The following is a 72,089-nucleotide window of genomic DNA, read 5'->3' on the forward strand; positions in this document are numbered from 1 at the left end:
AAAAAAAAAAAAAAAAAAAAAAAAAAAAAAAAAAAGAAAAAAAAAAAAAAAAAAAAAAAAATAAAAAAAAAAAAAAAAAAAAAAAAAAAAAAAGGAAAAAAAAAAAAAAAAAAAAAAAAAAAAAAAAAAAAAAGAAAAAAAAAAAAAAAAAAAAAAAAAAAAAAAAAAAAAAAAAAAAAAAAAAAAAAAAAAAAAAAAAAAAAAAAAAAAAAAAAACAAAAAAAAAAAAAAAAAAAAAAAAAAAAAAAAAAAAAAAAAAAAAAAAAAAAAAAAAAAAAAAAAAAAAAAAAAAAAAAAAAAAAAAAAAAAAAAAAAAAAAAAAGAAAAAAAAAAGAAAAAAAAAAAAGAAAAAAGAAAAAATAAGAGAGAGAGATGAGAACCTGTAGGCAGATTTAGCCTTCTGTTTTTCTAGAAAAACATTTCAATATTTCTACATTTTGAGCATTTAAACTGCATTCATCCCAACTCTGGGGCAATTCAGGGTAATGGTTTTAATGTAAGTCTAAACATTCAGAACATCATTCCTTCTAAGTCTGAGATAGGCACAAAATTCTTGGAGAAACTTTGCCAAAGGGTCTGTAGTCGCTCCATCACAATCATTTTGTGTTTCTTTCATAACTATAATGATTGTTCAACTACCCTAAGGAGATAATGGCAATTAAGAGCAAAAACATTCTGTGAGACACCTTGGTACATTCTTATACACAACTGTTCTACCCATATCCAACAGGGAAATGTTTTAATGTTCTGCTTTTGAGAACTCTGCGGCAATGTCACAAGAGTGCTTCGATGGATGAGTATTCCTTATGTCTCCACATACTGTGGATGGATTTTTGTACCTGGGAATGACGGCTACCAACACCTGAAGCAGTGTCTGACTGTGCCATGTGCTTGTGCTCGGGCCAGGGCTGCCGGTAACTACTACCAACTTCTTTTCCAGTTTCACCTTCTGTAGTTCCCCTACGGTGAAAGGATGTGGATGTTACCTTCACATTAATCCCTCTAGTCAAGCTTTTCTCACCATTCCCAGCCCCATTTCCCAACCTGTCAGGGTTGATCGGTGCCAATCCCAGTGGTCGGTGTTGTGGGGCAGGGCTCTGCTTGGCCGAGTTTGTTCCTGATGGAGGACCACGTTGCTCTAAAATCCAAACAACATTAATAGTCACAACTTCACAAATCTACAGCCAGGACAATGGTCACCACCAGTGCTGGGGCTACTGCCGCCAAGGAACTGCAGTTGTGACACCTTGAGATGGGCTGAGCTGAGCTCATGCGGGCACAATAGAGAGATTTTCCAAGCCAGGAACACAAGTACAGCTCATTAGCTCCATGGAATAAATTATTAGGAAATTTATTCTTTATTTTTATTCTTTTATTCTGCTTTTCCTCAGGAAATACCAACAGAATTGGATGGATCCTAACAAGAACAGAAGGGTTTTAGCCTGTTTGCAACTTGACAAACACCACAGAGGATCAGCGTTGATCAGATCCATGAAATTGGTTCAGAGATTCAGTATCATAAAATTTTAAAAAGATATTAAGAACAATGTCCATTTGAGAAACACCCCTCTGTAAAGGTAAGGGACTGCAGGAGAAATGGGGATTTGGAGGTGAAGACCCTATCAAAGAAAGGGAAATTGCCAAGTGATTTAAGGCACAACAGAGTTTTCCACTGCCCAGCTCCAGGCAAGGTGAGGAACTGGTCCCACAGCCACACTGGGCGGAGGAGTTCACTGGCAAGCAATCAAGAGGAAATTTCAAGTGTTTTGCCTTCTCCCTAAGTTAAAAATGAGATTTTAATAAAACCATTTAAAATAGCTTCCTATTGTTTTCCCCTCCATGGAAAACACTGTTAGCGTGCATTTTACAAAAAATCCAGTGAATTTCTGGAAAAAGCACCATGACATACTCACTTAAGAATAAAGAACCACAGTCTATGCAAAAAGCTGCCTCTTAGCTAGAACCTTATGGCAACCAATGGCAAGCAGCTGCCTAAGATGGACTTTTGTGCTCAAATATAAACTAGTAAGTCCCATCCTCGAAAGGGGTTAAAAAAAAAAAAAAAGTCATTCCCAGCACCAAAACTAGAGATGTTCCAACCCCCTTAGGTGCAGCACATTACTGCACTTCTTAATTAAGAATGAACAAATTCCACTAAAATAAAAAAAGACTCAAGATTGTTAAGGGAAGGGAAATCTAAAGCATCTTACACTGAGTTTCTTAGGTATGTGAGACCTCCCGAGCCCTCCACAGAACTGCTTGATGCTGTTCCCCATGACATGCCTTAAAGAGGTTTTTCTCTAGAGACAAAATGTCAACTTTTGCTCCTGGTTTATCCTCAGATTTTTAATTTAGAAGCATAGGCAAGAAAAACGCCATCTGTTTGTACAAATCCCGCAGCCCTCTCTGCAGCCTCCTCTTGTGTGTTCCCAGTTAATACATGACAAAAGCTGACAGGCTCTTGCTTTTGTGAAAAATGTTAAAGAATCTTTTCTGGCGCATGAAGGGAATTAATTTATTCCCATGAAAAGCAAAGATCACAGGTCTCCGAAAGCCTGAGGGGAGGGAAGCGGAGCAGGCAGAGGTTTTTTCGCCACTCTCAGAGGACAAAGCTGGGGAACAGCAAACTCCATCAGGGTTCCTGCCTTCTGAGGCTCAACAGCTTCTAGCAAAAGGGCTTTTTGTGTTTTTGGAGCTGTATCCTGGATTTTCCTGGGTGTGAACCAGCCCTGAGAGGCTCATCTCTCTCTCTGAGTGCCTGAAGCCCTGACTCACCCACAATGCATGCTGGATTCCCCCGCCACACAGGCTTCTACTGTGAGCTAAACTCTCTTTCTTCAGCTACATCAAGGGGAATTCTGAAACAGAGATATATTCCTGCTCCTGTGGAACCGGTTCTGCTTCTTTCTCCTTCACTGTCAAAAAATTCTTTGCATCTGAAACACAACAACTCCAGCTCCTCTGGAGCCATGCATTTTTTTTTTTCTGACTGATCTTCACTCTGGTTTTACCACCTGCTACTGAGGGCTTCTTTCCTCTCTTTGTTGAGTCCCCCCAGGTTCTGGTTTTATCTCTGTATTTTCGCTTCAAATCTGTAATTGAGGCAGTGGGAAAGGTATTCACACAGAGTCCATGTAAGGTCATGCATAAATAATGGGTAGAAATAGGATATTCAGAAAACTTCAGAAAACTTAACCCAAACCAGTCTAGATTTAACCCAAACAAATCTAATTCAACCAACTCAAACTTCAGTTGCTTTATAAACATCACCCATGGCAACTGCTTTGAAGTGTGTCCCTTCAAACTGGAATAAAGCAGATTTGATAAAAAAAATCTTAATAGAAAAATAACTTACAGAGGTCTCTGTACTTCAAGCATTAACAAAAAGGAACATCAAGTCTTTGAAATCCTGTGTTACAGGCTGAGATGGAACATTAAATATTTGCAATGAATGTGAAATTAGAAATCCATCTGCTGGCTTTATTCACAGCCTGGCTCTAGGTATTTCTTATTTAAAAGGTGAAGAAAACCAACTTTCTGACAAAATAATGATAGGGAGTTTAATTAAAACCATAAGCAGCACTCAAGAAAAATCCAGGATGGGAAAACTGCTTTTCTCTCCAAATTACTGGATTTTATATATTTTCTTTTTTGTCTAGAAACAATACCACAGTGCATGCAGTGTTATATGGGAGCTGTCATTAAGTCATAGTCTCTGAAGTTGGGACTTTGCAGTCTCTAGGACTCCTTTTGCTGCCCAGGTGACACAGAGGGTTTTGCAGGTCCAAGATTGGCAGGAAAACCCTGTCAAGGTTTTCTTCCCATGTGGTGGGATGTCATCCCGTTCCAAAGGGGAGCTGTGGCAGACAGAACTGTAGCATGCCTCTGTTGCAGGGATGCAGCATTAGGGAATCTGCATCTTTTAATGAAGGAGAAAGCAAAAACTCAGGGCTTAAATGGAGAGATTTGAAAAGCAGGAGTCGCTTAGAGCAGGGACAGAGCATCCTGGCAGCACCAGCCTCATTGAGAACAGAGCTACAGCAGCACGTGCAGCAGCAAGAGCCAGGCCCTGAGCTGGGGTGAGAAGATTTTATCACTAAGCGTCCTTCTGTGACTGCTGCAGCCCCCTGAAGAGGGGTCACTTCTCTTTGGCTGGAGAATACAAGGTCTGGACGTTTGTATGTCAGCAGCACTATCTCACACATGAGAACTTCTCTTGCTCCTCATTGCATTGTTAATACTTCTAGCTTCTTTTTGGGTACAACCACCTTGTTATAGTAGCTCTCTCTCTCTGTCCCACCTGCCTTCAGCTCTTCTAGAGTGAACACATGAGCTTCCAACTTAGTCAACTTCCAGAAGCTCATGATCCCCATGGGTCCCACCCAACTCAGGGTATTTTAAGATTCACTCTCCTTAATTTCCAAACATCTTCAAATACTCCACTTAAGCCAATAAACTTCATCAGTGATAAATACCTAACTTTGATAGTGTAGTGGCACCTTCCTTACCTTCCTCAGCCACCACTGTGAGGGTCACCACGCTGCCTGCATCCTTGATGAGCTGCATGATGCTGTCAGGGGAAAGCTCCACGATGGACTGGCTGTTTACCGCTGAGATTCTATCACCCACCTTCAGCTTCCCACACTGGTCAGCCGGGCTTCCCTCGATGACCCGCTCGATCTTGTGAGGAATCACTAGGAAACAAAAACAGGCACAGCAACACTGTAAGTATTCACAGAATTATGGAATATCCTGAGTGGGAAAGGATCCACAGGAATCAAAGTCCAACTCCTAGCCCTGCACAGGGCAACATCAAGAATCCTACCATATGCACATCAGATAAGCATCACATAGACCCAGAATTGTCAGTCACAGAATCAAAACGTGCTGAGTTGGGGGGACCAACAAGGATCGTCAACTCCTGGCACTGCAGTGGATGTCCCAAAATCCAAACAAATCCCACCCTGTGCCTGAAGAGCATTGTCCAAACGCTCCTTGAGCTCTGACAGCCTTGGGCCTGTGAATGCTTCCCAGAGGAGCCTGTTCAGTGCCCCACCACCTTCTGGGGGAAGAAGCTTTTCCTAATATTCAACCTAACTCTCCCCTGGCACAGCTCCAGCCATTCCCTTGGTCCTGCCACTGATCATTAGAGAGCAAAGATCAGTGTTCGTGCCTCCTCTCCTGCTCCAAAGAATGGCATTGCTTGTACAGGATCAACCTGTAAATAATGAGGAATGCTTCACTGTGAGTGAATGGACTCGTCAGCCCAATAGCACGGCCTTGTCACATACAGGGTGTTGTGCCTGAAGAAAAAAATAGGGAGGAAATGGGTCACATGTGCAAAGGGGTGAATGAGAATGTGCAGCCCCAGAGCGCACCAGATCAGTTGGTTTTACCATATATAATGTAGCTTTCCATTTCATGCATCGACCCTGATGGACGCTGTGGGCTCAGAGAGAGTTACAGCCATCCACTGTAATGCAGAAATTAGGATACATGGGCAAATGTATCTTCCTACTTGCAAACAAAAATTAACCCTAAAACATACCTAAAAAATACATCAAACTTCATCTGCCAAGGACTGACTCAGTCACGTGAGGACCTGAGCAGGGAGCCTGTGCAAAGCCATTAAAGGTGCTACACCAGCTCTGCACAGACCTGACCACTTTTCCTGGTCTCTGAGATGAACATGCACTTGTAATAACTGTCCCAAATGTCTTCCAGCTCTCCTGGCTTGGTTCCCTCAGTTCACCCCAGAGTGACATCGTGCCCTGCACAGACTCTTCCAGAAGCCAGAGCTATAGGGCCAGAACAGACAGAATGTAGAAAAGAAGAAATGTTATGAGAAGTAAAAGGAAAAAAGACTGTTTACAGTTCCTTTCCCAGAGATGATCACAGATGCAGAACTAGAGACAACTATGCCCAAGCCACGTCCGTATCTCACAACTGCCACACCAGACCAGGCTACTTCTTGATTTTGATGATCTTCCTAGACAAACACACTCAATGATGCTAACAACTTCATTGCTTTCCACCAAATACTGTAGACTCTACTTCCTCAGATCCTCAAAATAAGAAATTGTACCTGATTAGGTAATGTAAAGCCAAGGTTGAAACTAACTATGCTTCCATAAAAAGCCAATGAATTAATGCAACATGACTACGGCTTCACAAATATCTACATCCCAAAAATGCTGCTCTGAGATAAGCGCACACTCTGGGTATGCATCGTGTGGGATATAAATTCCCTGTTCCCCACTTACGTCACAGCTGGGTGAACAAGAGCATATATATGAAGCAAGACACATCAAGACTCAGCTGGCTGGGCTGTGCAAATGTGAGTGAAAGCTGACTATGACAGAAGCACTACCATTGCACAGGAAGGGACATCCCTAGAGAAGCTGCAGTGAGGCCAGGCAGGGGCAGAGCCATCAGGACATGGCACTTACCCCCAGGAGGAGGTTTGTTCTTGGAGGTGAGGATGATGAAGCCAAATCCTTTGTTCTCCTTCCACTGCAGGCGGACGTCGTAGACCTCTGGGCATGGTTGGTTGGCAAAGTCGACACGGTTCAGCCGGGGAGAGCTGTTCTGTGTCAGAACAGGCTGTGGCTCCTCCTCCTCTGCCTGCTTTTCCCCTTGCAGGGAATGGACAAACAACTAATAAGGAACAATCAGTCACACCAATAAAGTTCAGCACAACCATGAAGCTCAGCTGTCAGTGCCAGCATGAGGTGGTAACAGCAGTTGCTAATCAGAGCAGGGGGCCCTTGTCAGCTGTAAATCCCACCCCAGCTTTGTCATTCATGGAGCCACAGACTAATCTTCTCTAAACTGTTGATCTGGACACTGATCTAGAACTGCAGTATCTCAAGATCCTGACCTGAAACAGCTCTCGTTTGAATACAGTTAATCTTGCTACACACTGATGCCAAAAGACTTGAGAATACACCACACGGAAGGTGCCCCTGCCCATGGCAGGGCATGGGACGAATAGAGCTTTAAATGTCCCTTCCAACCCGAAGCATTCTGGGATGCTGAGACAAGAGACTGCATTATTATGCAATTTCCACAGCGCTAATGGCTGTTCTACCTACTACCTGCAAAAAAGGCTGAAGAAATCATCCCTGCATCATAATTTTCAGAGCCTTACCTGTGCAAGCAGCGCAAGCTGGTGAGCAACAGAATCCAAGCTTATTAAATTCTGCTTTTCTCCATTTAAGAGTTATAGCTGACCCTCTTCAATCTCACACTGCTCAGCCCCAGTGCAGTAATTAAGTTCCAGAGCAGCTTCAGTGGATTTGATTACAAGCCCTAAGTGCTCTGCCTTAGGTGTCTGGCAAGCAGACACCTACCACTAAAGAAGATCTTCCTCTGGACAGTGAGCAGCACCTGCCCATTCCGTGCAGCACTAGTCATTAAATCCAGAACTTGCTTGTGGGACTTCCCTTTCACAGGCACTCCGTCGATGCACATCAGCTCATCTGCTGCACGCAGCCTCCCATCCTTTTCCGCTGCTCCCAATGGGATTATGGCTCCGATATAAATCTGTGAGCAGAGTCCAGGGGTTTGAACAAGAACATGAATTCATCAGAACACACAGTGGTTAGAATGCAGGTGAATCTGTGCAGATGAGGTCTTCTGGGAAGACTCCTTTTTAAAGAGTACCTCACTCTGCAGCTGTAGCAGAAAATGCGACCAGCAAGTGTACTCCGCATAAGCTGATCTAGTGGAGACAATCTGGAGTCTCAAAGCATTCACCAAACACTTCAAAAATCTTTAATCCGTTTTTTTTTTGTCAGTTCTGCTCTCTTGAGCATGTCTGTCAGTTTATTAAAAAGCTCAGCTTTTGAAATGAGCACATGCTGTGTACTTATTATATATACGATTTCCTAGACATTAATGACACAAAAGCCTCTGACATTTGCTCTACTTCATTTTTTTTACCAAGACTGAGGTAGAATGATTGGGGAAGAAATAAAAGCTTTTGAACTAATTTAAGTTTATTTTGGAAAAGTTGTTTATAGACAGTTCCACACTTCAAGTTGCTTCAGTTGTCAGCTTTTTGGTAATTAGATAATGAATTCAAACACCATCAGTTCTGCCTACCCTCACCTCAAAATGTCCTACTAAATATAACACAGAGAAGAACAGCACACTCTATTTCATATGCTAGGTTCACTTTCAGATTCAATGGAAGATTAAGGCTAACTACAGCTAGTGCTGCTAGAGGTTAAGCAATGGTGGGCAGCTCATCAGTATACAGCACTCGAGACATCAGCTCCACACTTCCGAATGGCTATGGCTGTTATGGAAACAAAACACCAAAAATGCTATAAAGTGCAACAGAAGTAACATTCTCTGGGTTTGCACTTTATTTTAAGTGCATGTTAGAGGGGGGAATTAAGAAAAAAAGGCTAGCACTGGATCACAGCTGGGAATGGAAAAACTGAACTCCTTCTCTGCAATCGGACGAGTCTTTGCAGATCTATTCCAAAAGCTTTTTCTCTCCACTTAACAGCTTAAAGAAACGTCCCTGGTATATAGTGCAAGTCTTAGTGCTTCTTTCCAGAGAGAAATGTATATGCATGTTTAAAAATAGAGGAGAATCTCCTAAAACCTGCCCTTGGAGAACGGACCATGCAGGGGTGTCTGTACTGGCATTTGCCCAGCTGCCTCCAATGCAGTGCATGCTTAAAAATCCAGTTGAGAATCAGGGAATAAAAGGGCTGTGTGTCACCATCTCAAACCTCAATTCACTGGGCTGCAAGAACAGGAACAGCCTAATGAAATTTTGACAGAAGGAGCAACTGCTTCCTTCCACTCAGTTGCTTCCCAGGATGAGTTGCTGTGCACAGCACACCAGTTGTTGAATCCGGGCACATCTTGTGCCAAGGCCACCACTGGGATCAGGTGACAATTGGCAAAAGCTGGGCACCAGCATGTCCCTTCTGAGGGCACCGAGACACAGCAACAGCTGTAGAAACACCACCAGTGTCCTCAGCCCAACAAAAAACTTCAGCCAAGTACGGGCTCAGTAGCAGGAGGGGCACAGAACTTTGGAGACCGGAGTCCACAATGAGGGGAAAAGATAGAAGTAATCTGGACCAGTTTCTCATCTCTGAAAGATTGGTAGCGAATTCATCAATTTTGCCATCACTGAACTGCCTGGATAGGATGACGGGAAATGAGGATGACAGAGTGGGATCATTCCAACAGCAGTATTATAAGCAGTTTCACTTACAGGCTGATCCGGTCCGTCCCCTCCAAGCACCCGGAAACCAAAGCCTGATTCTTGTTTTCTCAGGAAAACGTCTAAATCTCTTGTATTTGGAGCTAAGAAAAAAAAAAATAGTATTTCAAAACATGTAAGGAGCTATTTTGGATTATGCTTTGGCGGTACACTGAGTTTTCCAGTGGCAAAACACAGACACCAGAAATCACAACTACATCTGCACAGTGGACCAAGAAAAAAGCCAGTCTCTGACACAACTCAGAGCTACTTTTATAAGCAGGTCTGCTCCAGTTTACTTCAGAACCACCCTTGAGATTATTTCTGGAATTAACCGCTTTACTGAAAACATGGTTGAAATATGTTTTATCTTTTTGTTTTTCTGATTATTGTTTGAATTATGCATTACTTAAAATGTTTTATCTGCAGTAGGTTAACAAACTCAGCAACAGTCTCCATAGTTTTACTGCACATACACCAGAAGAAAAAATTCCTTCATAATGGAATAATTTCAATTTGAAGATGATGTACTTACGTTTGTCCTCATAAATTATCTTAGACTTCAGGTAGACTTCGGAAGGGTCCAGTTTAGGAGAGCCTGGTCGCACAGCAGAAGGCGGGAAGGGCATCGGCTGCGGAATGGTATCGCTGACAGCTTCCAAACTGTCCTGCTTGTCCTTCTGAAACAGCTCACAGACACAAAATCCATCTTAAATAAAGGCATGACTACGCTTGTGGGTGCAAAGACAATGAACACCATGCAAAAGAAAAACACAGGAAGAAAGGAACAAATTTACAGCTTTTCCAGTGGGTGTGTCTGAACCAGAGTTACAGAAGTCTTCCTCACTGGTACATGAATTTCTGCTGGAGGCTAGTCTTGGATAGGGTTTGAAGTGAGTGATGTTCAGAGAGGAGCAAAGCCGGGCAGATGCTAGTGGCTACCAACACATGGGAAGAAGCGGGGCATAAAGGACAGATCACGTTTGGAGAAGAGACCGAATCCCTGTCAGGCACCTGCCAGGTTCTGGACCAGAGTCCAGCACCATGGGTGCATGCTGCTCTACAGGCACTGCCTCCTGTTCTCTGCCAAGCTCCTCCCCACAAGCACCAGAGGTGCTCCCAGCATGTGCTGTTTGCTGGAACAATACACATACAGTTCAGGAGGACACACCTGGGTAGCGTGAGGTATTAACAACTCACTATTTGCCTTTTCATGATCTGATAGCTGCAACACTCATGGGGTATGGGCACCAAACATCCTTGTGGTCTCTTATCTAAATTCCGAATCGATTATGCACTAACATAACTCTAAATACTTCTCCTGGGCTGAAACCTAGCCTGGAAAACTGGCATGTGGCAGTGCATCCTGAACCACAGCAGGAGGAGAACAGAAACAGATCTGCCCTTTCACCAAGAGCAGAAGAAACTGCCAAGAGCCATTCAGCAGTTTGACACTTCTTGTATGTTTATAAACACAAGAACTTGCCCTTTTTAAGTGAATTATTTTGCCACGCTGCTTAATGCCACTGATCATCGAGTGCTCTCTGGGCTGTTGCTCCCTTTAAGTGTGCTGGAATAGAATTCCAGTCCCCAAGTCCAAACTATTTTTAGCACATTGCCATGGGATATATGCTGACAGGGCCAGGGCCCTCCAACTGCAGGGATTTCTGCTGTGATTTATTCAGTGTGGGCAGCTGGATGCTTGCAAGGAACAGAATCTGAAGATCCTATTAAGCACTATTGTCTTTGAGCATGCTGAACATGTGTGCTTGTGTCATCCTACTGCTGGGATACAACTAAGGTTGCACTTAAACAGCAGGATAAAGATAGAAACAGAAGTTAAAGCTGTGTTCTGGTTAATGGGGTTTTCCTAAATTGCCTGGATGTGTTCTGTAAAAGAAGCACTTTTAAAGAAGTATCTGTGTTCGACCAGCCTAATTTACAACAAACCTTCATAATAAACATAAGCATTTATATCAACATTATTAAATCAGAGGTTGTTTTATTTAGACCAAAGATTCTTTACTGAGCTAATAGATATTAAATATGCCTCGACAGATAACTTCCAAGAGCAATGAGTATCGAGCTAGGAATGTACAGCTCCATAGAGATTTGCTGAAAATATGGATCCAAAGATAAGCATTTCCAGAAGGGAGCACCAACCAGTCCATTAATTCTGTGAGAGGACTGAGATGAATCAAAGGATCATAAACTTCCTTTAGATATCCCATATCATTTTTATAATTAGCAATGAAAAAACCAGATACTGTATTTTGTTTCCCTTTCAATGCGTACTCTGACAGCAGCTACTTGGACACAGAATTTAGGCCTACCAAGCAGATGTGGTTTTGCTAAACTATCTTGCAGGTTATCACAGGCACTAAAATCCAGAGGAAATGAGATTACAAAGCAGGTCAGAAACCAATTTAAATACATCAACAATACTCACTCCTTTGGCAACTTTAGTAGGTGAGGGTGGACCTGAAGAAAATGAAATGTAATTTTAATAGCAGGTTGCAAGAAGTTTCAACAGCATTACAGCAATTTAATCAGCTTCTCCTGGGGTGAAAATAATAGCGGTTGATTTACTGTGCCTTTAAATGATAAAGTGACCAAAACCATCAGTTTAGAGAAGTCTCAATTAGAACTGAAAGCTACACGACAATGAAAAATATCTATTTCTCTTTTTCCTAGAAGCTGGTCAGCCAAGTCATCCCACAGTTCATGGGATAAGGAGACTTATGAATTTGTCTGAAGGAAATTTACTTGCCACAAATAAACCTAATCATTTCCTTAGCTGACAAAGCAATAGTAGCATTTATACAGAAAAAGATCCGGAGACTTTTGTAAATGCCAGTGGCTGAAGTCAGTGTTACAACAAGGCCTGAAGGGACACTGAGCAGCCACGAGCTGCTTCATAATCCATTCAGATTCAGCTTACTTTGAAAGACATGCACTATCTACTACAGTTTTTGGGGAGAAGATGCATTCTGGTCTGTGACTGACAATCAAGCAAGAGGTATGAATATGCAAAGGAAAAATCAGAATTTTTTTCTGCTATTCCCAGTGATCAGCCTCACCTCTTTGCTAATGCTTCCATCTCCTGCGATCCTCTGTTCGTTACAGACACAATTACTGGAATACATTTGGAGAACCTCACAAAACTCAGTCCATCATATGCTTTCATTATACTGGAGACCACATGTTTGCTTTAGCACTCCCCAGAGACTTGGAAGAGACAGTGCATAAACATATCACCATGTAATTTTTGAGCAAGAAAATCTGAAGAAAAAACCAACTGAAACCCCAAACAAAATCCCAGGAATGCACTCTCAGCCTAAATACTCAGGGCTATAAATCAAACTTAGAACATAATGGCTCAGAGGTATAATGAGTTGCTGCTTAGCTGTCAAGACTGGACACTATTTAGGTACCCCACTAAAACAGGACTTTAAAAAGCTTATAACCAACATGACAACTGCAATTTTGTCTGTACCTCCTCTTAAGATAAGCAGGGGCACCTCTGCTCCTACTGGAAACTGCTTGAGCACCTCCACCACCTGCAAGTGGGTCAAGTTCTGCACATTCTGATGGCAAATCTCCTTGATGACGTCCCCTTTCTGTAGGCCTTGGCACCACTGGCTGTCCAAAATCATCTTCACCTTCTGGCCTGTGGGACTATCTGCAATGGCAAACCCAAAGCCTTTAGGCCCTTTCACCAGAGGGATGGTGACCAGCTCTGGTTGAGAGCCTCCTGAGGAGGCAAAGGAGACCCTCTGCTCTGCTGAATCCACGTAAGGGCCATTCAGGCGACTGTTGACCAACATTTTCCCATTCTGGCCCAACATAACTGTTCCTGCTACTAAATCTTGACTGGACACGGAAGCATCACCCTTGGCCACCGGCGGGCTGTTAATGACAGGTGTGGCTGTCACGATATCCACCACAGGGTCTTCGTTGTCATCAGGAAGAGGGTACCCACGACATAAAGTCATGTTCACATACTGATTGATGGGAATGAGCTGAAACATCTGGACAACATCTGCATGGGTATGGCCAAGGACACAACTTCCATTTATGTCCACAATGACGTCACCTGTAACAAAAGAAGGTTCGACAGTGTCAAAAACAGAAGCAAAACCTTCAACAAAAGCCTACCTTGAGGAAATCACAGCGCTGTCTTCAAACTGATAACTAGTGTCTGGGATATTACCTCATGGCTAATATTGCCAAAAAGCATGAAGGATTTCCTCTTTGCATTTATTCTATTTCATCTCAGGACACAGTGTGCTAAATATATAAAGTTTAATCTGCAGCAGATTTAAAAAATTATACTGTACAGCCATGGGAGATGAAGCAGAGCAGAGTAATGTGCTTGCACATTACAGCAAGCAGATGTCTTCTACTTAAATTCATATTGCACAGCATCCTAAACCCAATGAGGAATAAATCGGATTTTTTTGGCCGTGTGTTTATTTTAGGACTGGTTGAACTTAAGCTAGGACTGCATACACACACGCTCCATACTCATGTGCTACTGCCACATGTGGCTAATATTCTTGTGGCCATTTTCAAAATGAAGCAATGTGGATTTCAGATCCCAAAAACTTGTTTTGTGTTTTCATCACTTGGATGTGAAACTCTGCACGTGCGGTACAATATGCCCTGCAAACTGTCCTATCCCTTTAATGCCTAGGCATCAGTAACACAGCATCTCTCTTATTCCGTAAACTACAATCTGAATATCTGCACATCTTTTCATTACAACAGTTCAGCAGGACAGCTCTCATTTTTGCAGAGGTGTTCTGCAAAACAAGTTCTACAAACAAGTTCAAACACATCAGCAACAAAACAGGGAATTGTTCCATTGCGTAAGTAAATAGTATTATCATTCAAAGTATGAACTCTTCTACTCATTTGAAGAGTAAGAGTTTATGTTATACATAAAGAAGCATTTTGCCCCTAATATGCAAACTAGAGGTTATAATAATGTTCTAGGCAACTTAATTACGCATGTAATAACCATGAAAAAATGTGAAAGACTTCATGGATTGCAGGAACCCTCATCCATCTTCTCTCCTCACTCGTCCAGCTCAACAGGACTTTGCTTCCTCATTCTGGCTGTGGGTTTTTTTGCGGTTTTAATAATCGGTGTCATGGTCTTTAGTAGTAACGAGGCAAAACAGACCAGGATTCAAACAAATTATTTTCACTTTACTTATAGAGAGAGAAACCATTCTATGAATAAACATGAAGACAAGTGTCTCTGCTAAAGCAGAAGTACTGAAGTGCCCTTAAACTTGATCTTTATCTAGAATGTTGCTTTTATTCTTTTTCAGCCACTGCTCTGCACCTATCTTTCACAAATCTGAACGTATTTAATTTAGTGAGGATGTGGATGGAGTCATCCAACCCCTTGCAGCTCAGGATGTGCTCTCCAAAGTACCGCAGGAAATGGAACTTTATGGAAATAATACTTGACCTGGAGCAATTCTTCCATCTTGTGCAGCAGGTCCATCTTTTAACACATTCTTCACCTGGAGAAACTCGTCAGGCCTGTCCCCTCCAATTATTGTGAAGCCAAATCCCATGGTACTTTTTTTCAGGGTTGTTCTTATAAGTGCTCCAGTAAGCTGGGATGGATCTCGAGTGAAGACAGACGCCCCCGGTCCTTTGGAATTAGGGAATACAGAGACATGAAGACAGGAAATCAGGGTTAGTTCCAGTAAGTTTTTTGCTTATTTCTAAGGTGTCACGAAGATTATTGATTTGTTTGTTATTGGTCAGCTTCTGAAGCATTCTTAAGGGATAAAGCAAACAGACAGGAAAGTGCTACACTCATTTTCCAGCTGAATTCAGTGAACGGAAAAGAGCTTTTTTTAACAGATTGCAACAGAGCTGTATGCAAACCTCCCACCTCGAATTCCCAATTTTAATCCCTGAATACCAAGCTTAAAGTAGAACAAAAGCATTAAAACTCTAGGTGTGGTTTTACCTGCACTTCCAGATGGCTCTTTAAACCCTCCATATATTCCAAAGCTGTTTATTGACAACGAGCTTCAGAACAACCAAAATGATTTAAAAGCAGTCTTAGTGTCTCGGTTAAATTTTAACATGAAAAAAATCCTTCAAAAAACCCTAAACATCTCAGAGGGTAACACTGTAATGGCTATTAGAAAGACAAAGTTGATGCCCTGAGGAATTTCAGAACTGGGTTCTTATGAAGCATACTTGCAGATAAAGATACATGTGACGAAAACCACAATACTCAGTGATACCTGATTTCGAAGGGCCAGCATCGGTCTGTCCTAGCTGTTTTTTCCGTTTGGCTTCCAATACTGGATTTTCAAACTGAGTTTTCTGGTTAGTATGACTGCAGGCATACAAAAGGTATGTCAGGATTTCAACAGAAAACATTCTGACTATTTCCCAAAAAGACAACCCCAAAAAATACATCTACATACACTACCTTTTATTATGTCAGATGAATGCTCTGGAGAAATGAACAAAAAACTCTCATAACCAATAATGAAAGTATGCTTGTTCTTTCAGCAGCTTTTCTTCAGTTACTTTGAAGCAAATAAAATTTTACTCTCTTTAATCACTAGGTAGAGCTGTAATAGTTTAGAACTGAGCAAACCTGCTTTTCCTCTTCACCTGTAGTGTTTACAAACTCAGGCTTCAGCTCTTTCTTAGTAGATGTTAGAGAAGTACAGCAGAGGAGGGGAAAACCAACAAATTTGAGCATAATTCAAATACCTTGGCTTTGCAAAGTGAAAAATGTCTCCTTGTTCTCTGAAGCTACATTTTCAACTCTACCATTTTTCTTCTCCATGGTTAAGGAGAGATTTAATTTTCTCTGGCCTGAAGGAAATTCAAAAGAGCTCTTGCAGCAGTTTAGTGGTTATCGACTTGGCTCTTTGGAGACAGCGATGGTCTACAAATTATTTTTGCTCTTTTAAAGTTATCAGGTGCCACTCTTAAGTGACTGTTTTTGTTAAGCTAAGAAAAATTACATCAGCTCATTTCCATCTATAAATTATTTTGGTTGCAACTTGATTTCCTTCCCCAAATGAAAAGCACTACACTAAGATTTTAAGGTCACACCATAGATTTTCCCACATGCCAGTGCTACCAGAAGTTTGTGCCATGAGTTTGAGACCCCAGAACTCTTTTTCCCTGGATATATTTAACGGTTTCACAGAATCACAGAGTGGTCTGGACTGGAAGGAACCTTAAAGCCCATCCAGTTCCAACCCCTACCATGAGCAGAGATACCTTCCACTAGACCAGGTTGCTCCAAGCCCTGTCCACACTGGCCTTTTACTGCATTACAACCTCTGCTTACTGGATATCAAGTACTTGAGAATTTCATGCTCAATTTTTAAGTATGTCAAATCGATAATTAGCACTTACTCAACATAGTATGTCCCATATTGAGGGTCTTCTATTTTCTCCCATCCATAAGGAAGTTCTGCAATCAGAAAGACCAAGTTCTCCATTACAAGGGGAAACTATCCACAAATATCAGCGTTTTCACTAAAGAATACCTAGACTCATGAAAAATACGAGGAAAAAAATACAGGTCCCATTTTCTTCCCTGGTGAAAGGTAACAGCCTGTTCCAGGGAATCTGAAGCCCTGGAACTCTTACTCTTTCTTCCACTAAATTATGAGCCTTGTATTCAATGAAATCACACCACTTTAAGCATATAATGAAATTAAAGACCTGTTCGTACTGAAAATTACACGCAAAAGGCTCCTTTTTATGGCAAATTCAGCATCTGGTGAGAGGGTCACAGCAGCTAATGACTGTCTGAAGGTAACAAGCAGTTACCACAGAGGTCAGCTTATCAAATTGATTGTCCTAGCTATCTTGACCATGGAAATTTAAATATTAGAATAACAAATATAGTCAGCCAGACATTTTACGGATAAATTTGCCCTGCAATCTTGTTTAAGGTTGCCCCAAGTTTGACAGTAACAGGAACTTCCCTAGCATATGACAGCATGTTAGCCATTACTAATATCAGCATAGCTCCCCAGGGTCTGACTAAAGACCCGGTGGGTCTATTAATTTAAGTATTGTTCATTTGGATATCCTGCATCTCTGTTTAAAGTGTGCTCTTTTTATACTGTGGTGAGCTGCATGTATGCTTAATAAGCAGCAGTACACAGTCACGGCTCCAAGCTGGCTTCATTATGGATACGTGGCTGTAAGGCTGGGCAATTTTGGAGGTTGGCAGGTCATTCTGAGCCTCCTTCAGCTTTTGGAACATGTCAGACATTTGCTGAAGACAGAGCTACCCGACACTCTTTGCTAGCAGACTAAATCCCCCAGTTGTGTAGGAAATGGTTGCAGGAATTGCCTGGAGGCTACTGACCTGGAAGTCTTGAAGGCATTTAAATCAGTCAAGATTGTTCCTTTAGCTTCTGCATTCAATTACTACATCACATGCAATAGTTATCATTAGCAAGATGTATTTTGTCATATCTTCTTTGTTATTTCAATATTCTGTAACTTACAGACCTTCTCCTTCTGTCACATTCCACCTATACAACAGTTTCCAGTGAGATCATCACTCACATGCAGCCTTCTCCTTAAGAATGACACTTACTGGAACAAAACATTGCATATTATGCTCCAGAATGCAGATAAACCTTCCATTGAGCCAGATTTTACTACTCCAGGGAAAATACACCATGGACTTTCCAAGTCTAATGTAAATTCCTATTGGCACCGAATGGAAATAGCACTATGGTATTTCCTGAGCACTACGCTACCAGATCCAGATTCACATCTACCAGGGAGAAGCTACTACCACAGAAGTAATGGATTGTATCCAGCTGGAATAAACTCATATATTTATCAGTGACAGGTGACAAATGCATTGTGGACGTCTCACCTCCATCTTCACAATCTTCAGGAGCTTTGGCCTTCTTACAGAGCCGGGGATCAAGCCATGTGGTTGTCTTGGTGTTGTGACTATGAGACTATGAGGCAGAACACATGCCAGTGAGAGAATACCCTCACACTGAATAAACTTTGCTTCAAGTATTTACTGTTGTAGGAAACTGTAGACTTCAGATAATACAACCTTTATTTGTGCTTCAGTCACAAATACTAAAAAAAAAAAAAAAAAAAAAAAAAAAAGGCACCAGCACACTGGAGACTCTCCAGAGTACACGGGAAGTGTTAAGAGGCACAGATCCTCTCCCTAGCCCCCAAAAGCTCATGTGGGTATAGCAGCTGTTTCTACCTGATACGAAAAAAAAGTATTTTTAGCCTCCTAATATGCTTAATTCTCAGGAAGGTTTCTGTTTAATTTTTGCCTTAGAACATATAAATGAGGCAGTTTACCGTGTGCACACATGAGCTACTTTCCTATCCTGAGCTTTCATCTGGGCTATCTGTATTTTGAAACATACATTCCCAGCCAAAGATCACAAGCAGAGAATAAAGAATAAACAAATTCTCAAATTTCAGAGAAATTTGGTTTTCATGTTATACTTCACTTAGCAATACCCAGTCAGCTTGGTATTTGTGAAATACAAAACTTAAAACAAACAAACTGACTTCGCAGGTGGAACTATAAGGTTTTCCTGCACTATGGCAATTGTACGGAGTGTGCAACATTAAGGACTATGAGTAAGGATCGTAACAGTAGGAATATATTAAATTCCATAAAGAAATAGAAGGAGCAAGAGCAGAAGAGAGGTGAAAGAGCAGCTTTCCAGACTGCAGCCACCAGCACTTCTCTCCTCCAAGGAGCGAGTTACTCACTCGATGAAGTAGATCATGCCAGTGTCCGTGTAGGCCATTTCCCAGTTCTTGGGTACTGGTTCCAGGGTCTCATCCCTCGATAAATAATTTCTGAAGTCCATGTTGTTGCTTGTCTGGTTGTAGCTGGGAACAGGTTTCATCCAGTCAGGAGAATCTGAATGTTTTTCTTTGTTTTCTGCAGTTGTTCAGGGAAAGTGTTTGTCAGATGCTTATGTTGTTTCTCACAAAGAACCACCCTCTTAATCTGGCTACGAGTGGATGTCCCTGTCTGTGATGCGCATTTTTTCACTTTTTTTTTCAACTGTGAACTTTGAAAAGCTGACATGAAAATACTGAACTCTGCTCTTCCTCTGCCAAACAGAATTAACCTTGTATTATGTGTCTGAGCCTACTCTGAAAAATCAACACTGGCAGAAATCCAAGTTGACTACACTCTGCTGCTGTTTCTACACAGAGAACAGTGTTTGTAATGCCATAAAACAACTCAAAAAATCCTACTAATATTCCTCAAAAAATCAGAAGGAAATGTAGAGAAGACCCAAACTGCCAGTAAAATAAAAAACACCTTCCTACAAGCCACAATTAGGAAAAAAGTTCCCAAAAATCCGTGCAGGAAACTTTAAATAGAAGCCTCTACTCTTCAGAACCAAGCTTATGCTTGATATCCTCTGTGATGTGATGATGTCCTTGACCTTCACCCAACCACCAGCCTGACCAGTGGCCCCTCTGTGGTGTTGCCAGCCCTGAAGATGACAAGATTAGGTCAGGTCTGGTCAGTGTAACTCTGTCCTAAACAGTCACATACAGGATCAGCTGCAAACGCAATGTGACAGCTCCTCTCCAGCATCCATTTTCCTCCCTCCAGATGAGTAACCATGACTGCAAAAGGAAAAGGGCATCCTGCCAATCCCAGAAAGATCCTGCTGGACACCAATCCTGCTGGACACCACTTCGGCCTCAACACACTTGGCCCTGTTTCTCTCCACGAGCTCCCCCTCGGGTGGTTTCAGGCTGTGTGATAGCTCCCCTATGCAAAATCACCTGAAAATTTTACAGCATGAGCCAATGCTGCCCCTTAAACCAATCACTTCCCTAAAATCTCCTATGTACAAATTCAGTAATTGCCTCAAAATTCAACAGTAATGTTTGCAGGGTATGAATTCTACTCTGTGAAGGACCCTGTTATTTGAAGAGTGGACAAATTTTTCCTTCCCGCTCATGTAACTGGCCAATATCCAGCACCACATGTTCTTGACCAAGCAGTGCATTTTATGATGCAACTGCACATCTGGCTGGGAGAACAGCTGGTTCTTTTCAAAAGGTCATCTCAAAACCAAGTAGAAGCATCAGCCTGAATAGAAACAGCCTTCACACTTCACCTAAACTAAGGAAGCACGGATGTTATTTGTATAGTCCTTATCCATTCATACAATACTGCAGGGAATTTCTTCCCTTGTCAACCAACCTATCCCTCCGCTGCCATTAACTGCTTCCTTTTCCTCCTCTTCCTCCTCTTCAGGGAGACAACTTTCCATCCTTTGCATTTTGCTGACCGACGTGGTTCTTTTCCTCTGCGATTCAGTATCAAAATCATTGTCAAAAAGAACTTGATCCACTGGATCAGGCTGAAAGGGGCTGGGCTCTGCTGGAGGCTTTGGAGTACCATAAAAATTACCTGAAAATGAGACAGAAACCATGATCATTGAAGCACTGATACCTGCTGAAGTCACTGGCAGTGGCTGTTACCAGTTTAGTGCCCATGCAAACGTATTTTGTGAAAGTTTAAAGCCTCAAAAAAGACATCAGTGCTACCAAAATCCAACCAACAGTCAAAGCCTATCTAGTCACACACTGACTTTTTGACAATGCAGCACTAGCTGTCAGAAAACAACAAGTTAACTGAAAACTTTTATCCTGCTCTAAGTTTTCTAAAGAAATAGATGGACTTGTTACTTTGCCCGGAATTCACTAATACCCCATAAAGAGACTTAGGGAGCAACCTTAGAGGAGCAAAACAGTGAAAAGCAATTATTCTTACTCTACACACTAATTAACAGTGTAACAGAAATACCGAAGTCAAAAAGCAAATTCACTTTGTAGAGAAACAAAATATTTATTTCCATAAAACCAGTTAACAAGTAATCGATTTTTAACACTTGCAATTTTCTACTGACAATACACTTGCAAAACAAAGAGGTTGATATGGCTTAATCTAAAAATTATTTTTACTTCAGAAAAAGGAACACATTTTTCCTTTAATATTTCAATCTAAAACACAAAAGAATCATCTGCTGTTGTCTGGAAAAGAATTTCAGCAGTTGACCTCTCTCCTGACTGCTCATAGGATTTTTATTAGGGAATTGAGCACAAAGCAAGGAAGCTTCCCAAAATTCCTGCTGGGGTAACTTTTGGCACCTGGATATGGTTCTGACCATGTAAATAAATAAATAAAGAAAACTCTTCTGCTAATATCAGGCAAGGGCAAGGCTCAGAGAGGGGAGAGCCAGATAAAGATAAAGTGCAGCTCAGGAATAATAAAAAAAAATAACAGTTTAGCCTAAATTTGCTTAGGAGATTTCCACAGATGGGACAATATTAACAGATAGCATGGGATACGGAAGACAAGAGGCATAGAGACTTTCACAGGATTGCCTACTTTTTACATCTTTTCTTTTTGCACCATCTTCATTACAACGTTTTTCCTCACCAAATTTAACAAACCCAACTTTCCTACAGATTTGGACAATCTGGTCTAGTGCCGTTCAACTTCTCATTGGAAAATCCTTTTGTTTCCCTGCTGGGTCAGATTTTCCCTTGCCTTCTGTCCTTTTGATGCACACCTGAGAGGAGAACATGGCTCTGTTCTCTGAGGTTTACACAAAATTGACTAAATTCTCTTAAATTTGTATCAGGCACAGACAAACCTTTTCAGAATGCTTCCCAGAATGCAACAATGAAAATAATTGTCTCTCTACTACTGTCATGACCATCAGGTGAGCAGGAAAACTGGTACCACAAGGTGTTACACTTGGACTAAGCCCCAGTCGAGTACTGGGTCCTTATTCCATTCCATTAAACATCACCAACATACCATCATATGTTCCACTTTCTAGCAAGGCTCCACTTTCTTCCAGTGCCTTAAACTGCTCAACAGGAATGAAATTATAGTCTACCCCAGGGACCTCCCCATCTCTGGGAGCCCTTGTAGTACCTGCAAAGACAGAGAAAACACTCTTTTAAGAGCCTGTTACCAAATGCTGCCTGCTGCACCGTTCAGTAAAATACAACGTATTGTCAAGTCTTTATACAAAGATGATGTCACTCCAATAAAGAGTTTAAACAACTGCTGAGAACAATAGTGTATAAAAACTGAGCCAGTACCTTATTTAAGAACAACAGTTCTGGTATTTGGGGAAGAGGAGAGAAGAAGCTGGGTGAGGTGGTAAATACAAGAACTCTTTCTTATGGTCAGTGAACCAAAAGCAACTTTTGTGGCAGCTGACAACACCTGGGCCAGGCAATCCCAGTCTGGGATTCTAGGAACAGCAGCAATATTTTATTTTTACCCAGCTCTAAGGGTACTGCATCTTTACCTATTTTTACCAGCACCAACTGTCTAATTGGCAACGAGGTCATCACGACTAAGCACATTTGATTTTTGGGCCACCAAATCCAAAACTAGGCACAAAATTTATTTTTTAACCTACAATTCAGAGTGTAATTCAGCCACATTCCAACCCCTGACTGTAGGAAAACTTTATTAGTAAATTGCTGTGTTAATGCAGAGGTTCTCAAAGTGTTTCATCTTTGAAAATATGCCTCCCATAGTTACGACAGCTTAATTAAAGCTCGTCTGAAAGGACTGAACTGATTCATTGCTGTTCATTATTGTCTACAACCTAATAGAATTTTAAAGGCTTTTTTTTATCAGGCAGCAGCATTAGTGAAAGCTAGTAAATAAAATCTAGTAATAGTGAAATGCAGTTTAAAAAAGCCACAAACTCTCAGGTGTGCTTAGAGAGAAGAGAGCAGAATTCCTGTAGATACAAAAACATTACTTGACAAAGTAAGTTTTTAGTGCAATGAATATTTCAACAGTCAATGATGGGCCCTTTTAATCAGTCTTCTGAGGATGAGCAAACATTTTGCCTGTACATTCTGCCATTGCCACCCCTACTGTACCCAAGCCCCCTCCCACCCTCCTTCCATCTAGCTGCTCTGCTCTGCCTAGTGCACTCAACATTCATGGTCTCAGTTTGCTCTATGCGAAGAAAAGAACCCCAGCAAATTGTGAGAAACCATGATGTTTTTGCATCGCTTGATCATGCTGAGAAATATTTATTTCTTGTGGTGGCCGGGGTCATTCTAATCACAACTACTGACAAACTTATGAAGAGCAATGCAGAGATACTACTGAAACAATCTGAAGTTTGAATTCTCAAGTTTCTGCTGGTTTTCAGTCCATACTGACTGTACCAATTCATGGCAACTTCAGATGTGAAACTACTGTAGCAAAGCCAGAAGTCTCTGCTGCAAGGTAAAACTCTAAACTGGACTAAGAGAGAAGGCATTTCAAGCTCACAAATGATGTGGGAGTTGGCAGGAACAGATCAAATGAGGCTGATCATACATACATACTTACAAGGGATGGTTCTCAAATAGAGATTGTCTCTGATCACTTGCTGGAGTTTGTGGTCTATTGAGCCCTTCTGGAACTGAAGGCTCAGGTAGTGGCGCAAGTCCTTGTTGATGACTTTTCCTTAAGAAGAAAAAAGAATAAATTAGAATAATTTGTAAAGCAGGATCTCACAAATAAGAATTGTGATTCACTGCTACAGAAGTTTTAGAAAAAGCAAGCAGTTAGAAGAGTTGAGTTGCTTTAAACACAACAACCTTGATGGAAAATACCATTTTGTGCTATCAAATCACATAATCCAGAATGGTTTGAGTCAGAAAGGAACCTTAAGGCTCATCTTGTTTCACTGCCTGCCATAGGCAGGGACACCTTGCACTCACCCAGGTTGCTCCACGCCCCATTCAACCTGGCCTTGAATGCTGGCAGGGAAGGGGCAGCCACAGCTTCTCTGGGCACCCTGTGCCAGGGCCTCATCACCCTCACAGGAAAGAATTTCTTTTGGTCCAGTGATTTTAAGCAGAGCTGACTAACGACCATCCCCCCTCATCTCTCGAACAAGACAAGAGACAGCATTTTGGAATTGTCCGAAAATCAATATAAACTATTAAAATACAAACCTATCACCAAAATTCAATGTCTCTACAGACAAGAAACTATTTCACTGTAGTTTGAAGTAGGTTCCATTCAATTTACACCTACTCACTAATCACCTGAGTTCAATATTTTGTCACATGGGAACTTGTATTCTTTAAATTATAAAAAGAAAATTATTTCCTTCTTTAAAACATTGCATAATAGAAGGGAGTTGAGTTTTTTTACAATTACTCCTTTGCAATACTTCTGTCATGTATCATTAGTGAATCTGTCACGTCACTGGAGAACCATGGCCCCTTCAGCACACAAATAACCGAGCTCTTGTATTACTGCTTCATCCTTCAGATAGAAGGGTACAAACCAATCTTTTGTATCCTGTCAGCCTCCCAGAAAGCACATTAAATACAGTTCAAAGACCTTGGTAAATTTAAGTTACGTATTACAGCAGAACACTCAGGGCTTTAGGGAAAATGCTCAACCTTTGTCTCCAGACCTAGAGCATGAAATGGGCAGCAGCAGATGGATGGTGGTGTAGCACAACAGCAGGGAAAAAGGCTGGATCAGACAACTGCTGAAATGCATAAACCTCCTCCAGAAGCGTTTCTGACAGGAGCCTTTGAACCCTGTGAGCTCAAAGCTGCTAAGGAGACCACCTCAAACAGGTTACAGACCCCCACAGCAGTCCTCATATCAGGCCCACTCACCTACATTTTCAACCAATTACCTACTTACATATATGTCAAATTTGGAAAAAATCCCAAATCATCAAAATCCTCCCACAACTAAGCAAGCTTTCCTAACCACTTGTCACTTCCACGAAGCTGTCTGCATGTTTTGGCTGTGGCAACTTTATACTTTCCCTTCCGTTTTAGCCAAGGTGAGGGCATTTCACACCGTGTTCTCAAATCTCAAACATGACCTCAGCAACCACCACTCACCAACAGCAAGCAGAATTTCAGTCTGCACCCTCTTCCCTCCAAACAAAACCATGTCAAGATGAGTATCTCAAAGTGGAACCAAGATTACCTATTGGCCCTTCAGAGAGATCAGTGATGTCCACAGAAATCCAAAACACACACAAAACTGCCTTAAACCCTCAGCAAGGACAGAAGAAGCCCAGCACACCCTCAGAACAGGCAGCACATCCTGTGCTGAACACGAGCCCTGAGCTCCAAATGAAGTCAACTTCTCACCTTTTATTTTAATTTAAATTTAATTTAAAGTAATTTAAAAATTACTTCCAAACACACAAAAGCATTTTGCACTACTGGGACAACACCTGAGCATTGTCCTCATGGCTGTTCAGCTGTTATATGAGCAACAGCCAATTCCCACTAATGCAGTTCTCCACCCAACCCCTTCCCAAGAATGCACAGCAACTCTGAGGAACTGTTCCTTATAAAACTTTGGATTTGCTTCCTGCAGCATAATGAGCACAACATGGAATATGGAAACAAATGGGGTAATCTCCCACAAGAAAAGTACTTTCCATTTGTTACTACAAATGATTTAATTCTTTGTAGATAGTTCCTCAACACTAAAAAAGATGTTTTGCTGCTAAAATGGTCCATCCATTTCCTTGTCAAGGCCAGACCTGCACTTCAGCAAGGCCAGCATATTTCACTTAGGCACATCAATACAGTCATATTTCACCAAGGCAGATGAATCTATTCATCATCTACTTTCAGAGCACTACATGTTCGAAAAACCAGGCAATATGTGATAATCTGTTCTAGATGTAAAATTACAGACTTTGTTTACTCACTGATCTTTCCCTCTTCATGTTTAAAATTTTAAGAGCTTATAAACCCTTTTCAATAAATACCAACTCAGTTTTAGGACAAAATAAAGGCAAGGCTGCTACTAAGGATACATCGACACTGAGGGGTTAATATTAATACTAAAAGCTTAGAGACTGGACTATACTCTGACATCAAGATGACTGAATTGAAGATTGACAGGATTGCCTGGGGAAAACAGAGGAAAGTCAAACAAAATAGTGGGCAAAGAAAAAATTAGAGAAATTCACATGTAGAATGGTTGGTGTGCATTAGAAAGCAGAAAAATAAAGTAATAATAAGGATGCCCTAGGCTGTCCCGGCCCAGCCCGCAGTGATCTGCCGCCACCTTCTGGCACCTTTCTGCTGATCCCCTTAATTCTGTCCTGTAAATCTCACTCCCCTCCCCAGGGGAGTTTGAACACCACAGCGTGAAAAGTGCAGATATTACATACTGACACGCAATTTTGTTTTCTCACTTAGAACAAAGCAGAAAAGAAACGTAACCAGAATATCATCATGTACATTCAGAATCCCACACTTGCCATTGTTCCCAGACATACCAGAGCCACTGAAGATTGGAAGTGAAGAATAAACCTGGAGAGCAGGACAAGGGCGAATGGCTTCCCACTGCCAGAGGGAAGGAATTCCTCCCCGTGAAGGTGCTGAGGCCCTAGCACGGGTTTTCCACAGAAGCTGTGTCTGCCTCGTCCCTAAAAGTGTTCAAGGCCAGGTTAGACTGGGTGTAGATCAAGCTGATCTAGTGGAAGCCGTCCCTATCTATGTAATTAGACAATCCTTAGGTTTGTCTTTCAACCTGATCGCAGAATTCTGGGGTTCTGCGATCCAGCACTGCGAAATCCAGAGGTTTTTAACCTTCTGACACCTGCCCTGAGCTCATTTCCCTGCCAGCTCCAGAGTAATCTAGTGTGGGAGGGCATTCCTGTGCACCCATGGAGGGTAGCTCTGGTGTAAGCACAACCAGCACCAAACAGCTTGATTTCAAAACCATCTAAAAGCACAAGCACTCCACTCACGTGCCAGAACGCATTCTGAGCAGGGAGAGCATCAGCAGAGCTCCAGGCACATGCCTGCCCCGTCCCTTCCATCTGCTCCTGGGCCATAGCCACAGCTCTGCAGGGCATCCCCAGCCAGCACACGGGAGGGCAGGGTCATTCACGCACCACTTCAGAACTAAGGAAAAAGTAGGAAATCAAGAACAGCTGCATTTGGAAATCTCTATGTAGGGCAGCAATACTACTCAGTTACACAGTTATAGCAAGGGTCTCTACTTTTCTTCTCTGTATCTTGTTACATCTGTAGACTTTCTCAGCCTGTGCATGACTTCCACAGAAAGGCAGCATTTTAAGTCAGTTATATGCCCTGCACTGGCAGAAAAAAACTTGCATAGCCTAACGAATTGCCTACAACCTTAATGATATTTAAATTGGAAATTCTTTTGAGTAAAGTAGTTCCAACTTTCAGACTCTAGCTTCACACACACTAATATCAGATTTGATTACAGTAATACATTGCATGCACACAAAAATCCATTAACCATGGGAATACAGTCAGGAGAACTACCAGTGAGCAGGGTTTACTCTGATAATGCCAAGTATTTTAATACTCCATTATTAAACAGGAGAACAGCAAGGCTCAAAGCTCTGTGCAGCTGTTTCAAATAGAAGATCAGACACTGAAGGAGATATAAGCAGAACTCGAGTTATTTAAAATAATGAACGGATTTCAAATAAAAAGTAAACTATTTCCTCCAATTTAACAGTGGGGAAGAAAAATGCAAAAGAACTTTACACAAGGTAAGTTTGACCTTTTTTATTATATAGAGAGACTTTCCTTTCTTCTTTTTAATTCTGTATTTTCTTGAGAACTGAAAAAACTCTGAATAGATTAACAATGTTTTGCCTGTTTATAAAGATTTGCTGTATTTTCAAAAATGGGGTAAACTGGCCCATGACTTCCATTTCAAGCCAGATGTGTTGACAGTGATGGTAAAGAACAAGAATTCAGGACAAACTGCACCTGTGAGCCTCTCCTACTGTCAGATTTGAGACAGAGAAAAGGATTTACAGGGATCCCTGGAAAAATCACTGTCCTGGGTTGTAGTTTAGGATGTATTCTATCACCATCTTCAGTTAATGGCCCATCAATGCCTTTTGCATGACTCAGAGATAACTCCCTCCGGGAGTTATCTCTCTCTTTAATGGGCCATTAAGGCTCTCTTCCATGACTCATCATCCCATTGTGAGATGCTCCGCCCATGGGGAAGAGCCAAGCATTCTCACCTGGATATAAGCTGGGATTTGGGACAGTAGAAGCAGCCCTCACCCACTGGATTCCCAGAGGACCGGAGCTACCAGACCTTTCTACAAGATTTCTGTTTCAAGGAGACCACCTCGTCTGGACTGTTTCCATCACCCTGATCAGGTTGTATTCTGACTCTGTCACTGGTTTTTCTTTTTGTATTTATTTTATTTAATTCTATTTTATTTTCCTTTTCTTCTCATTAAATTTTATTTCCGACTTAGAGCCTCTTACTTGGTTTGTTTTTAAACCACAACAATCACTGAGCCTAGCCTGGGAGCTTGAAACACTTCACAAAAAACAAATGTGATTTCCGAGACCTAATTATGATTCTCAAAGTGAGAAAGGGATGTAAAGCGTAAGAGGAAACAGGCTTTTTGACACCACAGCAGCAGACGAATCAAACATACTGGGCAGAATAGAATATGGAATCGTTAAGGCTGGAAAAGAATTAACTCTAAAGGTCATCAAGTCCAACCATCAACCAGCACCCACTATGTTCACCACTAAACCATGTCCTCAAGTGCCACATCTACATGTTTCTTGGAACACTTCCAGGAATAGTAACTCCACCACTTCTCTAGGTAGCCTGTTCCAAAGCTTTACAACCCCTCCCACGAAAAAAAACCTACACCTAATCCAAACTCTGCCCCCAGTGTAACTTGAGGCCATTTCCTGATCATGATCTACTCAAACCACCAGGCAAGCGATGGAGCTGGTATGGCAACACACCAGTGGGCTCATGTAAAAGGATGTCACAACACTCTAAAGGGTCAAAATAACAATGAGAACGTGTAATACACAAATACATTATAAAAAAATTAGGATACAAAATTGTTTTAATACTAGCACTTTATTAAACCTTCTTAATTATCCACTCAAGGCCTTGCTGAGTTTTAATCACTGTGCAGCTCAGTACACTGCAGAGGCTATGCTGGGTAAGTAGTATCTGTTGCTGCAACACTTGTACTGTGAAGCCGAATACAGATCCTTACAGCCATGAAATAAGTCCACTGTAGCTGTCACAGTTACAATAATACATAAATCATTTAGTCTGCTCTTAAATGAAAAGTGGAGTACCAAAACAAAGACAACCTGAAAAATGGAGATGATTTTCCTGGGACTAACTATGGCTTGTTTTTCCCAATTTATAAATAATCTTCCATTCATTCCCTGAAATTTACAATATGAAGTTTTAATTTATTCACACTAGAGAAAATGCTTTACTGAGACAGCAAACAAACCCATTTGGTCTAGAAAGCACAAATAACATATCCAACTAAACAAAATGTTACTTGAGTCCCTAGACTGTTCTAATATTAATGTTTCCCTTTGGAAATCTCCAGCTTATGTGCAAATTCAAACTTACTGACATTTAATACTATTCCATGTCACACTGCAACAAGGGACCATACACAGGGCACCTGTGAAGGTTAATCTGTCACAGTGTTTGGCAGACGCTGCCAATCCTTCTGTTTGGAAGAGAGTGCATCATGTTTCAGATGTGACGTATGTCTAACATACCATATCTCATTGCTTAAGCAGTGTGCAGCTCTACAGAATGACACATTTCAACCATATCTCCAAAGAAAAATGTCCTTGCAGCTGCTCTCTGTTACACAAGCCATTTAATCTACTTGGGACTTGGCACTGCTTTCCCAACAGAAGGGTATGTGTTCACATGCCAAGATCTTTTTTTTTTTTTTTTTGGAGTGTTCAGATCAGAATAGAATTTATTCAAATCACAGGTTATAGGAAGCAAGATATGCAGCTACACTCTGCATAATTTCTAGACCCACTAACCTGTTTCAGTCTGGAGTTTGGCAGGGCAGGAGTCTGACAAAGATACTCTGTCAGCAAAGATGTTGCATGCCTGTTCTCCTGGAGAAGACAAGCCTCTGGGGTGACCATCCATCATGGAAAACAGACAATGTTCCCAGAAGAAGTGTCCTCTAGCTGTTTCATTGAGCAGCAGTGCATGGACTGTCATAGCTGGACCTATAAACTGATTTACACAATAGCAAATTGGGCTTTTAAACACTAGCCCCATCCTGAACAACCGTGCTTTGCACTGCCTGCAAGTTTAACACCTCTTGTAAAAGATCATTCCCATACAGAAATGTCACCCAAGGGCTTTTTAGTGGTTCCTCAATGCCACTTTCCCATGAGACCCACCCCCCGCCACGGTCCCACCAGCACAGAGACCCACTGAGCACAAGGGTAAAGGAGCAATTCCTGCTACAACTGTGCAACTTTTAGGAAGGAATTAAAGCTTCCTGAAACTGGCTTTTCAAGGAGCCTGGGAAATCCCAGCACTGCTGCAGGGTGGGCTGCAGCATTCCCAAAGGACAGCTGATGCTTCAGGCTGCAGATTGCACTGCTGTGATTCATCACACTCCAAAGGACTCCCAGGAGCCCAGAATCACCAAGATCTACGTGCCAGGTCAGCACTCCTCCAATCAAACCCACAGAAGTGCTGTATCACAGCGGTTTTGACTGGAGACATCTCACAGTTTAACAGGAAAAAAATTCCCCCACAGTGGTCACTGCACAAGATGGGCAGTCAGTGAAATCACTGCCAACTCCAGATGTGCACCAGCCGTGACTAACGTCAGTGCCTGACTCACACAGTTCACACAGCAATTCTACATCAAGGGATGCTTTACTCAGTCTGCTGCAACAGCCAAGGACTGGGGGCACACCAGTGTGGCAGCCCAGCATCCCAGAAAGAGCAGAGATGTTGATCCATGTTGATCTGTAACACCCACAAATCCCTCCGGTGTCACTGCATGAACTCCAATTCTATTATAACCCAGTTTTGCAGGGAAGCTTCTGTTTGCAATCTTTATCACAGGCTGTTGTAGAAGTAATCAAGTAAGAGAAGACCATTTCCCTACAAGTTCAGTTAACCATCACATAATATTAAAAATGAAAGGAGTTTCTCCTTCTGCTTGCACAAGATATCCTATTATTTTATCACTATTCATTTAATAAGATTTATTTTTAGTTATGGAACCCAGGATTTTCAATTAATTTTGAAAGAGTGCTTTCTCCAAGGAGTGCACATATGTGGAACTGGATACCAGTAGAGAGGAACTGCTCAGCCTCTGGGATCCAGCTGCTTTCTAGTGAAGTACAAGCATGCTGGACTTGCCCAGAGAGTGCTGGCACATCCCAGCACAGCCCTTCCCTGCAGGAACCCAGGTTACAGCAGCCAACCTGGCACAAATGCACCGGAGGTGCTGACTGGTGAGCTCCAAAGCACATCTGGGAGTGGTGCTGGATCCCACTGACAGCCATAGCTCATTCAAACAGCTGCCAGAGGTGCTCATCTCACTATTTGGCACAGTGATTGGAATTTTTAACAAACCCAGCCAGCTGAGGTCGACAGACTCCTTCTCATTACTGATGCAGCATTTAAGTTGAAAATCCATGCATCTCCCCATAACCAGCTTGCAGGAAAACATGTCTAAAACCAATTCTAAAAACAGCTCAACTGACCTTGGTGTGACTTACTACAATACAGTCAGCTCTTCAGGAACACAGATGGCTGAACTGATGCTGCCAGTGTTTAATATTCGGAAACGTCTCTTTTTTAATCTAAATTAATATTATTATTTCCCCATGCTGCGTTTACTGTTTTATCTATGCCTCTGCTTGCTAAGGAATTGTTAACTAATCACCATGAGATTCACTTTCTTAGCACACAGCTGGGTACTTGGTCTTGCAACATCTGTTTCTCAGCATTTCTTCTTTTTCTTACCTATCTGCACTTAGCAACAGAAGTGTCTCAACAGAGGACATCAGTATGTGGAAAAAGAAGCTGGTAAACACCAGCTAGTAAAACATAAACCTTCAGATTAATAACCAACTCACAAAATCATAGAATGTCCTTAGCTGGAAGGGACCAACAAAGACCATGAAGTCCAACTCCTGGCCATGCACACAACTACCCCAATTAACAGCAATATGCTGATCTTCTTTCAAGGAACACTTCTGCAATAAAGTGTTCAGAACACCTGCATTCAAGAGACTGGCAGATTAAAAATGGGCAAATAACCTATTTATTAAAAGGATAAATCTGATTTTCATAATCAGAATTTATTGAACATTAGAAGAAAACTTGCTCTTTCAGTGGTCAATTGTATAGCAGATTCAGTTCTAGCTGGCATGTATTAGTATTTTCTCACCAATGGAGAGGTCGTTCTACATGGGAACACCACAGCTGTATTTCCAATTATTTTTAGCTTCAGAGCAAACTTCTTCTATTACTCTACACTATAAACTAAAACTAGTCAAAGCAGAGAGAAAGGACATGGGCAACAAGTCCACAGTAACTTAATTTTCACTCTATGATTTCCAGCATAAGCCACATACAAACACACTGCAAAAACCTAAACCACTGATTTGAGAAAATCCTGCCAGGCCATGGCTGTAGTCAAGGTACAAATGGCACAATCACACATGGCCAGCTTCAAAGGTACCTGCTAGCCCTTCTCCAAGTACAATAAATGATAAAATAAACATTTCAGCAGTGAACAAGAATCAAAGTCTAGAGAACAGGGTAGCAAACAATTGCTCCCCAGCAAATGTCTGTGACAACTGTCTGGGTGATAAGCCATTAAATTCAGCAATTAACTTGCACTAGTTGCTTTCAGTTTCAATTGAGACTGCCCAGGGAACTGCTGGAGTCACTATCTCTGGAGGTGTTTTTTAAACATGTTGATTTAGCACTTGAGGACAGGGTTTAGTGGCGCTAGTTGATGGCTGGACTTGGTGACCTTAAAGCTCTTTTCCAACCTTAACAATTCTGCAATTCTGTAACTTAATGTTTGCCCAATAAAGTTTCCCACAAGGTGAATGTTGTAAGCAAAATAATAATGTTGCCTAGGACTTGAGCCAGAAAGAGTCCTCAGTTACAATAACAGAAGTTTCACTGCATTCAGAGCTCTCAGACTGCTCTGCATTCCAATTGGGAAACTCGCCAACCAGCACCTGTATGGAGCTGTCTCCAAAGGCTGAAGTCATTTATATTTGCTTAAAGAGCTCACTAAATTCAAGACTGACAGAAAAACTGAATCCTTGTAAGAAAGCACTTCAAATAAAGAGACAGCTCTGAAGGCAAAGCCAAATCCAATTTCTGTTCACAATCTGCAATCAACCAGAGGGCAGCTATGGCTCTGCACCCCAACAGGAACACCCAACTAACAGCACAGAGTTTGTTCCTGTATGTATTGCATCATCCCTTTTCTGTCATCCTTGTCTGACTGCATGGGATCTGCAGTAATCTCTCTGAAATGCTCTACCATCACTAGAGCACAGAGCTTGTTACACACATTAGATGGTTCTTATTAAAATACTCTCTTTCCTCCTCACTTCCAGGACACATATGAATCTGAAGGTAAGAGTTTTAAAAAGTTACATTTTTGTCTGAATACCAGTATTTGAAATATATCAATTGATCAATATAATAAAACATTCAGCTAGGTGATGAAAATCCACGCTGCACCTACAAACGTAAGAATTACATCAAGCAAATCTGACAGCAGGCATCTGTCCTAACCACGTGCATCATCTCACAGAACTGTGATTGGAATGTAGTCAAGATCCTTCCCAATTTTGCTCTTCATATCGAGTCAGAATCAGCCAGCAATCACATAGCAAGCATTTGACTGTTACTAAATAAATCCATTTAAATTCCCTAACGCATTGTTCAGTCTCCACCGGTAGCTCTACAGCAACAGCAAAGACATCCTGCTGTTCAAATAAATCATGGAATGAAACAGAGATTAGCTTGTCTTTACCTGTCAGTTTAAATTCTTACCAAGAGACTAATGAGGCTTTCCCAGAGGCACTGTCAGAACTATCAGGTAAAGCCAAGGCTGTGCTGTGAGCACAGCACATCCTCATTCGCCAGCACAGCAGGCATCCAGAAGGTTTACAGTGCCAGGAGGGTGTGACTGAAGAGGGCCAACTACATCATTTGTTACTCTAAAAAATACCAGTGCGAGTCCATCATGCAGGTTAAGAACAGTCTTTGCATAGCAAAACTACAAATATCATCTGCTTCTCAGTACAATTTGCTGCAGCACTGAGGTCCAGCTAAGTTTGCAGGCATCACTCAAATTTCCTGCATTTGAACCAGATGCATATTGTTACTCCAAAAAGCAGATTTTATTTTTACATCCACTTATTCGTTAAATACAGAAAGCCTCGCACTTTGTATTTAGAATTTGAGAAAAGCCTTGTATTCTGCATTTGAAACTTAGACTGCCAGGTGACAACGAATGCTGAATCTTTTCAGATCACTGCAGTGGGAAGTGAGCACCTAGTTCTCGTGTCCCAATTTCAAATCCTTTAGATAACACAGGAAGTTCTGTCAAAGAACTGAGCGTTTTTTTGGAAAACACTGTTTTTCTTGTTGCCATTTCCTTAACATCCAGTATCTCTGCAGCCCCACACAAGAAAGAGCAGCAGACCTCTTAAGAACATAGTTCAAATAGAAAAAAAAACATATATTTGCCAAAAGGCAATAAATAAGGATTTCAGAATAAATGTTATGCCTTTACTCAAAGGTAATTCAATAAAGCAGAAAGTGATTCAAGTCCTTTTTCCTTTTGCTACATTTCACCCACTGTAAGAAACAGCTCACAGAAAGAACTTCCTCGTGTAAAAGCTTTTTTACTATTCTTAGAGATGACACTTCACATTACAGATCGGTTTTTGATGTCTGAATGGAAGAATATCCCTTTTTTTAGTAGACTTTTCACTTAGAGAATAATTGGTAGTTCTGAATACTTTGGAATTCCCTTGTGGACCCACTATCTGCACTTGTGTACAAATACAGACTGATGAAAGGGTTAATGAAGACCCTAAAGATGCCATCCCCTACTGCCCTCAAATGGCTGCCACTGTCTGATAAAAATAACTCCATTTTAAGCAGTGTCCAACACCACAGTTTAAACAGTGGCTCACCCACACAGCAGTTTTCATGCTCTTCCAGGTTCCCTCTCTCTGCAAAGGCCAGAGAAAGTAAATAACCTCCTGCTTCCTACCAGACACACCTGTCTGGCTTGTAGTTTGGTGGGGTTTTTTTGGTTTTTTTTGTTTTTTTAGAGAAATTTGTGCTAACATCTGACTGTTGCAAAATCTATTAAAGCTATGCAAATCACAGAACAGTAACAGAGTTTTCCAGTATTCACGGAGTTCCAATTCTCAGCTCAGTCAAACAGCTAACAGCTGGAAATGAAGAGTTGCGCAAATAAGTTTTAAAAAATGTGCTAAGAACATTGTGTCAACAATGAAAATGCCTCTGATTTGCAGGTAGTTGTAGCTTCAGCTTTAAAACACAAGTTTAAATAAACCCAGGGTAGACCCTGAACCCACAAGATCTTACCAGCATCCACCAGTGGGGAGACACCAAAGACCAACCTGAGCTGTGGCCACAGGGCATCTCACCAGCTCTCTGAGCTGCTCTGGGTGGGAAGTTCAATGTTCTTTCCAACTCAAGACACCCAAACCTGCACGTCAGCTTACAGGTGATGTTATTTCTGCAGTCCTGTTGGCACTCCAGAGGGGCCCTGGAGCACAAAACAAGTTGTCACCATGCCCTCAACACCTTCCGCAAGGTATTTATTATGGTAGAAAGATTAACATGAAGTATTCAAATTAACAAGGCCATTCAGCCCCAAAATGAAGTGACAGTGAAGCATTCCCTGACAGCTGAGCAGACATATGTAACTTTTCTCCTAAGTTCTTCAATTCTTTATTGACAAAGTGATGGGAAATATACAGATTTATAAACCCAAACTTCATCTGGAATCTGGACACTTTAAAGGGGTTAAAAGACAACCTTGGTTGGGGAGGACCCACATGTTCTGAAACATTTTGCAGAATAGAAAAATATACCACACAGTACAGCCTAAATAACATTCACTTCACTGCATTTATTTGCTATTCTGATGAACATTACGAGTCCCATACTAATGAATTCCTTTAGGTACTAGCAGCTTCTCCTAATGAGCATTAATTAAATTTTTCCAGCATCTCTACCTTGACCAGTAATTACTCACTGCTTCCCTACAGAGAGTGAAATAAAATCCACAGGATTAGGTTTTTTTAGACTGAGTAAGTAGGGCAGAGAGGAAAGCCTGCAATTTAGAGTCAAGTTGTGTAGCCTGTAATTCCACAACATGACCAATACTTCAGGCCCTGGATTGGGTAAAACTGTTTTCCTGCTGCCTGTAAATAAACCACTAAACAGGATTTAATAACAGTACCCAAGTCTGTCAAGGACATAACTGTTTGCCTTCTGCAAAACGTGTAAGAGGACACAGCACAAGCTACTACCTCAGCTGTTCTGCATGGTTTAACCCTCAGCTGCACACACCCATTCACAGTTCATACCTCATCTGGCAGGGAATACATTTTAAAAATATTTTAGTTGTATATATGGCATATTATTGCCATGTAAAACAAAACGTACATGCATAAATGGCATCTGAATATGTCAGATCTTAAGCCACAGAACCATAGAACCATCATAGAATATTCTAGGTTACAACAATTTTTATTTTAAAAATTTTTGTTTAAAAATACTGGGTTTTATTTTTTTAACAGGAACCAACACTCACTATGAAAGAAAACCACAGCAATTTTGTTGTCAAACTTATGCCATGAGTATTTTTTTATATGCCAAACACAATTCATTGAAGTTTACATTCCAAACACCATCTTCCAAGGAAGCACTATCAACTAGCCAGGGCAATACATAGCTCAATACATTCCTTAGCACTGGAACACCACATTTGGTTACTTACAGGTACTTCTCCTCGATGGCACCCACAGTACCAAGCAGTTTTCATAAACAAGTCCTCCCTGCACCAAAGCATTTCCAATCTAATCTCACTGCAAGGAAGATTAGTGAAATTACTGAGAGATAATAGTTGCAGCACCAGAGGTAAAAATACTTCTGTGGCACTTTCGGTCAGCTGATCTTTGAGGAATTCTTTAGACCAATAAAGGATGAAACAAGCCATTAAACATAATTCCCTGGGATTAATACATAGCTCTGCCTCTCTTTTACATAACAGGATTCTGAAATTCCTCCATTTCCATCCCCCCAAAGACATGCATTAGGAGGAAATCATTTCTACAAACCTAAAACTTCAGGGCTTAGTTATTTCCTGATAGTTCTGTGGTTTTAGAGGAAATAAACTGGATGATAATCCTCCAGCATTTAATGAACAGTACCACCACATTCTGCTGCTTTTTGCAGTAACAAGGTCAGGGCAAACCTGGTGTATAACCAAAGCAAAATTGCATCTCCAGGCAAAAAACCTCAAAAACGGGGGTACCTTAAGTGGTTTGGGTGCTATTGTTGTCTGTTCAGGAAAAATTGCGTAAAAATATTTTTTAAATCCACAGAATTAAAATAATAGAAAAATTCCAGATTTTTCATGGAAATCACTTAGTACAAGAAGGAAGTTCTTAATCAGCATATCAACTTACACCAAGTTCAAATAATTTATCAATAGATTTATGCTTTGGTTTTTAATAATGTCAGCAAAAGAAGTAGTTACATATATGCACCTCTATACTCAGCTGTGGGATGAAGCTGGTAGGCAAAACCAGCTGCACAAACACCAGAAACGTGCAAGAGTCAGCACATGGCCCTTACTTCTGCTTCAGTTACACTTTTGCTGTGATCTTCCAAAAACTCCTGTGGGGAAAAGGAAATCTTACATGAAAACAGGCACTTCTGCTTTGTGTTTCAATTAGTTTTTTAGAGAGTGATTTTCCTGCCCAGACTCACTAAGTTTTATGCTGAACATCCCTCCCCTGCTGTATGTTTTGTGTTCCGAATCCACAGTGCACACCCAAAACACCATGCCTGAGTTTTCCTAAAGTTTGATTAAACTACAGCAACTACTGAAGAGACACGACACTTTTGAAGGGATTACTAAACTAGACAGCAAACCACCCAGTTATCTAAAGATCACATCACAGAATCCCAGCAGAACTTGGGTTAGAAGGGATCTTAAAGCTCATCCAGCTCCACCCCCTGACATGGGCAGGGACACCTTCCACCAGACCATGCCCAAATACATATATAATTTTTTAAATCTTTAAGTTAACTTTGTTAAAAACATTACATAAAGAAAAAACAAACAAACCCAAACAAACAAAACAAAACAAACAAACAAAACAAAACACCACCAAAAAAACCCCACAACACCAAAAAAAAAAAAAAAAAAAAACCAAAAAAACAAAACACCACCCCACGAAGTTGCCTATCAGCTGCTTTGTCTATTTCTTTATAACTTTTACTAACAGTCCTAACCATCACAGGAATTTCATTCTCAGTGACTTACAAGACTATGTTCTTTATACTTCAAACCAAACCAGGTAATTTTTTCTCAGAATACCAAGAATTAAAATTCATTTAATTATTTGGATTCACCCAGTTGCCTGATTTAATGAGCTAAGACAGACAAATTTGCAAATACTCTAAGAACTACTCAAATACCTTAAACCCCGTATTTTGAATTTCTTTCTGGGAATGTTTCTGGTCATTCACCAGAAGCTGCAGCACTATCAGACACCCTGCAGAAGTGGATCCTAGCTTGAGGCCACAAGACAGATGCCTCAAGTGACTCCTATGGTGGTAATGAAACATTTACAAGGAGCAGACAGATTTAAAGCAGGCTTAAGTTTGCCACACAAAACTTGGTCACATTGGATAATTCAGACATACAAGTTGAAAGTTACTGCTCCAGAGGAAAAAACACTTTTTATCCTAACAGTGCATCCACTAACAACTTAATTTGATAAACTACACACTGTAGTTTATCAAACAGTAATTAAGCAGCCACTTCAGAGGGAATTTTTTCTCTCATCTGTTCTTTCATCAACATGAAAGAGATCTTTTTAATATGTTTCTTCTAGCTAAACCAAACCCTGGTGTTTATGGCACTGTGTCCTATTCCCACCTTGGCTGGAGGACTGCTGAGAGGGCTCTTGCTGGCATTCCAGACCCTCAGTGTTCCCCTTCAGCACCAAGAAGGATCAGGAAGGCACAGACAGCTCATTCTTACTCCACCATGAGGCAGGATACAGAATCCCCACATCGCAGTGCCAAAGTCACTTCCCTCCTCACCCAGCCACTAGCTGCAGAAAGAGGTCGAGAGACCTTTGCCAAGCCAAGGGGGGATCCAAGAAGACACCCTGAATCCTGAAGAGAATTCAAAACGTGTGTGGATTTTTAGTGGAGAAGGGGACTGCTTCTTTCTTTCAAATGACTATAGTGTTTAATCTGTGATTCATCTCAAGCTGAAAGCTTCTGGAAGTGTTTTTTATGTAAACCTGTAAGGGGCTGCATTCAGCTACAGAGTGTTGTAAATCAGTAAGAATCCAATATGGAGTAAACATCGCACTGATTCACAGGACAAGCCTGTCCTCATACCCTGTCTCTGACTTCCACACTCTTCCGAAACAGAAATGTAAGTCTCCATAGCCCAACAAAGGATGAGAGGACTGGAAATGTCCCAGGCCATGTTGGGTGAGGCTGGGAGCGGTTTGGTGTATTGGAAGGTGTCCCTGGTCCCTTCCATCCCAAACCATTCTGTGATTCTATGATTGCCATGTTCCAGCTTCACTGAAAAAGCCCAGGAGACAATCCCACCTCAGCTGGGCACACCTGGAGAGGCAGAGGTGTCTTCAGGTTCAGGGCCTCCATCAGCTTCCACTCAGCTGACAAAAGGAGAAAGCTGTAAGTAACATCCAGCACAAGAGCAAAGCACATCCATGTCTCCAGTCCAAACATATCCTGGGATCAAACTGAAAAAGCCCTGAACATCTGTGCCTTCCTACACAGTTGTTAATCAGCAAGTACGAGGCATTAGAATTTTTAGTGCTAAGGAAATTCAAACAACAGAACCCAACTCCAGGGATGGCCTGTGCACATCACACACCTGAACACATTTCCTGCTATCAGGAATTGCCTGCTGTGGGTTATAGCCTGGTATTTGTGCTGTGAGAGCAGAGCAACAAACTCCTCATACTACTCTTTTGTGCTGTTCCTGCATACCCCTCACTCATTTCCTTTGCATTGTAATTCCACCTCTGTCTCACCACAAAGGAGTTTTTCCAGGCTGGTGACATCTTTCTCTGCTGGTGGTATCTCTACTTCTGTCTCACTGACATGACATGAACAGTCATCCTCAAAGTACTCCCTAATACTCAGACACCTGTGCCACAGCAGAGACACAGTGATGGTTCCAGCTTTTCCCACCAGTGCCAGAGACAGTCCTGGACAGTCCCAGCCTTACCAAACCAACTCAGTTCTGTACAACTGCAACTGTGGTTCCAGTCAGATTTTGTTAGGCTCTCAGATCAGGGCAAACCAGTCTGGATTTCGTCTTCACTAGCTGTGAATGCAAAAGAGAAATACTAACAGACAATTCACATGACACATTAACCTTGTTAATTGCCTCTACCACCTTTCTGAAAGAATACTTCATTACCATGCTGATGAAAACATGCATTTCCAGACTTCAAAACCCAGAATACTTCTGACATTTATACAGCACCCCTGATACATATTCATCAGTCACCAGTTGCCAGGTAGACTGTATTTATTACCAAAGGCAATAATGAAACAGCACTGAAACAGAACACAGTAAGAACCACCATTCATGATCTGACAGAGCTACAATTCAAGCTTTACTTTTTTTTTAACAAGTAACTGAAGAGACATGGCAATTTAGAGCTTAAATGATTTCACTTTTTAACTGTGTCTCAGGAAAATAATTTACAATGGATCAAGCCATATGAACTACACTATTCAGCAAGTGAAGAGCGATACAGGATGGATAGTAAACACACTAGCTATTTTCAATTTGAAGAAGTTGCATTCAACTGAGAGCAATCACCAATCCATAAAAAATTACAGGCTTGAGAATCATACATATTGTAAAGTAGCTTTAAGCAAGCTTCTTAAATGTAGCCCTGAGAACACATTTTAAAAGCTTCCTGTCAGTTACAACTAACAACCTGGCTGTGCTTTGCAAACAGAATCACATTTCCACATAAAACCACTACTTTAACAGGTTGCATAAGCACAGTGATATACGCCTGAACAAAAGATTACCGTGATTGTGTTTCATATTGAAAGCTAGTGACAGAACAGGAATGTAACTACTTGAATCTGCACCTTAAACAACTGGGGACAGCTTTACACAGGTTTTACAACCTCCTTGTCACCATCAGTGCCTTTACTGTCTCCTAGACAAACACTCTTCCCACGATACTACCCTTACCACCTAAGGTACTTGCTCCTGCTTTTAAAGCTGATCAGATTGGAAGCCATCATATCCAGCTTCTGCTGAAACAGCACCTGGGAGAAGATCCCATTCCCATCATGACCCAGAGGCCCCAAAAAAAGGTCAATTTAACACAAATTTAAACATCAATTAACAACAGAGATGACAAATTACTAAGAATTCTGATTTTTGTGATGATGTAGCAGATCAACCCCAGTCTGCAATCTTCCTACTGCATTTTTCACCTCACCTTCTGTTCAACAGAACTACATAAGGAATTTACACTCAAATACAAAGAGCTCCTATTTTTCTGAATTCAAATCTAGTATTCTCAAAAATACGGTTGCTTTGAGGAAGAAATCGTTCCTGTTCAGGAAACAAGAAGCAATTTAACTAACAGTCCATGAACGCAAAAAGATATTTCTTAAAAGGAAGCATGGTGAATTGAAAACAAGAAGCAGAAGAATGAATTTAGAGATCTAAAAACAGAGTAACAATGAAAACGAGAGCAATTTTTCACCTCTCAATTTGAATGTACAATCCCTGACACACTTTTTAGGATTCCTTTTTTTTTTAAGTTTTGCAGCTGAAAAATAACTTGAAGCAGATGCTTCCATAATAAAGGAGCACGGTGCATAGCAAGTTACTTGTTTATCAGCATCACTTGTTTACTTTACTTTAGGAAGTTTCCAAAAAAGACACTTTAGTTTCCAAGCGTCTTTGTTTTATCAAAGCAAAATGAAACTTCCTTTAAAAAATTAACGATATTGTACCTTCTGAAATAAAATATGGCCATTTTCTAAACCGACTAGCATTTCATTAAAGCCAGCCAAGAACTGAAGAGTCATACCTACACAAAAATCATTGAGATGAAATCTGCTGTTGAAATCATGACTTCTAATAGAGGTTCATCTTTATTTCATTCTCGGCTTCATTCACAGATAAAAAAAAACATTCTGCCATTGCAGAGTAGCAGCAAAATTACTCTTCAGGGATTTTAAACAAGATCTCTGCTTGCATGGACACCTAACGTTGATGGGGGCTTAATAAAAACTGAACATAAACACATACGGAAGAATTTCAATCAAAACTATCTACCTGCACAAGGAAAGTTTTTTCCAGGAATATCTGGAGTACAAGTGCTTGATTGTACAGTCCCAGTGAAAATCTGATTCCCCTAAAACAGGGGACCCAAAAAGATGGGTTTGGAGAACACAGACAGCACCACCTGCCCTGCCCCAAGTTCCAGATAAATGCACTATCCTACAGGGTCTCTCCTGAGAGACATCAAGGATCAAAAAAGGGAAGAAAACAGTTCTCCTGAAGGGAACAGAAAAGTACAAATTAGTCGCAAAAGCCACATGGAGCCTCCTTATCATCTGAAATGACCACATCAAGAAAGAGCAGAATCATTAGAGGGCATTTCTGGTGCGATCATTACCACAGCACTCATCGCAGTAAAATTTAAACAAGGAAGTACGTGAAAGGGAAAGACAGTATGGTCTATGTCAAGAGTACATCTACATAAAGAAGAATATTAGAAGCAAGATTATAAATTACGTGAATGTCCTAATATCCAGTGGTATTAGCGCTTAACAGTCCTCCTCATCCATGCACTTACGATGCAGGCTTTTTGTGCAAGGCAGCTCCCAAACAGGACGGTTTTAGAGAGACAAAAGCATACAGCAGAAAGCATTTTCCCTTCAGTTTTCTTTTTTAGGACAACATCATTTGATGAAACTAGGATACCTCCACTCATTACAGCAGATCTGTATGCTCTGGGCTTTTCATAGTGAGGTCAAATGACTCAACCTTTCCTCTGCAGTCCAGAATGGGTCAGTTCCCCACAAACTCTCAAGCAGGGAGGGCAGTTTTCCACAGCAACTCTCAGTAGCCTCTAGCCAACACCTACCAAGGGCTGTGGGACCTGTGTTTGATGCACAGTTCCTCAGGCTTCCTGAGTAACATATTCCTCTCTTCCATCGTGAAGCTAGACCATTGCCAGCTTCCAGAGAAACACAGAATTAGGGTAACCCTTTCCTTGGACAGGCAAAATTATCCTAGTATGTGTACCCTGGCTCTGTTTCAACGTGGCACCTTTAGAATTCATCCAATTTTGCGAAAACCAGCAGGGAGTGTGGTTCATCCTCCTCTCTGCCTTAATTGCTAAACATGCAAATGTTTACCCCCACATGGAGGCTATGTACCTGCCTCAAGCATGAGAGGAAATGTAAATGAACCTCAGATACTTGGCTTTGAATATTGTGTCTTAAGTGCTGAATCCTGCTCTGAGTCACTGGATTTGTCACCATTTTCATTCATTTTGCTTCAGAGAAGGGACTCCCCATCATGCACAAACCAAGTCATAACATCCCCATTGACTCCTCCTGGTAACAGAGGCATTAGGGATCCAGGCACTAGGGATTCATCACAGTCATGTGAATAAAATGGATCCAGCAATAAGTTGTCTTCTTGTAAGCTTATATTAGATTTTGATCAGGAAAGCCCTTTGGGAAGATAAGGCCATGAACTCATAAAAAATCAGTTCAGTACAAGTACATCCACCTGTCAATCCTCTCATCCCCTGCACTAATGTTCTGTAATTCTAATAAAGCAATAGATCTGAGGCACTTAGAGTTGTCATGTCACAAAAGTGCAGACAATGCTTGACTGCACACACAGCAGCAACACACATCAGCTTTGGACTAGGCTGTACTGAACCTACTGGAAACTGCACAAAGGACTGGAAGAAGATCACATTGGTTCTGTCAGTATGAGCTGGCATGTCCTCCACATGTTCCACTAGGGAAAAAAAAAAATCAAAGCACAAACTGACACTCACCAGAGGCCAGGCAATCCTGACTAGAGACACAGAATAAATGCCCCAGCCAGAGGAAGGGCTCCAGTCACAAGTGAACGTTGACTCTGAAACAAATCTATATGAAATCACGGTTTAATAACTTCAGGAGCACTGAAAAAAAACGTCCAAAGAAGACCTTCCATCCTTTTACATCTTGCTGCATTTTTTGATTAAAGATCAGTTTTATCACAACGGAGTCAACGTGTACCTGCTCCAAAACCAAGAGACCAAACTATGTGCTCTGGAAACATTTCTAAAGTGGAAGAGCTGTAAGGCTCTGCCCATTTATTCCCACATCCTCCTTATAGTGGCCATGAAAAGACAGTAATTGCCACAGAGTAGCTGTATTCATCAAAGCTTCCTAGTCTGGAAGGAGAACACATTCCTTCCTACATAGTATCTGGCAGCTCAACCTGCAGAACGAGGAACTTGTAGATATCAGCAGTTATTTTACTTTATGTCTGCCATCTAGTTTTGATGTATTTTGGTTACCATGCTGCTATGAAGAAAGAAGGCACTCAGGGTTGTGCTGACGAGTATTTCAGCAATCTCATTTGCACATACAAACATCTTTGTGCCTACTTCTGAATCATCATAGAATCACCATCCTAAAATAATTTGTGTCAGAGGGGACCTTAAAGACTATCCAGCTTCAATCCCCCCACCACAGGCGGTGATGCCACCCCTAGATCAGGGCCCTTGAATATGCATGCAACCATAGATTTTATGCAATCACAGAATCACAGACTGGTCTGGGTTGGAAGGGACCTTAAAGACCATCAAAGTTCTGTGCCTAAACCACATTTCTCCAAGCTCTGTCGAACCTGGCCTTGAACACCTCCAATGATCGAGCAGCCACAGCTTCTCTGGACAACTTGTTTCAGTGCCTTACCAGCTTCACCGTAAATAATTTTTTCCTAGTATCTAATCTAAACCTACTGTCTTCCAGTTTGAATCCATTCCCTTTTGTCCTGTGCTTACAAAAATATCCATCTTTCATGTTGGTTCATTTCAGGTACTGGAAGGAAGGCAGGTACCTATAGAGGATGAACTTAGCACTCAAATACCATGGATATGACTAGACCATTCTATTTCACTAATGGAAATAGAAGACCCTGCAGCAGCACTGGTCAGTTACAAGGCTAATGCCCTAACCCAAGTAACACTAGACAGGGAAAGTCCTTGAGCACACAGCAGCCATTGTTTGAATGCACGTAAGCAGGCAATTAGCTGAAAACGAGTACTTCCCAAGCATGGCTAAAATACAAATGGACTCATTAGGATGAGCTGGCCCCTGGCAGCTTGCGTGCACATCCATACAGATATCCCACTGCACAAGCTTCCCTAGCGCTCTGTACGGCTGCTTTGCTCATCTAATCATGATGATGATGAACAAACAGAGGTATGGTTATCATTTCAAAGTTCATCTAGAATTAATGTTTTACTGAGACAGCTTCGATACCAGCATAAGTCTCAAGTGCCACTGACAGAGTGCTCAATACTGGCCTTTCACATACTATGCTGAGTCAATGCCTATAGATACTGGACCCGTGGATTTCCTGGCTAGTCTGCACACACCTGAGACCATCCTCACCTGGGACACGATACTCAGCCCTCACACACTGGTCTTGTTCTCCCTCCTCAGCTAATCAGCTTGGACATTAAGAAGTTCTTCACAGAACAGGTGATTGCGCATTGGAATGGGCTGCCCAAGGAGGTGGTGGAGTCACCACCCCTGGAGGTGTTTAAGAAAAGACTGGAAGTGCCACTTAGTGCCCATGGCATTGGGTCATAGGTTGGACTTGATGATCTCAAAGGTCTTTTCCAACCTAGTTGGTTTTGTAATTCTGTAATAAAGACAGAATGAGAATGGGAAGGACAAAATTCTTCATCAACAAAGTGGTCCATCGTTTGTGATGTGCAGTTAACAGATGGTGTTCAAATTCATATCCTTCAAGTGTCTTATCAAACAAGCCCAAACAGCATCTTGAAATTTCCATTTCAAATTTTCTATGAGCTTGCAAGAAATATCACAGACAGATTTTACTACTGTCAACTAAAGCTGTTACTGCCTTTAATGAGGGACTGACTATATTATGACTTGAACTAAAGCAGTCCAGACCCTGCTGTTCAAGGCCACTGGGTCACCTGCAGAGAGTTCACCTGGAAGACGGAGCACCAAACTTACCCTTCAAAAATGCAGAGGCAGACTGTGAGCATCAAGACCTTACAAACACCCTACAGTTCAGATTCAAGGGGACAAATTCCTTGCTGTCAACCCCTGACACTGGATCCTCTCAGACTTCTGCCCCAATTAGCACCCAAGCCTGAAGAGCCATAGGGCACACAAAGGTCTGCTGGCAGAGCACTCCATGCCTTTCAAATGATGGTTTGAGTTTTGACTGGGGAAAATCATGAAACACAGGATCTTGAAATGCAGCAACACAATTACACGTGTTTGAGAATTCAGATCTATTATGAGCCTACCAGGGACCACCAGCTCCTGGCCCTCACTCCCTTCATCTCAACCACCCACATGGTCCTACGCACCTTCCCAGATGCCTTCTGAAACTTGGCAGGTTTGGTTGGCTCTGGATCAAAAGGGAAGCCAAATTCAAAGTCACTGGTCTTCACAGAGAATGCCTTATCAACAACTTTCCTAATTACATATACCCTTGACTAGAAAACTGCCACTGAGCAGCTGTGGAAGCCTTGCAAAAAACAACCAAAACTCAGTATGTTTTAAAATACTACATTTAAGGACACTAAATCTAACAGAGAAAATGACTACAAAAATCATCTGATGTGGTACATACATTCCAGTATGGGAAAAATTCCTGGATCTGAAGATTCAGTTCGATCAGTTCCAAAGGTTATATAAAATCACCACAAAAATGCTACTTCTCTTTGTACAACTCACCAGTGGTGGGTTTACAAGCTCTGGATGACTATGCTAAACAGTACAGGTCCTTACAAGACTCCAGCAGCGGTCTTCTTCTGTTGAAAGAACCATTCCTCTGTTTTAAGCAGTTATTAAGCCACAGGAGAATTCTGCTCTTTTATTTTGGCAGCTACACTGCACACCATGCTCACTCAGCAAGAGCCTCATCCAAGTCAGGGATGCTAACCTAAAGCCTACTTGAAAATCCACCTCACCAAAATACTTGGATTTGATTAAACCAGTCAGTGAAAGCAGCCCACTCTCTTCATTAAGTGGCACTGGTTTGCATGCCGAATATTCTCCCTCTTTAATCAAATTTCAATCAACTTGCTGGAATCACCAGCCAGCCTCTCTTGATCTTCCGGACCCTTTTCCCACCAGTACTCTATATTCCCCCCTCCCACCCCTTCCACGCCACCCAGAATTTAAAGTAACACACTACTGTTAATACTTCAAACCTGGAAGTTCTCATGGACATCATCTGGCTCTTGCTATTTTCTACTGTTACTTGCAGGAACTTCCTCTAAATCTTTTCCTTCAGTTTTGACAGTCTGACATCTCTGTTACAGAGTCCCAGCACAAGAATATTCCCATTCCCCGCAACAGCAAACACAGAAATCCCTTTGAACTATAGTTCAAACTATAGTTTCATCTTCCACAAGCTTTCTCTTTTAAAAAGAGATTATTTTCTATCTTCAACAATTTGTCCCTCTTTTTAAAATCCTCTTAGTTCACATCTAACTTGCAGCTGTTTGCTCTTTTCTATTTTCTCCCTTCAGAAAGAATTTCAAACTTTATAAATCAATACCTCTTTCAAAACCTACCAGGCTTCTGAAGGTGCTTTTAAGATGTGTGTCTGTTTTATTTTTCTGACTGTTGTTTTAACTGAGCAAGTTATATGAATCAAGATCAACAGCACAGTCTCTATACGGAAGATGACTTTCCATTAGCGGTCAAACAAGGAAAACCTGAGTTAAAATATGTCTGACATGAAGTCAAATAGCATCCAGCAGTTACAAAAGAACAAGTGTCCAGCAAAGAAGCTCTATGAGAAATGTTACAGGTTCCAGTCATAGAAATACTGATATCCACTGGAATTCTGAGAAAAATGTTTTTTCCCAAGACACCTTCCTATAAGGCAGCATGCTTCTCATCTGCGTTGCCTGACCAAGAAAGCGGTAGGTACCTCTGGAGCTCACGAATTAACTCATACGGCTGCAAGCGCCACTATTCAGCATTAATTTGACATTTAACAGGCACGTTGATAAGTATGATTCTACCACAAGCATTAGTTTATTGAAGTGTACTCAAAAATAATACAAATCCGTGGAAAAAAAGAACAGCCCCGGAGTCTGTTGTCAGGGCTTTTGTCTTTGCCAAATGGGAAACCAACAGGACACAGCGATGGCACTCCGGTGCTCCTTCTCGGCCATTCCCCACCCACCCTCGACCTCGGGAAGCAGCAGATTATATAAACACCAGGGAAAACACCTCCTGCACTTCTAAAGGGAGGACGCGGGCACCGGACGCTCCGGGGGCCACTGAGTCACGCGGAGCCGGGCGGGGGTCACACCCGCACAAACACCGCATCGCAGCGGAGAAAAGCCGAGCATTCCCGCCAGGGAGCAGACCCTCGGGAGAGGCCACCGGGACGGGCCGGTGGAGCGAGCACCGTCCCGGGGCCGCCCCGGGACTGCGGGACAGCCTCCCCACCTGCATCACCCCCTCGGCAGCGGCGCCTTTCTGAACCCGCGGAAACTTTCCCAGCGCAGCACCTGCGCCTCGGTTTCCGCCCGGTTTCCTCCGGGCGCCGCTTCCCGCCGCGGCCCTCCCGCCGCCCCGCAGGGCGCCGGCGCGGCCGGGCCTACGCGCGGCCGGCTGGGCGGCGGCGGGAGGGCCTCGGTCCAGCTCGGCGGCGGAGGGTGCTCACCTGGGCGCACGGTCTTGAGGCGCACGGGCTCCCTGAAGTGCCGCACCACGGCCAGCGTGTCGCGGTGCGTGAGGCCGCTCACCGGGGTACCGTTCACCTCCAGCAGCACGTCCCCCGGCGCCGGCGCCTTGCCCGAGAGCACAGCAGGGCCCGGCGCGCCCTCGCCGCCCGCGGGCAGGCGGCCCGCCAGGTACGGGAACTCGCCGCGCTCGGCGCCGCCGCGCAGCAAATCGGGGTCGGGGCCCGCTGGGCCGCCCCAGGACACCACGCACTCCTGCACCTTGCTCAGCCAGTGCCGCTTCTTCCGCAGCGTCTTGGACATGCCGCACCACGGGGCGACGCTACCTACCCCGCGCTGCCGCCGCTCCCGCCCCGGCCGCGGCTGCCGCCCGACTGCCGCCCCGCCGCGCCGCCCCAGCCCCGCCTCGCCGGCCCCACCCCTCCAGGCCCCTCCCTTCCCGTCTCCCCCGCCCCCTGCCGGCCGCACTGGCCGCGCCCCTCCTGTCCTGCCCCGCCCCCGCGGCGTCCTGGACACGCCCCTGGCGCGAGGCTACCGGTCATAGGGCCGGGGTGAGGCGGGGCGTGTAGGGCGCTCGCGCCCGGCCTCACCGGGACCTTCCTAGGAGCCGCCGAACCTTCCGGATGTGGCCTCCTGGCAGGGGAAGAGCCCCACAGGCAATGTCCGCCTAGGCCAGGGTGTCCCCTCAGCCCGGAGCCCCCCAGCCAACGCCCACTGCAGCAGGGTCTCCTCTCAACCAGGGCTGGCGTTGTGTAGGATCTCTCCTGAGACAGGAGCCGTCCTCAGCCAGGGCCTTCACTCAGCTAAGAGCCCTCACTCTGCTTCCAGCTAAGGAAGGGTTTACCTTCAGCCAGGATCATCCTTTAGCCAGGAGCCCCCCTTGGCAGCTGGGTTTGAGGTGCACGTGAGAGCTGAGGTGTGGTGTCCGTGCTCATATTTGCGCTTAGTGCCTGCACAACCAGACAGGCAGAGACACCATTCCTGTGTATTCCCACCATTCCCATGGCTACTGCCACTGGAACCAGTTGGTTCAAAGTAGTTTGAGCACCCTGGGCCAAAGCAGAGCTTGGAACAGTGGGTACTGTTCCAAACAAATCCAGGGGGTTTCTCTTCACATGAGCCTGTTTATTTAGCTGTGATTTACGGATCTCAGCATAGCAATTAAGTCACATCCAGTGCAGATTACACACCAGGTATGCACCATGCACATCTCAGCATTTGGGAGCACTGCACAGCTGCCGAACAAAGGAAACACTAAAAAGTATGAACCACAGGAAAATTAATTCAAAATCAGTGTCACTGCCATAAAAGCTGGAAATTAATCCTTCGAAAGCTTACTGGTCCAAATTGCAAATTTCACTGCCCTGTCTTCAACTTATTTATTTTTTTTTTCTTAATCAGAGGCTGAATTTCCACTGCAAATCTCTTGTGATGTCTACAATGTTTTAGGAATGTCTTGAAGGCTCCAGCTGTGCCCAGTGGGTTGAAGTCTTTAAGGAGCAGCAGGGCTGCAAAAAACCCAGAGTCCTGAGAAGGTATTACCTTGCCACTGTTTGCAAATAAAGAGGTAGGACTCAAATACTGCTTTCCTTTCTGTAGGAAGAAGTGAAGAAGCTGGTGCCTGCAGAGCCTAAAGAATGTTTGCTGAGTTCTAAAACAATGGATATTTGTTCCCATTGCTGTGTCCCTGTGTTCACCTCAATCTGGACAACACGGTGTGTTAGAATCAGATTTCAACACTGAATTTTGCAACAGTAAATAACAGCAAGTGAAATCACTAAGAAACCTGCTCATAACAAAACCCAGTAGCTTCTGCAGCCAGAAATTTTTCCAGTTCTTAGAGACTTGTCTACCATTTAGACCTGTTAGTCAATTTTGGCTTTAACCAAAAAAACAAGAATGTTTCCAAAGAAGTCAGGAGAACACCAATCTTATAATAAAACTATGTTTGCTGGGTGAAATGAATGAAATGTAAGAAATTCCCTTTTTTTGACACAGTCTGTCATTTGTTAAGGAAGTTATGCTGTTTGTACCAAAATTTGTACCCTCAAAACCTTATTCCAAGTTGTATACCCCCTCTAAAACCCCGGGTTCCCTTCCCCTTCCGTCGGGCTAGGCTGTCCCCATTCCCCACCAGCTCCTCGAACTGCTGGCCCCGCCTAATAGGAAAATCCAAGGACTTCCATGGTGCACCGCTCCAAACCGAAGTGCAGTTGCCGGCAAGCGGACCCAAAAGCCGGGACCCGGCACAAAATCCAGATAAAAGGGAGACACTACAACACCGAGAAGACTCTCAGCTACCTAAGGACTGAATTCTGCTTCTGCCGCCTCGCCATGACCATAAAGAGACTGGGAAGAAGTGACGCCCCTAGACCACACGAGCCCAGTTGGGTTGCCGGGAATTCCCGCGAGACCGGAACCCCCGACTCTGCTGCGGCGAGAGCAGAAGGTCCGACTGCCACCTGATTCTCGGCGGCGACAGGAGCAGCGGCAGCGCAGGCGACCCCTCGAGTTCCCCCTTTAAAGAGCTGACTAATAAAGGCTTGTCAAAGGAGCAGGTCTCCTGGCCCATTTATAACACTGGGGTAAAACAATGTAAACCAAACTTGTCTGGAGACATTAACCAAATGCTTTCAATGCATCTGAGGTGTAGCGCCTCCAGCACTAATGGGGTTGTAGCAAGCATAGGTTCAGCTCATTGCATTTGCTGCTATTTGAAGCAGATTGAGCCGCCTGCCAACAGGCATGGAAAAAACCTGCCAGAGATAAATTTTACGCCGCACTTGCAGAATAAAAGCAAGAAGGTTGAAAGCGCTGTGGTGCTTGTGAACTGGACATTGAATGGGACACGGTCACATTGTTTAAAACCAGCCTTCAATTTTTCACATGGGAATTGAGACATCAGGCATGAGCTGTATTTTAGGAGCTTCTGATAGTAGCTTTGCCAGATATTCCAGAGAATGCACAGAGTCCTGTGTATTGAGTGTGGACATCTCAAGGAAGAGATGAGTGCCCTTTTGGCTGCAGGGTTGGAAGTTTGTCCATCCCTTTTAGCAGAAGGTTTGTCCACTCCTCACCTTACAAAAATACAACTCAAGTCTTTTCACTGGCTAAGACTTCAAATCTTGGATTGAAATGCCTGCTGCATTTACACACCTGAAATGAGGAGCAGCTCCAAAAATGCTGAGATATGCCAGTTAATAACATTGGTTAAAAAAACAAGTAATGGACTTACTAGGATGAGCAATGAAAGTGCTGTTGTCTTTAACAGTATGCTTCCATATGAACTTAAAAGCTGAGAGAAGCTGTCTAATCGTTGCAAATTTTATGATGCCAGTAAGTTGGGCAGGTTCATTGTACACCACATTAACCATAATCATCTTCTGAAGCTGCACATTTACCTGCCAGTCTTGTATTCTGAGAGAGAAAACAGTATTGCTGTGTGTATTTTCTCTGCATCACTTGCCGATCCTCCATCTCCTCTTCAGCTCCGGATGTGTGGATGGTCTGGCACCGCAGACTAATCCAGATGCATGGCACTGCCCTCAGATAACGACTACAGCCCTTTGGGCTCCTTGGAGCCCTGCCTCAGCATCCCCACTGCCACCTCTGCCGGGCTGGATACTACAGGAGGTTGGGGCAGTCCCCCTAGGTCACAGGGTGGTTTTGGGATAGCCCACCCCACACAGCACATGTCAGCCCATGGGGCCTGCTCTACCGTTCTCTGTGAATAAAATTTGAAACATGCACAGGCTGCTTGGGAACTGGCTGACAGTTTTAGTCCATTTGTCCTGCTCTCATTCCTTATTCCAGATTACTCATCACAGATCCCAGGAACAAGAAGTGTCTGCAAGGCCTTGGATACGATCAGAAGGGAATGTGCCCTGCACCCCCACCAGTGCCAACGTGCCAAGGGCTGAGAAATCATTGATGTTTGGAGCTCTCAGTAAGCTAAAAGGGGCCATCAAAGAGACATGAGAGCTCCAGCATCTCTGGTTCATCACCCATTACACTATGGCAGCTGCCATTCCACTCTGCTCTTGGCATCAGCACACATAGAATGCCACAAGAAGACAGTGCTAAGCTCTGCCACATCAGAATGAAAGACATAAACTGCTTCAAGGCAGCACACAGCTTTTGGTAGGCAAGGAAGCAACGTTTGTTTATCACACTGCCAAAGTTCAAAGGCAATCAAAACAGCAAAAACATGTCAAACCACTGTTTAATTAGAGCATGAGGACACACTTTCTCAGAGTGGTTAGAAAAGGAATTGTGGTGCTGTGTTTGGACTCCTCTGAAGTCCTTTTCCTCATGCCCGATGCTTGCCATGCAAATCATGGTGTGACATGTAGATCAACAGTCTTGCACTTACTCTATGGGGGAAAAGACCCCCCACAGAGGCAAAATACTCACACAATATGTACAAACACAAAATCTTCATCCTCAGCAAGGATGATATGAAAGCCAGTTGCACTGTTAGAGAGCAGGCATTTGTTTAGGCAGAAGGGTGTTATTTCCTGTTTTCCTGGTGACTGGGCACACAGGAGCTCTGACTGTCTCACAACACCACTACCTGACCACAATGTTATTACAGCTTTTGGGAGAACCAACAAATGATGGTTAACTCCACTGCCTTAACTGAAAACAAAAACAGTTGCCAGGAAGCAGCAGTGGCCCCAGTGCTCTTCCCTAACAGAACCCTCATCTCAAACACAGTGTAACGAATTATTCAGGAAGCTCCCTGCCTCTGAGGAAGCACAAACAAATCACAGTTGAATAAGAGTGGTTCAAAGCCAGGCACTTGCTTTTCTGTTGATAGACATATCCAGGACCATCTATTTGAAAATTGTGTGACCCTAAGATACATTTATCTGAAGGTAATCTTTTAAACATGTCATAAATTAACTTCTACAGGAGCAGAAGCTGCCACGAAGCCAGACCTTAATAGAGAGTTTTGTAAAGCTTAGAGAATAAACCAAATCCTCAAGAGAAGTCTTTGTCACCCTGGGCTGATTAATCCCTGGTGTCTGCACTCCTCACCTGGGAATGGAGGATGTATCAACACAACAGGCTGTAGATGGGGATAAATGCATGCTTCGCTGATGCAAAGCTGCACCGTAAATCTGCCTGTATTTTATAAACACGTCAGCACAGCAGGCAAATGAGAGGCAGTATCAGCAGGAATAGCATCCACACAGTGATACGTTCTTCTTTGCTCCCCTTTCACAAATAAATAACCATTCTTCAGCAATGCAGAACTACTGATCATGGCATACAATAGAATCATAGAATATGGTCATCAAGTCCAACTCCTAGCCCTGCACAGGCCAACTCCAAATCCTACCATGTGCCTCAGAATGTTGTCCAAACACTCCTTGAGCTCTGGCAGCCTTGAGGCCATGACAACTGCCCTGCCCTGGGAAGTCTTTTCAGTGACCAACCACCTTCTGGGGTAAAGAGCCATTTCCCAATATCCAGCTTAAACCTTCTCTTACACTGGCCCATGCTGTTTCCTCAGTACTATTACTGGTCACCAGAGAGCAGAGATCAGTGTTGAACATCTCCTCAATTATCCTGTAAACAGCAAGAGTGCTGAGCTTGGAATTTTAGATGTTTCAACCAAGATTTTACAGTATATCAGACAGTAAATACAGATCCTCTGTATGCTTCAATTTTCCAGCTGCATATTCAACAACATTTTGCACCTGAAACATTGCAAAACCTTTTAAACTAACACTCATGAAATGAAAGACACCTCAATTGAAGGAGGCTCTGTAACCCTGTGACAGAGAATATGGGAAAAAACTGACAAACAAAATGGCTTGTTTGTCTGTTTGACACAAACAACTGCCAACAGGTTAAAAGCTTGGGCAAGGGATGAGTCTGCTCCTGACCTCTGTTGTACTGCTTTGTACAATGAGAGCAGTGTTCAGTTATCCTCAAGCTGGCCAAAAAAAAAAAAAAAAAAAAAAAAAGGAAGGGGAGGAGAGCAACAAACAAGGCACTTCTGAAATGGGGAATAGTTTCTGAGAGCAGGTGTCACGCAGGGATGTAAAGGACATACAGTAATGTACTCTCAAGCACTTTTCATCGTTTTTGCTGTTTCCTCTGTGCCTCACCCATAGGAGTCAAAACTTCCAGAATAAATAATAATAATACAGATATTGCTCCACATGTGCTTGCTCCTCGTCTGGTTCATGCTGCAGTAGAGTTAATGAGATGAACTAAGAGGACTTGTCAATATGAATAAAGAAGAAGCCTATGCAAATACCCCTCCACTATTTGCTCTGGGACGAAGATAAGGTGATCAACCACCGAAGCCAATGAATGCAAAGAGGAGATAAAGACCCAGTCAAACACTGAGCGGAGAGTCATGCAGTTGTACAGAATTACAGCATGGGTTTGAAGTCTACATATTGGATTTAGAGCCTAAATGTAGTAATGGAGTGTTTAAGTCTAGATCTAGAGCTTAATGCTTTGAAGAATAAACAAGGCTGGAGAAAAGCAGTAAAATGCATGGCTGAGAAAGGCAAGCAGGACTGAGATATTCAGGAAGCAACGAACAAGTGTGACAGGACCAGGGGTCTGTTGTCAGAGAGGTGCAGTGGCAGAACCACTGCTGCTGAATTACAGAATCACAGATTACAGAATGGGTTAGGTTGAAAGAGACCGCAGTGAGTCATCTGGTCCTACCTCTCTGCTTCATCAGGGTCATACCAAATCACATGGCACTGGATTGTGTACAGACCATTCATTAACTCCAGTGAGAGAGACTCCACACACTCTCTGGGCAATCAGTTCCAGTGCTGCATCACTCATACAAATATAAAAAAGTTCTTCTTTGTATTCAGGTGGAACTTCCTGTGCATCATTTTCTGCCCGTTGCCTCTTGTCCTGTTGTTGGGCACCACCAAGCAGAGCCTGGTCCATCTTCTTGGCAGCTGTCCTTTAAACACTTACAGACATGGATGAGGTCCCCCTTTTATCACCCTTCTTGAGGCCCAGCTCCCTCAGCCTTTCCTCATAAGACAGATGCTCCTGTCTCTTGATCACTTTGTAGCTCTAAATTTAATGACTGGGAATGGCCTGTGCTGGGATAAAACCCTGGCTAATGGGTGTCACAGGCCAAGTCTCCTCATGTGGGACTGACTGGCAAAGTACGCTTGTCATCCGTTTATTAGGAATGACAGAACCTGTTGGTTTGGTGATGTTTTACCATTTTTACCATCCATTGAGCCATTTCTCTTCACTTGCGTGTGTTTCTGATCATCACCCACTAAAATCCTTTATTTGACCTCCCCCTTGGTGTCAGCCTCCTTCACCAGCAGTGAGCTAGCATCTGTAAGTGGTTCATCTCTGTCAGTGGTTTTACATCTTTAATAGGATGTGAAATATCTGTAGCAGCCTTGTCAAGTTTTATAACCCTGTTCACAGGGATTTGGGATAGGTGGCATGATCCAAAAGCCTGTCCCAGCCTCCGTCTCATAAATGTAATCCCCAGATCCTCTCTGATTCCGGCTCCTTTTCACCAGACACTTTCTTCACTGAATATCAGCTGCTTGAGCAGCCGGGGAAACAAGGAGGACTAGTCAAAGCTCATAGAGTTACACTACCAGCCCTCTCTGTCTGTGCACAAATTTCTCTGGAGAATGCAAAAGGAAAATCCATTTTCTTCAGAGTTGATGCCCACTCCTGTCAGTCATTGCCTCCCAGTCTGAGTCCTGCACATGAGGTCTGAGCTTGTCTTTCACAGACACCTCGAAATATCTGAGTGGACTGGAACCAGTGACAGAGGACTGAGGTGTTGTCTTGTGCTCTCCAATGCCACCAGCGCTACTGACAGATGAAAAGGGGTCTGAGCTGCAACAACACACTAACAAGTCTCTTGGCCTCTAGAAAAGAGGATAAAGGAGGAGCAGTGGAATGTTAAGGAGTGAAACACACTCCTTCCCGGCCCCCTCGCCACCCCCCTCATCCCTCCCTCCCCCAATTTGGAGGGAGCACAGGAGGGTTACCTGTGTCTGCATCAGCCATCTGGGATCGCCCCCTGGTGTTCCAGATGTGATTTCAGACTGACACAGCCAAGCTTTCTTAGACTGCTATTGACATCACTAACTTTGTCACTTTGTCAGTCTTCCAACTGCTTGAACCTTCCTGAAAGCCTCATTTGAACTGATCAGCCTTGCCCAGCTGAAAGACGACTGCCTCCCTTATTCTGAGCAACAGCTCGTGAAGATCTGGTTACATTACTTGTACAAATCTATATGATTAATACATTCCTTGTCTTTCCAGGATTCATACTGAGGCAGCAGCATACGAGAGTTTACACAGACTTATTTAGAAAAGACTGTCCCCATTCTTCTTTTTGAATGTTAATAATGTAGCTAGAGTCTCAGTAGATCTGTCATAAAAAATATTATCAAAGGAACCAAGATAAGTGCAGAATTATTTGCTGTTTGGAAAATCCAGACACACCGCAGATAGCAATAATAACACAAAATAACTTTGATAAAAGTTTCATAGAGAGCATTTTTTACAGTCTCAGCTGTAATTATAGCTAATATTTAATAAGCTGCTTACAAAGGCTTTAAGTTAATTTACATTTTAGTACAAGAAGTAGAATAACACACTCTGACAGCAAAAAGTTCATCTCGAGGCAGAGGTCACGTAGCTGTGGCTACAATAGAGGCAGAACTTTGGGGTTCAGAGTTACCTTAGGTTGGCACTGTACATGGCAACTCACCCAGAGCTCCCCATGCTCGAGATGTAAAAGTCTTCTTATTTTCTGTGGCTTCCACAACACTCTTGCTGAGAGGTGCCACAGCTGAACATCCACTGAGAAATAAATTGTTGTCTTCCCACTGCACTGTGTCCAGTTCTGGATTGCATTCCTCCCTTTCACCATGGATTTCAGCACATTACGGAGGCAGTCTCAGAACTGGAGCTTATGTACCAATGTCATTGTTTCCCCAAAAACACTGCTGAGACATCTTTTTCTATGCCTTTTTTTTTTTTTTTTTTTTTTTTTTTTTTTTTTTTTTTTTTTGGTCCCATATCAGCCAGACAGAAATAGTAGTCCCAATGCGTTATGACCTCCATAATTCTGGAGCTCCTGTCCTATGATTCAGTTATTAAATTATTGCTCTAAACACAGGGAAAGAGTTTTTCTAGATACTTTTTTTCTTTTGGCAGTGTTTGTACAGCAACATGTCATTGTAGCCAAAATCTGATTAATACTGCTGGGCTTTGTTAATAAGTTATTAGCAAAGGACAGTTGAGGAGTAAATGGGATCTAATAGAAGATTCATAGGTTTACCATTATACTCCATCGTTATTTAGAGGTAGCTTTTTTTGTAGTCGTTATGGAATAATGACAATATGATAATCTTCAAAGCTCTCTATTCCAGCACCAACCTTTCCTCTGACTTATAATTAAGATGTCAAAGTTAATTTCCCTCTCATAAAGCAGAGATTTTTCTTTCTTTGCTGATGCATCTGTTTTATAGATATCCCTTCTCAACTCCCAGTGCTGGGCTTAACATCTCTGAAAGATGAGGGGAGGGAGTACACAGTGCTTCATCTTTCACTGTCAGCCCTCAAAACAAGTTTTGCAAAAAAAAAATAAAGAAAAAAAAAGAAAAAAAGAGCTTGTCCCGTTGCTAGATGGCTCATGTGGGTTGGGACACTATCTGTTACTGACATAAATGTCAGGAAACATAAAATCATGAAATCATTTAGGTCAGAAAAAACCTTTATGACTGTCAAGTCTGACCATTTACCCAGGACTGCCAAGACCACCACTAATCCTTGTCTTCAAGTGCCACATGTACACATCTTCTCAATCCCTCCAAGCATGGTTACCCCACCACTGCCCTAGGCAGCTTTTTCCAATGATGGACAACCCTTTTGGTGAAGAAATTTTCCCTAGTATTGCATGTAAAATTTCCCTGGTGCAACTTGAGGCCATTTCCTCTCATCCTGCTACTTTACTTGGAAGGAGAGAGAATCATTTAGGTTGGAAAAGACATTTGAGATCCTTGAATCCAATGCCAGGATCTTTCACTTGTTTCCAGAGTATGGTGTGATGCTTTTTATTTTTAGGTGAATGAAATAGGATCCATAAGGCAAAGCTGTGCTCCTTGCATGTCAAACGTACCAAAATGTTTTCATACAGCAGCCTTTTGATGTGCCCGACACCTAGACTCATGCTGGGCCTGCCAAGTGTCATCCTTGAGAATGTCCTTATCCCTTTAAACGTTCATGTGCTCTTGCTTTTTCTCATGTATTTTTATTACTAACATGTTTCCCAGCTGATAATGCAGCAGTGAATACATTATTCAGCCTGGATTGCTGACTTCACTGCTGGCTGTCTCCATTACAGCAATATCATCCAACACTTATGAGTGGGGATCCCAAGATTCATCTGAGTGTCCTGGCAGAACACGGCTGATGCTTCAGGGCTTAGTGGGAAGAGGCATTGGGATGGGACCAGAGCCAGGGATCTCTGTCCAGGTTCCCCTCAGCACCAGAACACACAAGCCCAGCTCCTCCAGTCCCCTGTGAGCCCCAGGAGATGAAGGAGAGGCAGTAAAAGCTTCTTGGGGCTGACCTGTGCTTCTTCTATTACATTACAGAGCTAATACCACAGTGCCACATCCCTTTCCCTCTTATCCCACATGAACCGTGAACTGAGCAATTATCCCTGCATCACACAGGGGGGCTGTGAACCTTAATTAATTTGTGGGTTTCAGTTCTTTGTGCTGTCAAAATGCAGTGTGTAAAATTCCTTTATTACTTCACAGTTAATAGCATTATTTATTTGACTGAGGGTAGTCCTCACCAAGCCTGCGTTATAGTGGGTTTCCTATTCAACATGATATGCTGGGCAGGCAGACTCCCTATGCTCCCTAACACCAACTTAAACAGGAAACAATCAGGTTAGGTATTAGGAAGTAGTTCTTCCCTGTGAGGGTGCTGAGGTCCTGGCACAGGTGGCCCAGAGAAGCTGTGGCTGCCCCAATTCCTGGAAGTGTCCAAGGAAGGCCAGGTTGTACATGGTTTGGAACAACCAGAGATAGTGCTAGAGGTTCCTGCCCATGGCAGGAGGTTTGGAATAAGATGATCTTTTAGGTCTCTTCCAACTCAAATCATTCTAAGAGTTGGTGATGACCCACCAGTAGGCCTGGAGGGGTCCCTCCCCAGGTGGGTTAGTGTCCATATATAACTTTAGGTTGCAGAAAGTACAAAGGAACATGGCCATATCTGCACACACTGTTATCTACATGGAAGAGGAATCTGCATTCAATGAGTGGGGTGGTACAAGAGGGAGCTGAATGGCAAGCAGCATTCATGTCCAGCTGCTTACAGAGACCAAGCTAGGTGAAAATTAAACAGGCCATTAAGCAGCACTCCAATGGATTAACATTTGTCTGTCTCGCTTACACTGCAGGATTTCAAAATTCCTTTGAAGTTTTCATATTAGAAAATCATTTTCCAAGCCACATAACTTTGAGGAACAGCTGACTAATCCTTTAGGATTTAAGGAGGTTAACTAACATGCACAGTTTTGTAGGGAGCTATCATTTGTACTTTGGTAGCACACATGAAAAACATTGACAATAAGTTATGGTCTGTAAAGAGCCATAATGCAAGCATGGCATCATTTTGGTAACTTTTGTAGAAAGCTTCAGTTTTCTTCATAGAGCACAGGTAGGGACTTCTGATCTTGTTCAATTATAACAATTAATAGTAACAGAACTGTTTGCTTCTAACTCTCACTGAAGTCAATATGGTTACACTTTTCTGTTCACCAGGTTAATTTATGGTTCTGTAGTTTCTCCTCTGACTCTTCAGGAATCCCTTCTATGGGCTGGCAGAACATCAGCAGTGTTTTCCAGCAGCTGGGACCAATGGTGGGGTGCCCAGCACTGGTCTGGCACTGGAGCCACACCCCACTATTTGGGTGGGTTTTGGGGTTCTCCCGTACAGGGCCAGGAGCTGATCCACCTGCATCCACTCCAGCTCTGGGTATTCTGTGTTTTCATGATTTCAAACACAAATGGGGCCTGCAAAGCCTCCAGAGTCACATTTGCAGTGACCAAAAACACCCACCTGCACACAACATGGCATTTCAAATCCTGCCTTTAATCTCAGATTACAGTAACAGCCTTCTCCCCATCCAATTACTTGTCTTACAATTGACATCAGAATATTAAATCCCTAAAAACTAAAGCACTTAGAAAGTATAACCTACTTTTAAAGCAGACAAGATTTATAGTGGAAGCATTTGCTTTCTAGTCCTTGACATTATCAAAGCCACTGATGCCTCATCAGCAGCTTCATAAATGAGACCTCCAAACTCAGTATCTGGTTGCCATTTGCTGAGCGCTGTTTGCTGTCTGAGCTCTGCCAGTGGCAGTCTGGCACAAGTCCAGACCTTTACCCTAGAGGCATTGGTGTTGGGTTTGGTCAGAGTGTGACTTCAGCACAGGAACCCCAGAAAAGGCCTTTGCCATTGCAGGGAAAGGAGGTCAAACAGCCATCCTGGAAGTGCTCCACCCCCAGAAGTGTTCAAGGCCAGGGTAAAGCAACCTGGTCGAGTGGAAGGTGTCCCTGCTCATGGCAGGGGTGGCATGAGATGAGCTTTAAAGTCACGTCCAACTCAAACCATTCTGTGATTCCATGATCCTTCAGAAGCAGCAACAGTAGGACACTACTGAGCAAAGAACAATTTGATAAATGCTGCTGTTGCAGGAGTCTTGACCCACAGGTATCAGCACAAAGTGACTATCCCAGAGGAGGACTTCCCTGTAGGACCACACCACTGCCCCACAGCCGTAGCCAGCCATTTATGGCTCTCTGGTGGCACAAGAGCTGGTCCTGGCTGAGTCCCTCTGACTGTGTGGCAGATGACAGCCCTGTCACCCGTCCACCATGACTCTGAAAGCACATGTGACTGTGGTGTGCCCTTGACATCCTTCTACTGCCACACACTGCCTGGTGCAATTTGGTCTAGCCTGCACCCCTCTGACCATTGCTGAGTAGCAGAGGCAGCCACTGGCAATGTGGGCTCACTGCTGGCAGCCCCATCATCCAGAGAAGAGCTCAAATGAAAACTGGGGAATCCTTGCACTGGAGCAAGCACCAGCCTTCTGGCAGCAGCGGCGATAGTGCCCCTGGTCCACACCTCTGCCTGGCCCCAGCCCTCATTGTAAATTGCTGCATTAACCTACATGGAGAGGCATTAACTTTCACTCCTGAAACAAGGTGCAATTAGTTGGGCATAAAAGAACACCAAAACAACACCTCTAAAATATGAATAGAATCAAGCCAGAGAAGCAGAAAATTACCTAAGTGGGATATCTGCTGCAGTTTAACTGAAAAATCATGGTAGCTGGATTGGCAGTAAAGAATTTGTCTTTTATTACCAGTTCACAAGCACCTTTGCTATCGCCTTTTGTTTGCTCCTGGAAATAATCCAGAGTTTTAATTGCCATTAACTCTTCCCTATGCATTCAGGAATGTTCAAGAAGCTCAATGTACTGGTTTCACATCCCCCCGACAGGCTCCTTTGGCTGCCTCAAGGCAGTTCGTTGATCAGTAATTGATTCCGATAGCACATAATTCATCACTGACCAACTCTACTCCTTGCAGCCTACCCAAATATTGTAGAATTGCAGGATAATTTGCATTGGAAGCACCCACAAGCTCATTCCATTCCACTCTCTGACACCTTCCGCTTGGCCTTGAAAATTTGCAGGGATGGGGCAGTCACATCTTCTCTGAGCAGCCTGTGCCACTGTCTGTTCCAGAGATGGGCAGCAGCCTTCCTGGGAAGTCATGGTTCCTGGAGCTTTGCCACCAGGCCAAGCTCCAGCCCCACCCCTGGAGTATTTACAAAGGTGCTGCTCTCTGCTAGTGCTCCTGCAGAAGGGCCCAGGTCCCCACCAGATGTGATAGTGACAGGACTTACAAAATGAACTGGGATCTGCCCCAAGTCCACTCCCCTGCAGCCCTGAGGAAACCTGCTCATCAGGATGCACCCCAGCTGCTATGCCCATCCAAGTGCTTTCTGACTCCAAATCCTTCCCTTGCACAGGTCTCTTCTCTGACTGCTGCACCCAAAGAAACCTGAAACACCTGTGTAGGAGCCAGAGCCCAAACAAGGTTACTTTGGGGCTCTGTGTGGCTAGCATGTGCACAAGAATGTGTCATAGTCGAGACAGACACTGCACTCAAAGTGCTTCAATAAAAACCTCAGAGGGCCTCAAGTATCAGTGCCACATCATCTAGAAGTCTTTCTTACCTTTTTAATGTAGCAATCTTATGGGCAGCTCCACACAGCTCTAGCTCCTTCTTCTCTTCCTCCTTCTGTAGTTCTGGCTCACTGCTCTCTGTCCCTAGCACAGCCACCTAACTCACTCTGTCTGTCTGTCTGTCTGTCTGTCTGTCTGTCTGTCTGTCTGTCCCTCACATGATCACCTGCCCCCTCATCCTCCCAGCACAGCCAGCAGACTCCAACTGACTCTCTACTACCTAACTCACTCTTTTATCACACTCACAGCTGTGAGGGCACAGCTGTTCCCACTCTTTGGTAATTAACACAGCTGCAATATATTGGAGGCAGGATTGCCTTTAGCACTATCTCTATCTGTCTTATTACCACAGGAATATGCCATGAGCAGCCAGTGACAGCCCTCAGCACAAGTGATTTTCAAGACTGATCAGCCATGGTGAATTGAAGTTCTTGCCCTCCAGATCACAGCACTGAGCTCAGGGCTGCACCCAGGACAGACCCTCCCACTTCAGCACAGCCCACTCAGGACTAGGCTTCCCCATAAAAAGCTGGAGATAACATGGAGTTTTATCTAGCAAAGCCAGATATATCCGAAACCTCAAGGAATTTCTGCCCCATCTGTTCTGGGCAGATAGGAAGTGCACAGTAATGTGCAGCTCCTGGGACTTTCAATAGTAATTAACAATCTGTTCTACTCAAGTCTTGGTGGTAAGGGGCTAGGAAAAGCTGTCTGCCAGGATCTGGAGGAAGAAGACTACCAGAATGACTCTGATATGGCTGCAAATGCTCCTGAAATGAGAAAGATCCATTTCTCCCAAGGGCTGTTGCCTCAAGAGCCTCCTGCTTTCCCTATTGCTCTCTGAAGTTCATATATATATAACGTTTTTGTTCCCATCAATGCTACTCCTGGATTTATGCTTATAGGAAAAGCTTCTGGAATGTGCTGTGGGAACTGAAGATTTTAAAAAGCAATTTGAGAGGTAGTGCAGAGAATGTGCTCCGAAGAGCTGCTGCCATTTCTCTCCCTGCTATGCAGGACTTGTTGTACCTGCAGCACTGGCTGCTTGTTCCAGCCTGGTTCCAGCTCTCTTCATTTACAAGATGCATTATTTACCAGCCTGATATGCAGCTCATTTAAAAATCAGATTTATCAGCAAAATAGTAGCACTTGCTATGGTGGCTTCCAACAAGAGTGTTTTGCTGGGCTTGTGTTGACTCGGCAGTTTTCTGCCCAATTCATCACCAAAGGGCACTAGCTCAGAGTGCTCAACCCCTTCCCAGCCTAGGGACTCTGATCACAACACCACTGGGATATGGACCACTTTGGACTTTGGACTTCCACCAGCAAGCCAAGCAGGAGGAGGCCCACACCAAGGGAATGACCTTCATCGAAGCACAATGAACTCAGTGCTGCAAAGAGCCTGGATCCACAACCAGATCCTGTTTGGGCAGCTGGATGCTGAGCTCAAGGGGCTATTCGTCTGTCCTGCTCCACAGCACCCACAAAGCAGGGCTAATGCAGTTTGTGACATGTACCAGTGGTGGCAACAGGTCCTGGTGGAGGGACCCAGGATACAGCACCGACACCAGAGGTGCCATCCCTGTGCCCACTGTGGGCAGATCCTTGTTTGGCTGCCTGGGAGAGAGGCTAAAGGAACAGCTGAGCATTGGCCACACTCCTATGCAGCAAGGGAGGGTATAAATATGTATGAGAAGATCCAGGCAGTTCCTGTAAAGCTGCATCCTGGAATGCACCACCTGCCCTGTGCCTCATGGATCTCCGAGCTGCCACTTCCCACAGCTGGGAGTGGCGTCTGCCCTGCTCCTCTTGTTCTGCAGCAGTCCAGCATTGCCTGGTCTGTTGTACAGAGCTTTGGGGGAACAAGTCACACCAGCTGAACCACACTGCAGGGACTGTTCTGGTGCCAAGGACATTTTAGCACATTATGGGAAGTGTCAGTCACATTGGAAAGGTGGGACAGTTCATGGAGTGAAGTGTAACTGGAGCTGCTCGGCATCTCAAGATCCAACCTGGAAAGAGGATACTAGTGCTCAGAGGAGCAGTGTCCCTGTGTGCTCTATTCCCAGCCAGCACCCTCTACCCTTTTCCTCCAGCTCCTGGGACCAGGAGCCAGTCTTGGGTAGGAACAAACCAGGACCCTCCGAGAGCACCAGCAGAGCGCCATGGGCACAGGAGCTGGAGCCAGGGCCAGGGCCAGTCACGTTTGGGCCACCCATGGCTGAGGAGCCCACAGCCACCTTGGCACACCTACACCTTCACTCTGCAACATGTGTGTGCACACTCACTGCTCCAAGCACCGCAGCCCCTCCTGTGCAGCCAGGAGCAGGAACACACTGTAAACACACTTAAATATTTATTAAAAACTCCAGAGGGAGTTTTTGCCATGACCCAGATTTCTTTCCCCTTGATGCCTCACCAGGACCCAAGGGGATTGAATGAAATGAGAGCTTGGATGTGGACACGCATGGCTCGCCTCTGTCCACAGCAGCCCCCAGCCCAAATCAGCCAGGACAGCACATTTTCCTTGCCCACTGTCCCATCCTCACAGGGCTTGTCTTTGAACCAAGATGGACACATGTCTCCAGGTGCTCCACTACTCAGCTGCAATGGGGACAAGCACAAAGTGGATGCCGTGCTCCCTGTGGGGCACAGGAGAAGAATCTGGGATGCTCCAAGCAGGATCAGCCCCTTTCCTGCATCAGGCTTCTCCAGGAGAGGTGCCTGACAAAAGTTTCCCAGCCTCAGACCCACCTTGCTGCAGCATTGCTCAGTTCTTTTCCCCACCTGCTCAGGCCAGGGGCAGGCTGACTTCCCTGGGGGCACCCACAGGCGCTGGCAGGGCCGAGTGTTGCTCCCCAGCTCCTGCTCCAGCTCACAGTGGAGTCATGTCCTCCAAAGGCAGTGCTGCCTTATCAATAATAAAAAGCAATTTCCCCAGACAGAGCCAGGAGATTACTCAGCCCTTCGTGCACCTCATCTGCAGCTGACAGAATGGGAAAGACTTTAGGAAGATGCAATTTGACAGTAACACAAAACAACAACAGCATTAAGGGAAGAATAATGGCAAAGGCATCTGTCAAAAACCACATATTCCTTAACCAGGAGAAAGAAGTCAGAATAGTCAGATCCAAGCAGAGGCTGAAAGGGAGGGCAGGAGTGCAGCAAGGAGCCAAGTACCACTGCCCATGGGGCATCCTGGCCACCATAGGATTTCAGCTTCGGGATGTGGACACAGGGAGAACTAGAGGGCCTCAATGTCACCTCAGCCAGCTCAGCATCTTGCCAGCTCTATGGCCACAGAGTCCAGAGGAGGGAAAGGCATCACTGTGCATGACACAAGTAATGTTCCACATCCATCAGGGCAGGACTTGGTGTCGTGAGCCCACAGCAGACACATGGCATGGGGGGAGCCAGGCACCATGGTCACATGTGGCATGGGAGAGGGATGGAGCCAGGCAAGATGCTGCTGCTTCAGTCAATGTGAAAACAGGCCAGAGGATGTCTGATGGTATTGGAGAGAAGAAAGGTGTCCAGAGGAGCTGGGCTCCATGAGGTTGTGCCAGCTCAACAACCCAAGGTCTACAGCCCAGGAGCTCACAGCAAGGATTCAGGTGCCTGCTGCCAAGAGGGGACTACTATCACCATGGGGACAGCCCTGATGACACTGGGGGAAGAGGGAACACGTTTTAGCTGGCAGTGCTGGCAGCCCTTGGACAAGCATCAGCTATTTACCACCAGCTCACCACAGTCTTGAGAGCCGAGCAGGGTGCAGCAACTGGGGCTGGTAGGCAGTGTCCAGAGCCCCTTTCCCCCCAAATCCAAGAGCAGGGAGACATGTCACTGCTGATACTGCAGTACAGCAGGGCTCAAGCCACTGAGAGACCTGTCTGGATGAGGCTGGCCTGATCTTCCTCTAACAAGGGCACTGCATTTATGGGTGTTTATGTGCCCTCCACATGTAATTTGAGCCCCTGCTCAGTAGTTCACCAAAGTTCAAATCCTATGAATGGTGCTGCCATGAAGAGACCTGCCCAGGACAGCCTAAGCTCCCAAGTCCTCCCCAGAGTGGGGCCAAGCTGTTCCTCTCCAGTCTTTGGGAATGTTGGTGTCAAGCACATAGAGCATGACATGGCCCAGACAGGATCCCATTAAGAGTCTGTTATGCCTCAATACTTGAAATTAAAAGAATGGGGATGTGAAAGAGAGCCCCCAGTGAGTGAGGATCTGATCCACTTTTGAATGTGGGCTGCATGTCATGAACCACATGAACACCTGAATACAAGAACCAGAACCATGACTCTAAGTGTGGTTAAGAGGACTTGCCTTGGAGAGAGACAGTACTGCCGGAGTGTTTCAATGAGCTATTGGGCTCTGCTGAGTGAGGGATTCCCACTAAGCAGAAATGCTTCCATCCCATCCCCTCACACAGACCTTCTCCTCCAGAGAGGGTGTCTCGAACTCTCACTAAGGACCTTGGGGATCCCCCAGCCTTGGAAAGAGGGCCTGACTCACAGCACAGTGAGTGCTGCAGGCAGATGCTTAGTGTGAGGGACTGGGGGAATCCCGCATGAAGCCTGTAATCCCCATCATGAAGCCACACAGGAACACATCCTGGTGTCTAAGGTTCCCTCTCCCACCTGGAGACAACAACTGTGCAAGCCCCTGTCCCCTCTGGAGGCAGGCCCCTACAGAGCCTGATGCTCATTTCTCCCAGGCTGGTTTAGCATAAGTCACTGTGGGGTCATGACACCCATTATACAGCCCACTCATGAACACTCTAGCTGCTTTAGGCAGCCCAACTGGCCTGGGCAGGTGCAGCTTTGGGAAGCAGCAGGAGGAAAATTTCTCCAGAAAGTCACTGGAACAGCCCCAGCACCACCAAGGAGCTGCAGACCTCTGCAGCTGTGGACAGTGCCAAGACAGGGAGGCAAAACACCAGATGCAAGAGGGACATCTGACTTGGAAGGACACCTAGAGCCTGTCACTGTCTGAAGCAGTGTCCCAAGGATTTACAGCCTGGGCATGGGCACCAGAGCTCTGGAAGCAGAGGCTCAGCCAAAACTTCTCTGGATCTGGCCATGTTGGAGCATCTGAGAGAGAGAGAGAGGACACCTTCTGTGTTATCCAGGCTCCTAGAGCTGCTGCCAGTCAATAAAAAACAGTGAAGCATTTGATAATTGTATGCCTGGACAGACAAACAGGACTTAATGAAATCTTTATTTTAAAAATATGATTTTTAATTTAAATGCAAATTGGGTGCTGCATTAGCTGTAGGTCACTTGCACTGACACACTGCTTAATTAACAGGGCTGAGGCTTAGGAAGCAACAGCACGAATAGTTGGCCTTTTCCTGGGCATTTATTTTAATTAAAATTTTTCAGGACAGGATCAGTCCTGTTCTACAGAACAGCTCCTCACCAGGTTCAGCTAGATCTTTCCCAAACCACACATGCTGCCAGGGATACTGTCAGCAGGCTATTAGCTATTAATGGAGCAGGGCACATTTGTTTCTGCATCTCAAAATCCCCTTTGGCAAATCACAACTCACAGTACTCTGCTCAATAGATGCTTCTGCAGCATTCAGCATCAGGCAAATGGTGTCAGTGATAAATCTGTGCAAGGATAGCAGAGATGTTTCCAACTACTGAGGTGAATTACATGGATAAGTCTTCAGAAGATACATTAAACCTAATGTGAAATCAAACCTTCCAAGTCATGAGCAGAGCAGTTATCCTGTATTTTATGCAAGTTATGTGCAAGAGGATCTTGTTCAGCGATCTGCCTTTGCCAAGAGAGATGAGCTGAAATGAGAGCCCTGATCCAAGAGAGAGGGTGCTCTGATCTCTGGTCAGCACTCCTGGCATGGAGCTTTAACCCTTCCCTCAGCCCGGCTCTGCCTCACGTGAGAGAAATCCTGATGTGAAACATCACCAGGAGAGGAGCGGGCAGAGCAGGAGTGACCCTGCGGCTATGCCAGTCAGGAACCACTCAGAGTTCAATCAGTGCCATGTCCCTCACAGAGCAGATAAATGGCAACTCGTAGGGAGAAAAACGAGATAAACAGTGGCCTTAATAGTGCACCATTGTCCTCCAAATAGCAACCTCAGCCAGGGCTGCCTCTGGGCACAGCAGGAAAAGCCCTTGGATTAAAGGACATGCTCTCAGGTTGTCCCTTCTCTGCTGTGCTATGTTTCAGCTCATTTCCATCCTGGTCAGCTCAGAGCAGATCCAGAACCAGCTGAGTGAGACACATAAAGAAGCACAGGGTGGAAGCCCAGGGCTTGGTGTGTGCCAGGTGTCTGGAGAGCTGTTCCCTTACTCCCTCCGTGTCCATAACCCGGAGGGTACAAACTCACCCAATCCTCCTAAAGGGTGTTGGAAATCTCATTTCCAATGCACAATGGGACCTAACCACCTCTTTTCTCACCTGGGAAAGCCCAGATGAACATGCATGGCATGTTCACATGCCCATCACCACCTGCAACAGCAGACACCCCTGTGTGATCTTTGCCATCATTTGCTCTGTGTTGTTGGGACTCGGTGCTCCTACGCCACCAATGTCTGGCTGGAGGCAGCTGATGCTCTCTGGGGTGGTGACCCCCACTGCAGGTGTTCCCAGTGAGCCACTCCAGGGCCACAGCTATAAAAATTAGGATTTGGAGTTCATTTGTTTCCTGTACTCCTGTCTGCCTATAAATATGTGGGTTCATTCTGAAAAAAGACCCTGTGTATCTTCCAGCTTTCTACATGTAGGGAACAGCAACCTGGAGTTCAGAGAGCTCCCAATGCAGGTGACAGCCACGGTTGCCTTGGGATTGGCATCCAAAGCCCCCAAGGCTGGGAGCCCCATGGACCCAAGGACTGTCTTCTCCTATCAACTCAGCTATTTGCTTATTCCCTTGCTAAGCCCTGACCTGAGGGACTTGGGGCTCAATTGAGCAGAAGGTGAAGACATCAACCCACAAATGAGGGGATAACTTTTCCAAGTAGGAGTCTGGAGGTATGCCAGGGAAACATAGGAATGCTCCTGGGGGTGGCTTCACTGAGCCCCCTGCCCCTGCTCACCTCCCCATCCTGCCCACCATACCGTGCTCATCAGCTCCTTCACGTCATGGCACCCAGGCTCATGCTCATGGCACCAACCATCAGACCTGAGCCTGGAGACTCATCCAAAGGGGTCACAAACTCCTGGGGGAGGTGAAGCTGGCAGGTAAGAGGGAAGGTGCTTTAACGAAGCACCCAGCATTAAACCACTGAAGGATTAAAGAAAGGAAGGAGTTGGATGCTCCACAAAAACCCAGTCGTTAGTGAAGCCCAAGGGTAAATGCAATTGTTTTCTGGTTTTTTTTCCTGCCTTTGATGACCCAGTTTTTACTCTCATCAGCACCAGGCTTGTGTTAATTTTTAAATATGCTTGGGTAACTGAGAACATTAACTATTCATGATCTTATCTGCAATAGCTGTTGGCTCTCACACTGTGCTAAGGAGAGCTGAACTTGCCAGAGAAGGCAGGAGCTGGTTCTTCCTGAGCATCTTGTTGAAATAATCACAGGGGTGGGGTTCCACCACACTCCTGGATAAATCAAGGGTTGTGGGGCAGGTTAGGATCATTGAGGCCATTCTCCTGCAATTGAGGTGGCTTGAAAAAACTTAAGAGGACACAAAAAGCTGGGATCTGGACACTCTGAATGCTTCAGCTCCAGGGAAACGCCAATATGGTTTATAAATTTAAGGGAGTTCTCCTGTGGTGGCAGGTGACTCGGCTGTCCCCTGCCCAGCCAGGTAATGTCCTAGTCCAGGCAGAGGCTGGAGAAATCCCTGGTTATCAGGAATGTGAGCTGATAAATCACAGAATCATGAAATGTTTTAGGTTGGAAGGTACCTAAAAGCTTATCTCGTTCCACCCTTGCCCATAAGCAGGGATACTTTCTGGTAGACTAGGTTGTTCCAAGCCCTGGCCAAACCTGGCCTTGGGACGTTTCATGGGATGGGGCAGCCATGTGCCAAGGCCTCAGCAACCTTACAGGGAAGAGTTTCTTCCTAATATCTAGTCTTTCCCTCATCATCTTAAGGCCTTTCACCCCGGGGGGCCCAGCCCAAACTTCTGACTTACAAGATGATGTTAGCTCCTTGGCAGCCGGAAAAGGGAAGAGCCTGGATCACCTGGGACTTCTGATTTAAGACTGAACCTCCAGAGGCATATACAGTACTCTTATTCATCAGCCAAGCTGTCAATCCATGCTAGAACTTCCTTAGGAAAAAAGCCCTTTCACATTCATGCTAGACCACCACATCCTGTCACTACACGCCCTTGTGCAAAGTCTCTCTCCAGAATAAACATGGAAGTCTGTGTGTCT

General features: G+C 43.8%; 1 protein-coding gene across 1 annotated transcript; it reads right to left on the reverse strand.

The window, feature by feature from the left end:
- Positions 1–839: 839 nt before the first annotated feature.
- MAGI3 (membrane associated guanylate kinase, WW and PDZ domain containing 3) lies at positions 840–49,773 on the reverse strand (the record flags this gene model as incomplete). Its single annotated transcript, XM_066336001.1, has 18 exons — positions 49,396–49,773; positions 23,655–23,771; positions 22,104–22,223; positions 20,478–20,687; positions 19,013–19,187; positions 18,135–18,214; positions 16,646–16,703; positions 15,508–15,602; positions 14,712–14,900; positions 12,726–13,325; positions 11,679–11,710; positions 9,765–9,909; positions 9,242–9,333; positions 7,353–7,545; positions 6,450–6,635; positions 4,509–4,694; positions 1,045–1,138; positions 840–960 (listed from the first exon to the last, which is right to left on the reverse strand). Coding segments are annotated over exons 1-18 (3,015 nt in total), but the record flags the coding sequence as incomplete, so codon positions are not given.
- Positions 49,774–72,089: the final 22,316 nt, after the last annotated feature.

Source organism: Sylvia atricapilla, chromosome 25 (assembly GCF_009819655.1).
Source record: "Sylvia atricapilla isolate bSylAtr1 chromosome 25, bSylAtr1.pri, whole genome shotgun sequence".
NCBI classification, from domain to species: Eukaryota; Metazoa; Chordata; class Aves; order Passeriformes; family Sylviidae; genus Sylvia; species Sylvia atricapilla.